The sequence below is a fragment of the Hyperolius riggenbachi genome, chromosome 8, assembly GCF_040937935.1.
Source record: "Hyperolius riggenbachi isolate aHypRig1 chromosome 8, aHypRig1.pri, whole genome shotgun sequence".
Lineage (NCBI taxonomy): Eukaryota > Metazoa > Chordata > Amphibia > Anura > Hyperoliidae > Hyperolius > Hyperolius riggenbachi.
In genome coordinates, this window is record NC_090653.1 from 160,940,183 (window position 1) to 161,001,130 (window position 60,948).

Here is a 60,948-nt window from a genome sequence, read left to right on the forward strand (position 1 = left end):
TTCCGCGAAAGGTTCGGTTCGCGAAAAAGTTCGCGAACCGCAATAGACTTCAATGGGGAGGCGAACTTTGAAAGTTTAAAAAAATTCTATCAACTGGAAAAATGATAGAAAACATGTTTCAAAAGCTCTAATACCTGGAGCCACACCTAATTGAGTGAAATACACATCACTGCTGGAGGACCCGCCCACCCTCCCTCCTCCAAGCAAGGTCCTTTATACCATTTGCCTGCCTACACTAATTAGTTATGGGACAGCTGCTACACACTCTGCTAGGGAGATTTTAATTGGCCTCCTCCCTCCACCCTCCTACCGGAGGGAGGAGGGTCTCTTCTGCCAGGGAATTATACTATTTTAAAAACCAGTATACATCATACCATTGCTGGGAATACATACATGAGTATACATCATACCATAGCTGGGGATACATACATGAGTATACATCATACCATAGCTGGGAATCGAACCCAGATCTCACTGTGTGGTGGGCACGTCACCCTAAGCACTGTACCACTACAGAAGTAAGTGAAGCTAGCCTAAAATTTAACATTTATGCTCAATGCAATAGAACCATTAGGTTGCTTAAAGGAGAACTGTAGTGAGAGGTATATGGAGGCTGCCATATTGATTTCCTTTTAAGCTATACCAGTTGCCTGGCAGCCCTGCTGATCTATTTGGCTGCAGTAGTGTGAATCACACCAGAAACAAGCATGCAGCTAATCTTGTCAGATCTTACAAAAATGTCAAACACCAGATCATACCATAGCTGGGAATCGAACCCAGATCTCACTGTGTGGTGGGCACGTCACCCTAAGCACTGTACCACTACAGAAGTAAGTGAAGCTAGCCTAAAATTTAACATTTATGCTCAATGCAATAGAACCATTAGGTTGCTTAAAGGATAACTGTAGTGAGAGGTATATGGAGGCTGCCATATTGATTTCCTTTTAAGCTATACCAGTTGCCTGGCAGCCCTGCTGATCTATTTGGCTGCAGTAGTGTGAATCACACCAGAAACAAGCATGCAGCTAATCTTGTCAGATCTTACAAAAATGTCAAACACCAGATCATACCATAGCTGGGAATCGAACCCAGATCTCACTGTGTGGTGGGCACATCACCCTAAGCACTGTACCACTACAGAAGTAAGTGAAGCTAGCCTAAAATTTAACATTTATGCTCAATGCAATAGAACCATTAGGTTGCTTAAAGGAGAACTGTAGTGAGAGGTATATGGAGGCTGCCATATTGATTTCCTTTTAAGCTATACCAGTTGCCTGGCAGCCCTGCTGATCTATTTGGCTGCAGTAGTGTGAATCACACCAGAAACAAGCATGCAGCTAATCTTGTCAGATCTTACAAAAATGTCAAACACCAGATCATACCATAGCTGGGAATCGAACCCAGATCTCACTGTGTGGTGGGCACGTCACCCTAAGCACTGTACCACTACAGAAGTAAGTGAAGCTAGCCTAAAATTTAACATTTATGCTCAATGCAATAGAACCATTAGGTTGCTTAAAGGAGAACTGTAGTGAAAGGTATATGGAGGCTACCATATTGATTTCCTTTTAAGCAATACCAGTTACCTGGCTATCCTGCAGATCCTCTGCCTCCAATACTTTTATCCCTAGACCCTGAACAAGCATGCAGATGATCTGGTGTTTGACATTTTTGTAAGATCTGACAAGATTAGCTGCATATAACCTTAACACCCCCTCCTCAACTCCTAACCTTAATACTAACCCTCCCCCTCCTTAACCACTAACCTTAACCTTTAAGCAACTCCCCCTCCTTAACCCCTCCTTAACTCCTAACCTTAACCCTCCCCACTCCCCCCCCCCCTCCGGTAGGAGGGAGGAGGGAGGAGGGAATAGGTAGAAGGGTAGAAGGGTAGAATAGGTAGCGGGTGCCTAGTGTTTTGCGTTTTGCGTTTTTATCCTGATTGGTCCTGTGAATTATTTTTCATTTTGTTACAGTGTGCTGAACCGCAAAACGCTAGCAAAACCGCTCAGTTTAGGTTTTGATGAGCGTTTCCGCTAGCGGTTCAATACTTTACTTTGAAGCGCTAACGCTCCCAAAATGCTGCATGTCCTGCGTTTGCGTTTCTGAGAAACGCAAACGCTCCTGTGGAAGTTGCCCCATCCATTAACATTAGCCCAGCGTTTTGGCAAACTGCTAGCGTATCGCAGTGCTGCCAAAACGCTGCCAAAAGCGCTCCTGTGGGTTCCAGCCCTCAAAGGGATCCACGGATGTGTGAGCATGAAAAAAACACAACACATTGTTGTATAAAAGTATTGCTGTCTACAGGCATGAGAAAATTGTATTATTGCAAAATTAAGCATCAGTGCAAAATTAGGGATTGCAATTAAGTTTTTAAATTGTATATCAAAGACATTCCGTTTCACTGCATACATTCTCCCCTACTTTTCACTCTTTACATGTAACTGCTTGGAAAACGAATCCAAAAACCTGGCCTGATATACCACTGCTATGCTGACGACACCCAGCTATATCTTTCCTTCAAGCCTGGTGTGACAGACCCAACTGGTGTGCAAATAAAACTGAAGTCCTTCTGATCAGAGGGCAGCGCATGACAACAAAACAACTTCATTTGCAGTCCTCACCTTTGGGAATATGAGGTACAGATCTACACAGCTCTGAGCATGTGCGTAGTCTGGGAGTTTATTTATTTATTTATTGTATTTATAAAGCGCCAACATATTACGCAGTGCTGGACATTAGTTTAGGTTACAGACAATATTTAGGGGTGACATACAGCAAAATGATAATACAGTAAAACAAGAAAGACCAGATCATGCAGCACAGTATGAGTACAACGAAATGCTTAGTCAGTCACTGGATGGGAGCATGGAGATTAGGCAAGTTAGGTTCACTCAGATGCATAGCATGGGTGCACAGTAATGGAGGTGTATGATTAGGTAGGACACAAAAGGAGGAGGACCCTGCCCAAAGGCTTACAAGAGGGAGAGGTAAGGACACGAAAGGTAGGGGACCAGAGTTCAGCTGTGGGTTTAGAGTACTTGTGAGGGGTAGTAAGCCAGAGTGAAAAGGTGAGTTTTGAGGGCCTTCTTGAAGATGTTGAAGGAGGGGGCTGCCCTAATGGGTGGAGGTAGGGAGTTCCATAATGTTGGAGTAGCTCTTGAGAAGTCCTGGAGGCGTGCATGGGACTGGGTGATGCAGGGGGCGGTCAGGCAAAGTTCATTGGAAGAGCAGAGTGAGTGGCTAGGTGTGTACCTCTGAGTAAGATCGGAAATGTAGGTTGGACAGGTTTTGTGGACAGATTTGTAGGTCAGACACAGTATCTTGAATCTGATTCTGGACTGGATAGGAAGCCAGTGGAGGAATTCAGGGAGGGGATCCGCCGTGGTGGAGCGATGGGAGCAGTGAATAATTCTGGCTGCCGCATTCATGATGGACTGCAGTGGGGCTATTCGTTTCATAGGGAGACTAGACAGCAGGGCATTGCAGTAGTCAAGGTGGGAAATTATGAGGGCATGGATGAGGAGTTTGGTGGTGGCAGAGGTCAGGAAAGGGCGAATCTTACAGATGTTACAAAGGTGGAAGTTGCAGGACTTTGTGAGGTTTTGGATGTGGGGAGTGAAGGAGAGTGCGGAGTCCAGGGTGACACCCAGACAGCGGGCTTGAGAGGTAGGGCGAATGGTAGTGTGGTTAACAGTGACATGCACATCTGGGAGGTTCATGGATGGCCGGGTTGGGAAGATCATAAATTCCGTTTTGTCTAGATTTAGTTTCAGGAACCTAGCGGACATCCAGGAGGAGATGGCTGATAGGCAGGAGGAGACCTTGTCCATGGTTGTGGTGGATATGTCAGGTGTGTGGATGTAGATCTGGGTGTCATCTGTATACAGATGATAGTTAAAACCCATGGAGGAGATAACCTTGCCAATGGAGGATGTGTATAGGGTGAACAGTAGGGGGCCAAGGATCGAGCCTTGGGGGATTCCCACCGAGAGGTGGTTGGGGGTGGACGAGGACTCATTGAAGGCAGTCGTGAAGGAGCGGTTGGAGAGGTAGGATGAAAGCCAGGTCAGAGCGAGATCGTGAATGCCCATGGACTGGAGGGACTGGAGGAGTAGGGGATGATCTACTGTGTCAAAAGCTGCTGAAAGGTTAAGGAGGAGGAGAATGGAGTATTTACCTTCAGCTTTAGCTAAGGCAAGGTCATTGACCACTTTGGTGAGAGCAGTTTCGGTTGAGTGGGCCAAGGCCGAAATCCAGATTGCAGTGGGTCGAGCAGTGAGTTGGCATTGAGGTACTGGGTCAGGCGTTTGTGAACCAGACACTCAAAGAGTTTTGAGGCAAAGGGGAGGAGGGAGATAGGGCGGTAGTTGGAGGGTAGCAAGGGGTCGAGGGAGGGTTTCTTGAGCAGGGGTAGTACAGTGGCCTGCTTGAAGTCTGAAGGGAAGGTAAATCCTTTCAATTGGGCCCTGTTCAGTGCAATATTCCTTTTTTTGCCACATGTAGAACTAAGTTTGTTGTATACGCCATGTGGTGTCCATGCCAACGTCTTTATATTGGTGAACAAGTGGTTACAGGCAGCACCCAACCATCTAGATGCGACGTGCTATTGGTCGTTGTCCCTCTGTCTCCAGGAACAGCAAGCAGGAACTCCAAGAGAAGAGACCCAGCACCGTCTTCAAGTGTATTATAAGCTCTTTTATTTATTTAAGGCATCAAAAAGACAAAAAGGGCAAGTCTGTGCGACGTTTCGAGAGGCGACTCCTCTCTTTCTCAAGCTGACAAGCCCTCTGAATACATAAGACACAATCAGCCTTAAATAGTCCTTGCTCCACTAGGGAGCCAATCAAAATGGTCTGGACGCCCTGTCATCAACCAATTAGGTTAAGTTCCTGCTTGCAGGCCCTCCCATCTGGTGGAGGACCTGATGGGGAACTACATCTATTTATACACTCCAATCATTTTAAAATGGCCGCTAGAGGGCCGACCAATGGGGGTAGAGCATGTTCTGAATAGGAAAAAACGTCATTCAACCGTCATGCGGAAATCCGCATTGAAAATCCGCATGTGGTTGCGTTCAATGCGTATGCGTAAAAACGTACGCGTAAAACCATATTCCAACACTATGACCACGCGGAAATCCGCATTGGATATCCGCATATGGTTAAAATTAATGCGTATGCGTAAAAACGTACGCGTAAACACCCGGAAGCAAAAAATCGTCTAAACCATAGACGTTTCAATCCAATCGCCTATACCGGTTACGCATAAAATTGATCTTTACCGATTGAAAAATGTACATGCTCCTAACCCTAATAGGAATGAGTGTCAACAATATATAATATATGATAAGAGAAATCTGAAAAAAATATAAAAAGGAAAAAATGACAAAACTCACGCTAGGTGTCTGGCGGCCACCCACAGCGGCGGCCAGACACCGAACGTCACAAAAAATGAATATAAACCACATCTCACCACATGTTTTTATCCAGAGCATTCTTTAACAAACGATCAATCAACCTCCTCAGATCCCAGATTGGGTCTCGATCTAAAATTCTATAAACACTTATATCCCCCAACTGGCGTAAAATCTCTGCACGATAATTGATCGTGTCCATTACGACAACTGAGCCCCCCTTATCTGCGGGCTTAATTGTTAGGGCCTTATTGGCCTTAAGACATTTAAGAGCTTCCTGTTCGTGTTTATTGAGGTTCTTCATTGCTTGAGAACCAGATCTTTGTAGCTCCTGAATGTCCCGTTGCACATTCCCTAAGAATGTATCAATCACTTGGTTGGACGGGGGGCAGAGGAGCTTATAGCAAAACTTATTATTTGTTTTGAAAAAAATATATTTATTGACTATGTTGATTTGTTGGCTCTCCTGGACTGGCCGCCGCTGATATGTGGCCGCCAGTCCGGGCTGGCCTTCAAAGCATATATTTTTTGATTTTTTGCCTGTTTCTTTCCCGAGTGGCCGCCAGGGATGGACGCCAGTCGGGACAGAATTGGTAATTTTGTTCTCGCTAGCCCAGACTGGCCGCCGCGATTAAGACAGACGCCAGTCTGGGAGGGTGAGATGTGGTTTATATTCATTTTTTGTGACGTTCGGTGTCTGGCCGCCGCTGTGGGTGGCCGCCAGACACCTAGCGTGAGTTTTGTCATTTTTTCCTTTTTATATTTTTTTTCAGATTTCTCTTATCATATATTATATATTGTTGACACTCATTCCTATTAGGGTTAGGAGCATGTACATTTTTCAATCGGTAAAGACCAATTTTTTGCGTAACCGGTATAGGCGATTGGATTGAAACGTCTATGGTTTAGACGATTTTTTGCTTCCGGGTGTTTACGCGTACGTTTTTACGCATACGCATTAATTTTAACCATATGCGGATATCCAATGCGGATTTCCGCGTGGTCATAGTGTTGGAATATGGTTTTACGCGTACGTTTTTACGCATACGCATTGAACGCAACCACATGCGGATTTTCAATGCGGATTTCCGCATGACGGTTGAATGACGTTTTTTCCTATTCAGAACATGCTCTACCCCCATTGGTCGGCCCTCTAGCGGCCATTTTAAAATGATTGGAGTGTATAAATAGATGTAGTTCCCCATCAGGTCCTCCACCAGATGGGAGGGCCTGCAAGCAGGAACTTAACCTAATTGGTTGATGACAGGGCGTCCAGACCATTTTGATTGGCTCCCTAGTGGAGCAAGGACTATTTAAGGCTGATTGTGTCTTATGTATTCAGAGGGCTTGTCAGCTTGAGAAAGAGAGGAGTCGCCTCTCGAAACGTCGCACAGACTTGCCCTTTTTGTCTTTTTGATGCCTTAAATAAATAAAAGAGCTTATAATACACTTGAAGACGGTGCTGGGTCTCTTCTCTTGGAGTAACGTCTTTATATTGGCAAGACGACCAGAATGGTCAAAGAACGTATTTTGGAACACGTTCGCCTCCTTCCCAAAAATAAAGGTTGTCCATGGATTGTTGAGCATATGTCTACAGCTCACCATAGCAATCCCAATCTTCTTTCTTTCGCTTGTATTGATGTTTGCAATGCCCCACGTAGGGGCGGAGATAGGAGGAAACTTTTACTTCGACAGAAAGCGCATTGGATTTTGCGCACAAATGCTATGGGCGCTTTGGGTCTTAACGACTATGTCGACCTTGCCTGTTTCTTAGATCCTTAATATTCTTGGTGTCTCTGTGTTCATCTCTGAACCACCTATTGTTGCCCTTTTGGTTCCTACCATGGCCATTTAGGACCCTTTTTGCTTGAGTGTATTAATTTTTAAGTATTCTTATAGATATTTTGAAATGTTTAGAGATATTTTTCTATAATAAAGGTATGTGTACTTTTATGCATTCTGTAAGCCATGTTGGAACCCAATTGGTACCCTAGCTTTGTGGTGTCTGTTCTTTAGTCATTTTCAAACTCCACATTCTTTTTCTTGATATCTTAGTGTTTCATTTTTCTTCTCTTCCCATTTCACCTCCCCCCCCTTTTTTCCACTTCCCTCCTTTCACCCCCTTTCCCCTCACTTTTCATTCTTCACCCCTTTCCTGGGACACTTTGTTATCCCGCCTGCTTTTTGCATTTTGGCCCTATGTTGTGCCCTTTTCCAGGCTTAAGTGGTAGTCATGGTGCTAATAAGCACGGACACGTGAGATTTGCTCCGTATCCAATTTTTGACTATAGGATTTACATGGGCTTGAGTATTTGATGCCTTTTTACATGGTATCTCTTACAATATGCCCATTTGCGCTTTATATTACATATTGTATGTTCATCCTGCAAGTATTTTAGCGCAGAATGGCTTGTTGTCATGCCACGCAGTTTTGTTTACTGCGGGCGGGACTTCCCAGTAGCCATAGCAACTATCCTCCATTTCCACTATTCGCTAGTGGGCACACTGTCGTGGGCTGCTGTGCAACGATGCCACTTTGTACACATGCACGCAGCCTTCATGCGTTCCACCAAGCGCTTCCTGGATATTGGACTCCTCTGGACCGGCGTGCATATGGGGGCGGGTCCTACTTAGCGGACCGAATGCGCATCACACGATAGATGCACATTTAACTCCGCCAATGTTCTAACACATTGTGCACTAACCTCTGAAGAAGCTTGGCGTAAGCCTATGCGAAATGGCCGTTAGGCCGTGCACCTTACTGGCGCCCACATCCGCTGCCTCCCACCAACACCCAGGTACAGCTTTGGACACTCATTGAAATTTCAAGCACTCAATGTTTTATCAAGAGGATTTGTTTGTGTCACTATGCTAATCATTCAACTATAGTACCAGATGTTTCTGATTTCCTGTATTTTTGCAATTGATCTAGTATCTGTCTTGAGCACATAGTTTACTGGGCGTTCTTTTTGTCTGCTACCTGCAGCGTTTACCCGTGTGCCTGCCAGCTCTCCCACATCTATTTGAAGTCTGAAGGGAAGGTGCCTGTGGATAGGGAGAGGTTAAACAGGGTAGTGAGGACTAGGGCCAACTCCGTGAAGTGAGGCTGGAGTAAATCAGAAGGGATGGGCTCAAGGGGGGGGGGGGGGGGAGTAGTGGTATGGGAAGTCTACAGTAGGTGGTTGACTTCCTCGGTGGTAGTAGGAGTGAAGGAGGTGAGGGGAGGATAGGGTGGAAGAGGAGCTGGTTGGGAGGGGGTGGGAGGTGAAGATTAAAGTGTCGATATTTCCTGACGGATGGAGACAATTTTGTTGGTGAAGTGGGTGGCTAAATCTGTGGCAGCGAGGGAGGAAACGCAGGGTGGGTTTAAGCAAGGAGTTGAAAGTGGCAAAAAGATGCCAAGGGTTGGAAGCTTGTGCTCCGATGAGCTTGGTAAAGTATTCCTGCTTCGCATGAGCAAGGGCAAGGTGGAACTGCAGCAGGATATTCTTGTACTGTAGGAAATCCTGGTTAAGTCTAGTTTTCCTCCATTTCTGTTCAGTGGCGCTTGTTTTCCTCTGTAGGTTGCGAGTATGGGTAGTGCGCCAGGGCTGGGGGTTAGGGGGTCGGTTGTGGCGGAATATTGGTGGAGCAGCTTTTTGTAGGGCTGATGAGAGAGTTTGGCGATACTGAGCTGCAGCAAGATTAGGACAGGTTAGGGTAGGGAGAGTGGAGGAGAGGGCATGGAGGGGGTCATCAAGGACGCTAGGGTTGAGCTTGCGTAGGTCTCACTGCCATCAACCAGGTGGGTGGGCGGGTAATTTGGAGGTGCCTTCCGTGAGGAGGTTGAAGGTAAAAAGGTGATGGTCTGAGGGTTAAAAAGGTGCGATGTCAAGGTCTGCAATGGTGGTGGATTTAGTGAATATAAGGTCAAGAGTGTGACCTGCAGTGTGAGTGGGGATGTTGGTGTGTTGTACTAGGCCAAGTGAGTTGGCAATGGTGAGTAGTTGGGTCACAAAGGAGTTCTGGGCTTCATCGATGGGAATATTGAAATTCCAGAGGATGATGGTGGGGAGGTCAGAGGGGAGGATGTGAGGGAGCCAGGAGGCAAGGTCATCGAGAAATTGTGGGGTGGAGCCCGGAGGGTGGTAGAAGACGGCAACAATGGCAGGGAGGGGGTGGTAGAGGCGGATGGTGTGGGCCTCGAATGATGTGAATTGTAGGGAGGTAGGTAGGGTGAGTACACAGAAGGTGCAGGATGGGGAGAGGAGCAGACTCACCCCTGGGGATTTAAACTTCAGAACTCACATCTCTGCTGTGGTGAAATCATTAGGGATGCTCATTCGGATTCCGCGGAAATACAATTTCCGAAATTCCCATTGGAAATTGTATTTCCGCATCGGAATGCGGAAATTGGTAATGCAAGTGCCGTAGGCGGATTTCCGCCGGAAATCGCGGAAATTTCCGCCGGAAATCACGGAAATTCCACCCGACTTTAACATCGATTTTCTCAAAAACTATAAGGTCTTTTTAAAAAAATTTTTGCATCTTGTTCATAAGATTCGGTTTAATAAACCCTGAAAATTTGGTGTTTCTAGGACTTAAGGGGGCTTTGCTATTAACCGCTAAAGTCGGCGGATTTTTACTGTAATGTAAAATGCAGAAAATCTGCATCTGCCTATTTTCTGCATTTTACATTACAGTAAAAATCAGCCGATTTTAGCAGTTAATAGCAAAGCCCCCGTAAGTCCTAGAAACACCAAATTTTTAGGGTTTAATAAACAGAATCTTCTGAACAAGATGCAAAAATAGTTTTCAAAAAGACCTTATAGTTTTTGAGAAAATCGATGTTAAAGTCGGGCGGAAATTCCGCCTTGGAATGCGGAAATTGGAAGCGGAAAGCGGAATCGGTAATCGGTACATGCCGGAATGCGGATTTACCGCGGAATCGGAAATTGGCATTCCGACCATCCCTAGAAATCATCCTATTTTCACCCGAAGAACATCACAAAAAGCACTTTATGCCCCCAGAAGATCTACCAACCTTAGTTCATGCCTTCATTACATCCCGACTGGACTATTGTAATGCTCTCTACACCGGCCTTCCAAAAAAGGACTTGTGACCACTACAGCTGATACAGAATACTGCTGCCAGATTGTTAATTAACCCCGTCAATACCACATAACACCAGTACTGCACTCCCTTCACTGGCTACCTATAAAATGGAGGATCCTATTCAAGATAGGTCTACTGACATTGAAATCACTACACAATCTGGGCCCTTGATACATAGAAATGTTGCAGCTGCGTAGCAATCCCTGCAATCTCAGGTCCACAGGCTCTAATAGTCATACCCAGAGTCCACCTGGAAACTTCCCAGAGCCTTCTGCCATGCCACTTCTACATTATGGAACTTTTTTCCTCAGCAGATCAGGACAGCTCCATCGCTGGATGTGTTTAAAGAGACTCTGAAGTCTCCCGAAAAAGAGGTTTTTATTTTAAAAACCTCATTAAAATTATTGTCCCTCTTAAAACGCTGCAGAACCGCGGCTGAAACCCCCTCAATCACCTCAAACTCACCCCCTTACTCGGCAGGCAACATCCACGACTTTCTTGGTCGTGGATTTTGCTGCCGCCAGGGGCGCCGCGAGGCACCAAGCAGACCACGCAGCCGCTTGGGGCCTCAAGGTCTTAGTTGCCTCGGCGGCTCCGTGACGTCGGCATGACGTCACTGTTTTCCCGCAGCCCAGCAGGGCTGGCAGAGCAGAGCAGGGCTACGGGAAGATGGCCGCCGCCGAAGCCCTGCTCTGGAGACTATTTATGCCTCCAGTACAGGGCTTCGGGTGGCCATCTTCCCGTAGCCCTGCATTCAATCAGCGCGGGAGATTGGAGAAGGGAGGGAGCTCCGTGGGAACTGCGCGCCTGCGGAGCTGGCCAGGAGAGGAGACAGGGAGAGAGAAGACTTCTGCCAGTGCCAGGTGAGTAAATTATTTTCTTTTTGCAGCTCTAATTGCGTTTATCTGCTGAAAATGTGCCCTAATTGCGTTTGATATCTGCTGAACTGTTCCCTAATTGCGTTTGATTTCTGCTGAAAATGTGCCCTAATTGCATTTGATTGCTGCTGAAAATGTGCCCTAATTGCGTTTGATATCTGCTGAACTGTTCCCTAATTGCGTTTGATTTCTGCTGAAAATGTGCCCTAATTGCATTTGATTGCTGCTGAATATGTGCCCTAATTGTGTTTGATTTCTGCTGAACTGCTCCCTAATTGTGTTTGATTTCTGCTGAACTGTGCCCTAATTGCGTTTGATTTCTGCTGAACTGTTCCCTAATTGCGTTTGATTTCTGCTGAAAATGTGCCCTAATTGCATTTGATTGCTGCTGAATATGTGCCCTAATTGCGTTTGATTTCTGCTGAAAATGTGCCCTAATTGTGTTTGATTTCTGCTGAAAATGTGCACTAATTGCGTTTGATTTCAGCTGAAAATGTGCCCAAATTGCGTTTGATTTCTGCTGAAATGTGGCCCAAATTGCGTTTGATTTCTGCTGAAAATGTGCCCAAATTGCGTTTGATTTCTGCTGAAATGTGGCCCAAATTGCGTTTGATTTCTGCTGAAATGTGGCTCAAATTCTGTTTGTTTTCTGTTGAAATGTTGCACAAATTGCGTTTGTTTTCTGCTGAAATGTTGCACAAATTGCGTTTTTATTTTCTGGTGTCTGGGGTAACTGTTGCTGCTTTATTATTTAGTGGTCATAGTTGGCTATATTTGCTGTGCTACGGTTAAGCTCCGCCCATACAATGTCATGGCCAAATCCATCTCGCGGCGCGGCGCGCTGCGCGCGCCTCAATCACCCCCACATCAAATTTTTCCCCGCAAACAGCCCCGCCCCAATCCGCCCTCCAGCTCCACCCACATGTCATGGCCACACCCACTTATGCGGGATAGCCACACCCATTTTTCGCTGCGGCGCAGGATAGGGCCACTTCCTACAGTCCGCTTGGGGCCACAAACACCTTAGCTGCACCCCTGGCTGCCGCCTCTATGCGCATCAATCAGCACGTATCTCCGCCTCTCCCCCGCCCCTCTCAGTGAAGGAAGACTGAGAGGGTTGGGGGAGAGGCGGCGATCCAGGCTGATTGACGCACATAGAGCCAGAGCTGCACTGCCTCTATGCGGAAGGAGCCCGCAATGTACCCCTGTGAGTTTGGGGTGATTGAGGGGGTTTTCAGCCGCGGTTCTGTGGCGTTTTAAGAGGGGCAATAATGTTCAACCTCATTTTCGGGAGACCTCAGAGTCTCTTTAAATCCAGACTAAAAAACCCACCTGTTCAGTTTGGCAAATGGGAAGTTTACTTTATTTGCATTTTGAGATAAGCTTGTTATTGTAGCTTAAAAAAAAAAATACTTCCCACAATTCTGTCAGCACTATACTGTACAATTCAGCACAGTTCAACAAAGGCATGGAGATCAGGTAATATATACAGTATATACAGTATATATATATATATAAAAAAAGAGGGGACATATTTTAGAAAAACAGGGGTTTACATATATATTTGGGGGGCTTTTTCTAGATATTTTTTTAATTTTTGGATGTTACAACCCCCTTTAATGCTAATAGCACAGAAATGCACAGATTTTGGGTACAAGGAGTAATAGCCATGCTTTCATTAACCAGCCGGGCGGTATGGACGAGCTCAGCTCGTCCATCACCGCCGGAGGCTGCCGCTCAGGCCCTGCTGGGCCGATTTTCATCAAATAAAGAGCAGCACACGCAGCCGGCACTTTGCCAGCCGCATGTGCTGCCTGATCGCCGCCGCTCTGCGGCGATCCGCCGCGAGCAGCGGCAAAAGAGGGTCCCCCCAGCCGCCTGAGCCCAGCGTAGCCGGAACAAAGAGTTCCGGCCAGCGCTAAGGGCTGGATCGAAGGCGGCTGACGTCAGGACGTCGGCTGACGTCCATGATGTCACTCCGCTCGTCGCTATGGCGACGATGTAAGCATAACAAGGAAGGCCGCTCATTGCGGCCTTCCTTGTTTATTCTGGGCGCCGGAGGCGATCGGAAGAACGCCTCCGGAGCGCCCTCTAGTGGGCTTTCATGCAGCCAACTTTCAGTTGGCTGCATGAAATAGTTTTTTTTTAATTTAAAAAAACCCCTCCCGCAGCCGCCCTGGCGATCTTAATAGAACGCCAGGGTGGTTAAGTATTAATAAACTAAGCTAATGCAGATATTAAGATATAGATGGAGATTATTCATTAGCGCTGAACACAATTGTCTATTGTTTTAGAACTAGCAAAATTAAAATGATCTATTTGCTGTAAAGACAAGAAAACTAAACATAAGAATTGTACAAGGCTGCTCAGAACAGTTTAGTGTAGAGAAGGTACACATGTACGTTAGCTCTGAACATTTTTTAAATATTAGTTGACTAATATTAGTTGACTACTTAATGGTAACTTGTAAAGTAAACTGGGTCTTAGGAAAAGCGTACTAGTAAATTGCATCCCAATTAATGAGCCAGATGTAAAGAATTAACATTGGACTTTAGCCAGCAGGCAACAACATGCCATTTACTTATTTTGATGTGCTCTCTGACCAGGGGTGAGCGACAGATGAAATCCAAATGAGTTTCATTTGGATATGATTGGATTTCATCCTCCTAATTAGTGCAGCTGAGCGGGTGGGTGGTTGGGGGGTTAAACTTACCCAGCATCCGTCTTCTTTGATCCGTCCCACAGCGCCTCCCACGTTGGTTCCAAGCTGCGGTCACGTGACTACAAACATTTCCTCCTTCTGGGTTGAAGGAGGAAGTGATTGTAGTCACATGAAGTTAACTACTTGAGGGCTGCGTCACGCCAATGGGCATGCACGCGGCGGCAGCCCCAGGACCGCCTAACGCCGATCGGCATAAAGTCCTGGGGCTGCCTTTTGCAGGAGTCCGCGCACATGATGCGTGTGCATCTCCGCTTGGTAGGTGGACCTCCACACCGCCTTCAGTCTTTCAGCGGCGATCGCTGCTCGGAGACTGTTACATAGTACAGAGCTGCGATCTACAGCAGCGCTGTACTGGGGACACCCATGTGACACGGCTGTCCCCTTGGGACACAGGAGAGCGATCAGCTGTCATAGGCTGAAGCCTATGACAGCCGATCGCCGTGATTGGCTGGCTGTGGGAGGGAGGCAGGGATGGGTAAATAAACAATCAGAAAAAAGCCAAAATGTATTACACAAATAAAGAAGAAAATATTTATAAAAAACAAACAAACACCGGGGATGGGGATCAGACTCCACCAACAGAGGGCTCTGTTGGTGGGGAATCACTTGTGTGCTGTGTTGTGCAGCCCTGCAGCTTGGCCTTAAAGCTGCAGTGGCCTATTTTACAAAAAATGGCCTGGTCTTGGAGGGGGGGGGGGGGGGGGTAAAGCCTGTGGTCCTGAAGAGGTTAAAGAAGCCGCCTGCTGGGTAAGTTTAAACCCCCCCCCCCCTTACACACACACACACACACGTTCAGGTGCAATAATTAGGAGGATGAAATTTAAATGAAACCCATTCGGATTTCATCCGTTTTTACTCCGTAGCTCATCCCTACCTCTGACCTTGAAAAACGTTATATTGTTAGTACAATTGATTTTCTGTTCACTCCTATGGAGAATCGATCAGAAATCAGATTAGACATGTTGTAAATAATCGATTTGATAGTAAATTTGTCAGAAAATTGCATTGTGTGTATGTAAAATTACTTTGATATCTGAGTATGGAACAAATCGGATGTCTACAAGAAAGAATGTGGCAGCATCTAAAAAAGATAGCCTTTCATATCACCAAGACCTTTGAGAGGCATGGATGTGCCTGATTTTAGTACATGGGATTAGTGATGGTCATATCTAGGAGAACCAGGGGTGTATCTGGGTAATATAGAGCCTATGGTAAACACTGAAATTGCGCCCCCCTCCTCCTATCAGAGCCCCTTCCCCTCTAAAAACAGCATCATTTCTCGCCTACACGTGTTCTTATTGCCTCAGGATATTACTAAAGGTACTTTTTTTGAAATTTTAGGAATATTATTCCCTCTCTGTCCTCTTTTCTAAAACTAAGGCATGTGACCCCTATATACATACATTAACTAGCCATGTTCCTCAGATAACAGAATTGATATGATCTGAGGTCTGAGTGATAAGGAGGCATGATGACAGGCATGGAGGCACAGCACAGGGGCAGGCATTGTGCCCATAGTGCTGTGGCGCCCATGGTACGAGCCATATCTGTACCCCTCTAGATACGCCTCTGAGGAGAACTCATAGAGAAGCATGTGTTTTGTTTGATCACCTGATAGATTTGCAAAGCTATGATCACATCCTGTTTTACAGGGCCGCACAGTGGCGTACCATTAATTGGGCGCAGGGGGGCGTGGCGCACCGGGTGTCACATGCCAAGGGGGGTGTCAGAAAGGCCAGCCCAGTACATTAATTCTATCAGGGTTGCCAAACCGTGCAATCCGCTGTGGCACTGGCTGATCCCCGTATAGCTGAGCAGGAGAAATCAATTGAGCCTCCACACCTCCTTTGCTCCTCCCTCCAACCAGTGATAGGCTTGGGTGCTTGCTCCTCTCTCCCTCCAATGAAAACAGAGAGGCAGCCGAGGGAGCCGCCCACACACATCTGACCAGGAAGCAGCAACAGCGTGCAGGGGAGGGAGAGAGCAGCGTGGCTTGTGAGTTGCTGCGCTGTGTATACAGCTCTGGAGATGGACTTTAGGGCAAGACTGAGGGGAGAAGAATAGAAAAATCCCGCGGACTGAGAGTTCTGCAGCTTAGTGAGGCTCCTTGTTCTCCCCAGCTGGTATCACTGTGTGAGTTACGTCCTGCCACATCCAGCTGGGGGGAGAGAGAGAGCAGGAGAGATGATTTTCCCCAGGGCACTGCACGTTGTATTTGCAAAGCCCCTCCAGGACAGCTTGTCTGTGAGACTAGCATTATTATCAGCTTGCTGTGGTGTGAAAGGGTGGGGGCTGCTGATAGACAACACAGGCAGGAAACATGCAGGGAAGGAGGTCTGCTGATCTGCAGATATCTCTCTGACCCCTTCTGTGTTACTAATCACTCAGGTCTCCTCCTGCTACATGGTTTTCTATGGCTTAACCCTTTAGAGGCAAATACTAAAGCAGGCCATACACTGGCTCGATTCGCGGCCGTTTCAACAGCAGATTCGATCCTGGGATCGAATCTGCTGCCAATCGTTCGCGGTAAACGCAGCCGCCGATCCGATTTCCTCCCGAAATCGGATCGGTCCGTCGATCGCGCCGTGCGGGAAATTACCCTCGATCGCCCGCGGGTAAAGTGCGCGTCGCTAGCGGCGGCCGATCCGATCAAGTATACATTACCTGAGGCTGGCTCCCGGGCGTCTTCTCCGCGCTGCACGGCTCTGTTCCGGCTCCATCCATCCCGGCGCTTCCTGTGTCACTGCAGTGACCAGGAAGTTCAAATAGAGGGCGCTGAAATCGATTCACAATTCAGGCTGAAATCGATTCACAATCTGTTTGCAGTAAAGGCAGCCATACGATACCTCTCTGATCAGATTCGATCAGATAGGGATCTGTCAGCTGGTCGATCTAATTGCACATCGACCAGTGTATGGCCACCTTTATACACCTCTGGAAACATGGGCCAGCAAGTCCTGTCAGCGCATGCTGAGACTTGTAGTAACCAGGAGTTCAGGTAATATTTATGAGCTGCACCTCCTCTGGATGATCTGACAGGATATGCTGAGCCACAGACTGTGAATCCAGCGTAAATTGTTTCTAAACTAAACAAATGATTAAGCATCCCCCACTGAACTATTTGCATGCTGGCAGTGATTGTGAGCTCCTCTGAGGATAGTGACATGACTGTAAGGCACTGTGGAAGATGACAGCACTATTTAAATACTAAAAAATAAATAATGGTGCCAGTTTAGACCCACCCACAGCTCTCCTTAAAAGTATGCTGCTGACTCTGCCCCCTGTCCATCTAAAATTTGGGGTGTCCTTTTTTGGGGGGGGGGCTTTCTGGCTGGAGTCTGGACTGCCGACAGAAGTCAATAAATTATGCAGCTGCTGCCTGAGGCTGAGCTACAGCCTACCACAGCCAGCACAGTATCTTCTCCACCTGCATTATTGGCATTGCTCAGACCCCCGCCTCTGTCACATCGGTTCATGACACAGTTAAAGCCCAGCCTTTTCCTGTGTTGTATGCTGGGGGCCGCCGCTGGAAGCAGTGAGTGGAGGAGTGGATGCCTGGCCTGGCCACCTAGGACAGTGTGGAATAGCGGCAGCAACAGTGGTACTCAGTGGTGGTAATGTCACACACACACTCGCCCTCCCTCTTGGCCTCATGTGTGAGCACTGTCACTCACAGCAAGCCACGGAATCTGCGTGCTGCTGCCTGTGTGACCGCACCACCAAGTACCACCATTCTGCTGTTATTTCACCATTTCCCTTACAACCTGACGCTTTTCCACCATTTCCCTCAACACAGACAGAGTGGGCAGGGCAAGAGGTAAAAGGGGAGTCTCAGTCAACAGGCACTGTCTCGACTGGAGACAGTCAGAGGAGCTCCCAATGTCTAATGTCCTGGAGACAGTCCAAGAAGCTCACACTCTAATCCCTACCATACCAATAGCTAATGTCCTGAGATAATGGCTCATTCATAAAGCATTTCCGCATGCGGAAATGCTTAAAACAAGTGACTTTACCGAACACTCAGCAAGTTCGGCATTCATAAATCCTCTTTCCACATAAAAAACTGACACTACCGAGCAGAGCGATAAATCACCGCCTTGTGCGGTGATTATCGGAACAAATGTAAAAAAATGGTAATTCATAAAGAATTACGCAAGCGGTATGTGGACGGGAAATACCGCTCCCTCTCATGTGGCGATACTAATGTAAAGTGAATGGACACACAGACCTCCCAGGTAGCTGCAGTAGAGCGGAACACGGAGAAATGTATCAACTCGGCAGCTTCCGTGTCTCCGCCTGCCTACCGCCAGCTTAGTTCGGGGAATTTCCGCACTGCTATCGCACCTGGATACATTTTTATGAATGCCCACCCAGAAGTCTAAAATACCGGCAGCGGTATTTTCCCGCATTGATTCTCCTGACCGACAACTCCTTCATGAATGATACCCATTGTGGATTTATATAGCACTGACATCTCCTGCAGCACATTACAGAGTACATAGTCATGTCACTGACTGTCCTCAGAGGAGTTCACAATCTAATCCTACCATAGTCATAGTCTAATGCCCTACCATATTATATTATGTATCTAGATAGCACTGACATCTTCCACAGAGCTATACGAGTACATAGTCCCCCTCATAGGAGTCAATCTAATGCCTACTATAGACGTATTAGACAGCCGTAACTTTTTTTTTTCAGGGGGGAAACTACACTTACCACGGGGCTGCTCTGCGCAAGATGCCGATCAAGTCTCTGTCTCCTCTAGGCTGGCATCCCCACAGCTAGTTTCCCCAGCGGCCGTATACAGCAGCAGTTTTGAATTTGGGTGGGGAAGGCATCGGCAGGGAGGCTGCATGCACTGGCTTTTATTTATTTTTTCTCCCTTCTCTGGCCACTGGAAACCATCAGTAGCTGAATAACTACCTGCAGTAAATGTTGGCTATGTGAAGTTGGCCCCCCTACAATCAGCACAAATAAAAGTTCTAGCATGTTTGGTTAGTGCTACGTTTGTGCCCGTTTGTGCCGGAAAAATAAACATTTGTGCTGCTTTTGTTTTAAAGATAATAGCAATCAGGGCCGGGCCGAGGCATAGGCTGGAGAGGCTCCAGCCTCAGGGCGCAGTGTAGGAGGGGGCGCACAATTCATTCAGCTGTCATTCCTAATTGTGTTTTAAGCAGAAAGAAATAAGAAAAGGGGATACATGGCAGTGACTGCAAGCCAGATAACTAGATATTAAGGTGTTGGGGAGGTTGTGGGCCCTGTGGCGCCTCTTAGTCTAGTAGCAATCAGTGAGTGACGGCTGGGGTGGGAGGGATGGGGGGCGCACTTTGGTGTCTCAGCCTTGGGTGCTGGAGGACCTTGTCCCGCCTCTGATAGCAATTATCTTTTTCCAAACGATGACATCACCCAGCCCCCCTACAAAGGTGCACGGACACAAAAGTGGTGTCGTTGGTTAGTGCTGGGTTTGTGCTCATTTGTGCTGCAAAAATCACCGTTCTATCTGTTATCGTTTTTGAGATATTAAAGGTTTATTATAAAGGTCAAAAGTTCACCCAGCCCCCCTACAACAGCGTACAGACACGAAAGTGATGTCGTTGGTTAGTGCTGGGTTTGTGCTCATTTGTGCTGCAAAAATCACCATTCTATCTGTTATCGTTTTTGAGATATTAAAGGTTTTTTTATAAAGGTCAAAAGTTCACCCAGCCCCCCTACAACAGCGTACAGACACGAAAGTGGTGTAGTTGGTTAGTGCTGGGTTTGTGCTCATTTGTGCTGCAAAAATCACTGTTCTATCTGTTATCGTTTTTGAGATATTAAAGGTTTTTTTTATAAAGGTAAAAAGTTCATCTAGCTTCATTCACTTCACTATTGAGATGTTTCTGGTTTATTTAATGTACAGATAATGCCCGGTTAACAAGATAGGGACTGTAGGTTCATTCTTCTATGTCCCCACCTCTGTTTGTACCCCCTCTGTGTGCCTCTGCTTGTGGACCCTCCCCCCCTCCTGTGCTCTGTAACTCCTCTCTGTCTCTGTTTGTACCCCTGTGCCTCTGTACCTACTCTGTGCCTTTGGTTTTTACACCCTGTGCCTCTGTCTGTACCCCCCTGTGCCTCTATTTGTACCCCTGTGCTTCTGTTTGTACCCACTTGCCTCTTTTTGTGCTCCCTGTGCTTCTATTTGTACCTCCTGTACCTCAGTGTGTACCCCTTGTGCCTCTGTACCTCAGTGTGTACCCGCTATGCCTTTTTTTGTACCCCGTGTCTCTGTTTGTACCTCTGGTGCCCCCCTGTGCCTCTGTACCTCTGTTTGTACCCACTATGCCTCTTTTTGTACTCCTTGTGCCTTCGTTTTTACACCCCGGTGCCTCTTTGTCCAATTTGTCCACTTGCCGCATGCACCCTTTTTTCCTGCACCCTAATCCCCCGGTTAACGAACAAGATAGGGACTGTAGGTTCATTCTTCTATGTCCCCACCTCTGTTTGTACCCCCTCTGTGTGCCTCTGCTTGTACCCCCCCCCCCTCATGTGCTTTGTAATCCGTCTCTGTTTGTACCTCTGGTGCCCCCCTGTGCCTCTGTACCTCTGTGTGTACCCGCTATGCCTCTTTTTGTACTCCCTGTGTCTCTATTTGTACCCCCAGGGGCTATGGCTTAAAGTATTAGAGGCAGAGGATCAGTAGGACAGCCAGGCAACTGGTATTGCTTAAAATGAAGTAAATATGGCAGCCTCCACATACCTCTAGCTTTAGCTCCCATTTACGTTAGAATAATACTAGGGAGTGGATAGCCACAACTAGAAGATACCTTGTATCCACATTTATATCTTGTCCATACTTGCTATTCTTCATGCACTACATTGACCAGAAGTAGCTAATGTTGTTTTACCTGTTCACAGTCAACAGTTGGCTTGTTTGTGCCTTAAATCTGGTTAAATGGAATTATTTTGTTACACTCTGTATAATTTAGCAAAATAAAATTTCCAACCTTTACTGCAACTTGTCTCTCGGCAACTGTCGCTAGTCCGGCACGTGTCTCAGCTTGTGTATGCGGACTAGCGACCGGCAACACTGTGAAGTGAAGGGAGCATCCGGCCGGGGGATGCTCCCTTCGGCGATAGCTTCCGCCACATCTATGCCATGTAGCAGAGACGTGTAGACAGCTGTCGCTGCTGCAGAGCTGTTGTCTAGCTGTCGTCAGCACGTCCCCTGTGCGCTGGCGACAGCTACAATTGTAGCCCATGTGTATGGGCCTTTAACTTTGCTGTGTCTCTGCTTCTCACCTAAATGTTCCACACCACGCTCAATACATCAGAGACTTCTGGGTTCATAGCCAAAAGTGAGAAATATGGAGCACAGCATGGAACACAATTCTGAGATGGAGTGATAAGAGAAGTTGACCCTCTGTGCCACAGCCCAAGCAGTCCTGATTTGAGATGAGTAATTATTGAGCAGTAGGGCTAATGTTGATTTTCTGCCTATGGACTTGTGTTTGATTTTGAGCTTTATAGATTGTGGCCGAGGCATCCGTGCAACAAACTTTCATTGATCTGAAGCAAGGGGAACTTTAAAGTTATTGCAGCGTTCTATTTAATTTGAGAGCTATAGAAAATGGACAGATAGTCCACGACTTATGAATGGCCCAATCCCATTGCGATGACGTCATTTCTGCATGGAGGAAGTTTGAGTCCACTTGAGAAACTGAGTCCACCACAGGGTGGGGGTACAAATAGAGGCAGAGGGCAGGACAGAGGCACCTGGAGGCACAGAGGGTACAAACTGAGGCACAGAGGGGGTACAGAGACACAGGAGGTACAAACAAAGGCACAGGGGGTACAAAAAAAAGGCATAGTGGCAGTGGCGTTCCTACCATGGGGCGGCAGGGGGCTCCCCGCTCTGGGTGTCGTGTGCCCCAGGGGGTGTCACTAAGGCCTCCCACAGAGGCCTGTGCAGGAGGGGGAAGCAACACAGAATGGAGAAGTGGTGGGGAAAGCGGCGGGGAGGGGGGACGGACCCCCCACCTCCCTCACCTGGGTCCCCTCTTTCTGGCGCTTCCCCCCTCCTAATTAGCAGCAGCTTTAGATATGAGGGCAGGAGTGGGCGGAGAGGACTTACTCACCTGCTTCCTGCATTCCAGGCGATGGCGCACAGCGTCATCGTCACGTGACGCTGCTCTCCGCCTTCTCCACCGCTCACTGTGCTTCCTGATTAGCGGAGTGACAGAGAAGTCGGAGACCAGCGTCACGTGACAGATGACGCTGTGCGCCATCGCCTGGAACGCAGGAAGCAGGTGAGTAAGTCCTCTCCGCCCGCTCCTGCCCGCATATCTAAAGCTGCTGCTAATTAGGAGGGGGGAAGTGCCAGAAGCTTCCCCCTTACTGGGGGCAACTATACTACTGGGGAAACTATACTGGGGAGTGGGGGCAACTATACTAGCTATTCTGGGGGCAACTATACCAGCTATACTGGGGGCAACTAAACTAGCTATACTGGGGGCAACTAAACTAGCTATACTGAGGGCAAGTAAAGTAGCTATACTGGGGGCAACTAAACTAGCTATACTGGGGGCAACTAAACTAGCTATTGTGGGGGCAACTATACTAGCTATTGTGGGGGCAACTATACTAGCTTTTCTGGGGGCAACTATACTAGCTATTCTGGGGGCAACTATACTAGCTATTCTGGGGGCAATTATACTAGCTATACTGGGGGCAACTATACTAGGTATACTGGGGGCAATTAAACTAGCTAGCTATACTGGGGGCAACTATACTAGCTATACTGGGAGCAACTATACTAGCTATACTGGGGGCAACTATACTAGCTATACTGGGGGCAACTATACTAACTTCATTGCGGGTAACTAGTTTCACTTAAGGCAACTGTACTAGCTATACTGGGGCAACTATACTAGCTAATACTTTAAATTAGTTAGCTCCGCCCTCATCTGGTCATGACCACACCCGTTTTTCGCCGCGGCGCGCTAAGCACGCCGCAGGTTGTGGCCACGCCCATTTTTTTCAGGGGGGGTGTGTCTTTTAATACCCAGTACCGGGTGCCAAATGCCCTAGGTACGCCACTGCATAGTGGGTACAAACAGAAGTACAGAGGCACAGGGGGGGTTCTGCAGGAGGTACAAACAGAGAAACGGGGTACAAAAAGAGGCATAGCGGGGACACACTGAGGTACAGAGGCACAAGGGGTACACACTGAGGTACAGAGGCACAAGGGGTACACACTGAGGTACAGGGGGTACAAACTTTGGTGAGGATTACAAAAAGAGGCACAGGGGTTTACAAACGGAGGCACAGGGGGTACAAATAGAGGCACAGGGAGGGGTACAAACAGAAGCACATGGGTACAAACTGAGGCACAGAGGGATACAAGCAGAGGCATTAGGAGTACAGACAGAGGCACAGGGTGTAAAACCAAAGGCACAGAGTAGGTACAGAGGCTCAGGGGTACAAACAGAGACAGAGGGGGGTTACAGAGCACAGGAGGGGGGGGGGGTTACAAGCAGAGGCACACAGAGGAGGTACAAACAGAGGGAGCAGTGAAAAATGGCGCCAAGCTCAGTTTATATAAAAATGGTGCCACTGGAATTCCATTATAAAACGATATTTAGCATTTTAACGATAAGAACTGTAAAAAAAATGGCGCCGAATTCCAAAACGTTAATTATCATTTTAAGATGCCCATAAAACAGTTAATTATCGTTTTGAATGGATTTATTTCCGTTATTTATCGTTTTAGCTCTTAAACGTTATTTTATAAAACGTTAATTAACGTTTTAGGTGTTATTTTTCCATTACTACATACATGCATACATATACATACAGGCATACATGAATACAAGCATACATACATGAATACAAGCATACATACATGAATACATGCATACATACATACATACATACATACATACATACATATATACATGCATACATACATACATATATACATGCATACATACATACATACATACATACATACATATATACATGCATACATACATACATGTATGTATTCATGTATGTATGCATTCATGTATGTATGTATGTATGTATGTATGTATGTATGTATGCATGCATGTATGTATGTACGTATGCTTGTATGTATGTATATGTATATATGCATGCATGTATGTATGTACGTATGCTTGTATGTATGTACAGTATGTATGCATGTATGTAGTATTGGAAAAATAAAGTATAACAACTAAAACGTTAAATAGTGTTTTATAAAATAACGTTTAAGAGCTAAAAGATGGTGGGGACGTAGAAGAATGAACCTACAGTCCCTATCTTGTTTCGTTAACCGGGGACTATCTGTACATTAAATAAACCAGAAACATCTCAATAGTGAAGTGAATAAAGCTAGATGAACTTTTGACCTTTATAAAAAACCTTTAAGGGCCCTTTTCCACCAGCGCGGTTGCGCTGGCTGAATCGTAAAGTCGCAAACCGCTAGCGATTTTACAGTCGCTACGGTTTGCTTTTTAACATAGGAATCGTGGTAGGTCATTTCCACTACTGCGATTCGTTTTTTACAGGAACGCGAACGCGCGGCGGAGCGATATTTGCCGCGATTTTGCTATGCAGTGCATAGCATAGCAAAATCGCGGCCGCAAACGTCGGGAAATCGCCGGCTTTGCGATTCAGCAATCGCTAGCGTTCAGCGTGAACGCTAGCGACTGCTAGTGGAAAAGCAGAGTTAGTACCTGCTAACGATGTTTTCAACAATCCTTCAGGGCAAAGGTGAGACGTTGCTCCTCCCAGGAACAGGAACAGACAGCACTTCCCCTATAAAAAAGTCACATGGTTAGTCCACCCTCAGTGCGTTTAGCCAAGTACCCGACAGGTGAACATTCCACTAACCCATAACCGTGCAACTATCAGACACAGACAATTAACACCCGGGTGGGATCGTTGCCCTGAAGGATTGTTGAAAACATCGTTAGCAGGTACTAACTCTGCTTTTTCCCCACAATCCTTCAGGGCAAAGGTGAGACGATTAACAAGTAATACAACCTCAGGGTGGGACCACTGCTTGGAGAACCTTTCTACCAAACGCTTGGTCGTGTGCAGACATTGCATCAATTCGGTAAGGACGGATGAACGTAGAAAAGCTTGACCACGTTGCTGCCTTACATATTTGCTCAGGCGAAGCCCCTGCATTATTAGCCCAAGAAGCTGCCCTAGCTCTAGTAGAATGCGCTTTAAATGAGGCAGGAGCCTCACTTCCCATAACTCTGTAAGCTTCTATAATAGCTAACCTAATCCAATTTGCTATAGTAGATTTAGAAGCTCTCTGACCTACAGTTTTCCCTGAAAATAAAACAAAGAATCTGTATTCCTGACCTCTGCAGTTCTGTTCAAATATTCCAGAACACATCTTCTAACATCTAATGAGTGAAAAATCCTCTCTTTTCCACACCTTGGATTCACACAGAAAGTAGGCAACATAATATCATGCGACCTGTGAAACCTAGACATAACCTTCGGACAAAACTCTGGATATGCCTGTAACCCTAATGTATCCTGAAAGTAAGGACTTTTCATAGACAAAGCTTGTAGCTCACTGACCCTTCTGGCTGTAGTGATGACTACTAAAAAATACTGTTTTTAATGTAAGATATCTAAAAGAACTGTCCTTAAGAGGCTCTAAGGAACCTTTGGACAGTCCCTTTAAAACCCCTGATAATCTCAAGGAGAAACATATGGTTTATAAACTGGCAGTTTCCTAGAAAAAGCCTTCAGAAACCTCACTATCAAAAGGAGAGGAAGACAAGGGGATAACTGAAAAAGCAGATAAAGCAGCAATCTGCACTTTAAGCGTACTTACAGAAACATTTTTATCCCAACCCTCCTGAAGAAAATCCAGGACTGCTGGAACTGACAGGCTATCAAACTTAAAGCCGGACAGCCGAAGATGGGAAGTTTTCCAGCATTTCAAGTAAATCTTCCTAGTAACTTCTTTACGGATACCAATCAATGTAGAGTCTGCCTTGTCAGATACTCCCAATTTTTGAGTAAGGATCCAGACTGACAGATTCAATCTGCCTGGATGTGGATGCCACAGGTTCCCTTGCAGCAGCAGATCTGGCCTGCAAGGAAGTCTCCAAGGGTCCCCTAAGGTGCAATCCAAATCATCAGATTTTGACAACCTCTTATTGATAACTGCAGGAATCAAATTGAGAGTAGGAAATGCATACCGAATTGGAAAGTTCCACTCCTGAATGAATGCAGTCACCCCCAGATATATGCTTTTTTGGATTGAGGGAGAAGAAACTCTGAATCTGGGCATGATCTTCTGTTGTGAACAGATCGATTGACTGTGTTCCCCATCGTTTTGTGATGTCTGGGAACACCTCTCTCTGTTTAGAGACCACTCTGATGACAGAATCCTGCTTCTGCTCAGTTTGTCTGCCTCTATATTGAGTTTTCCCTCGAGACAAACAGCTCTCAAGGATAACACATTCTTACCTGCCCAGGACAAGATCTCCTCCACTTCTTCTTGCAACAACAGGGATCTCGTGCCTTCCTGTTTGTTGACAAAACGCTACTGCCGTAACATTGTCAGAGTGGATCAGAACATTGGACTGTGACAGTATCGATCGCGCCTGAAATAAGGCCCGCTTTACTGCCCTTAATTCCCTCCAGTTGGATGACCTCAGACTCCAGTTCTGTCCACTTCCCTTGAAAGGCTCTGTGAGCTATACGAGCTCTCCAGCCCCAAGCGCTTGCATCCGTAGTAATTACCTTGTCTACAGGCTCCTTCCAAAGCCTTCCTTTCACAAGGTTGGATTCCTCCAACCACCACTGCAGAGACAACACCACAGTTTGAGGAATTGTGACTTTGAAATCTTATGTTTATGGACGACCGTCCCAATTTCCTAGAAGGAAACTCTGCAACTTCCTGGCGTGCGCCAGTGCCCAGGGTACTACCACCATTGTGGATGACATCAATCCCAGCACAGACAAAATCATCCTTAGGGAAACCTTGTCTTCCCTCTGTAATGATTTCACTGCCAAATTTATCTTTAGGATATTTTCCGGAGGAAAGAAAATACTCTGTTTTAATGAATGCACTAGCATGCCTAGAAAAGGCGTTTTCTGACTTGGAATCAAAGAGTACTTCTCTAGGTTGATAATCCAACCTAGGGATCGGAGATGTTCTGATACCAGATTTAAATGGTTTGTCAGTTGATCTGCTGAACTTCCGAGAATAAGCAAGTCGTCTAAACACGGAATGATTAAAATCGACTGCTCTCTTAACGGAATCAATGCTTCTCCCAGCATCTTTGTGAACACTCTTGGGGCAGAAGTGATCCCAAACGAAAGGCAAACAAACTGGTAGTGTTCTACCCTCCTATTTTCTCCAACTGCAAATTTTAGGAATTTTTGCGATTTTTGGTGAATGCCAATATGCATCTCTTAGATCGAGAGATGCCATAAAGGCCCCTGGAAACAGTAGCTCCCTTACTGAAAAAATGGATTCCATCCGAACTTTTTCTGTCTCATAACAGGTTAAGTCTTTTTAGGTTCAGAATCAGGCGAAACTTGCCCGACGACATTTTACTACAAAAATAGTGAAACAGAAGCTTTGCTCTTGTTCCTTTACTGGCACAGGATACAGACTAACCAGCAAGCTCATGGTGACCCAGAACTCAGAGTGTGTAAGAGGCTACAATGGTCCTAAAAGCCCTCTTACTAAAATGCTAAGAAAAGCAAAAAAAGTTTGCTTTCTTAAAACAAAAAGAATTTGCAATAATTCAGGTTGGAGTGAGCTTGAGATGCCTCCCAGTGCATCACTGCTGACTATATGCAAATTAACCATTGTTACCCTTAGCAGCTACACACCGCTGGAATGCAATGATGTGTCAGCTTGTTAATTTGTACAGAGCCCTAATAATCCAACATGCATACAGACTGTTTCGGATTGTTTGATCCGGCACAGGATAAAATACATTCTGTTTTAGCATGTTTTGCAATATACTCAAAATTTCTGGAAACAGAGTGGGATCTCCTGGGGCCTTTGAGACCACAAATCTTGACGATGGATGGAGCGCAAACTATTTGGTAACCAAACTTTATTGTTCGGCAAATAAACGGGCTTTTTGCCCCTTTTGCCCACCTGAGAGAGAAGCATCTTAGCCTCCCCCCCACCGCCTTACACGAGTCATTGGGATTTTGACTGGGTTTTCGGAGCTTTATATTTAAAGCCCCTTTTCCCGGACTCGTCAGAAGTCCACTTTCTGCCTTTTCTCTGATCTTTGGAGGCATCTCTTTGATCACACAAAAAAAACTTTAGTTGCAACAGCTTTTTTCTTTTTAGGAAAATTTTTTTCTTTTTGTTCGATGTACTTTCCAAAGCTGATCATTAATTTCAGCAGTGGGTGTAAACCTAATTGCCTCAGCCGAGGAATCATCTAAATATGCAGCAGATTTAATGAGAATCGCAATAGAATTCAACAAATACTCAACAGGTGCCAGTATATTAGCTCTGAGCTGATAAATCCACAGCTCCAAAGCTCTGACCACACATGTAGAGGCAACAGCCAGCCTAAACATAGCCACACTAGCCTTCAAAGACCTCTTCAAATAAGCATCCACTTTTTTATCCAGTGGATCCTTTAGCTTTGTATAATTGATCATGAATAGACAAATTAGCTACCACATCCTTACTCAACTCCAAAAGAGTAATTAATGGCAGCAATCAACGCCTCCGTATCCTCAATACGGAATTTAAACTTTGGAACAGACTCAGATTTTATTTCTCTAATGTCTGAATCCTCAGAACTAGCTGCAAACTCAGCCTGACTAACATCAACCTCAGTCACAGATACTCCAGATACAGCAACCTGAGAAGTAGATGGATTAGCATTCAATAATGAAGACTTAATTGATTCCAATGAAGCATTAATCTCCTCTCTAAAGGATCTCAATGTATTCTGAACAGAGTGACCCGGCTCCTCCCTCATAACCCTCTCTATGCACAACTGACAGAGTCTTTGCATAGGGCAACATTAGCTTAACATTGCACAAAGGGCATCTCTTATAATTAGGAGGGAGCCTATGCTTATCTGCAGCAGCAGCCTCAGCAGATTTAGCAGCGGCCTCAGTTTTGGCCTGCAAACAAACAAAACCAACAAGGCATTTAACTCTGTACAGCTTTAGCACCTTTAGCCCAGAAAGAGAAGCCATTATCTCACCTTCTGGGCGGCCTGGTTGCTCTCAATCCTCTCAGCGTCTGACATGTCTCCAAACTTTCATGTCCAGCGCAGGACCAAACTCCCTCTGAGCAACAGTGCAAACAGGCCTGCGCAGCCTCCCTTTTAAAACATATCCGGCCTGCCACAATTAGATGAGGGGCGGACCGGAGGTTCAGAAGGAGTAATGAACCAGCTCTACAATTTGCTACATTCGGCATACCCGCCGGAAATTACGCATCCGGACGCGGCCAAGCGTCCTAATGGCCGCAATGCGCTCCACGCTGCACATGGCCGCTGGCTTACCTCCGTCCTGCTCCTCTGCCGCAAGGCCGCCAAGGGGAACCCACGCCTTCCACACTTGCTCTCCCTGGCAGCGGGAGAGAAAGGTAGGCAAACCCCAGTAAAGATCCAGCCTGGGGCGCATGGCCAGACTGCCTCAGTACCACAGTCTCAGCCACCCAGAAGGATCCACCTGCAGCCCAGCACACAGGCTTCACCCAGAGGGGAGATGCCGACCTGCCTGGACGCAGGAACAAACAGCACTGAGGGTGGACTAACCATGTGACTTTTTTATAGGGGAAGTGCTGTCTGTTCCTGTTCCTGGGAGGAGCAACGTCTCACCTTTGCCCTGAAGGATTGTGGGGAAAAAGGGCCCTAATATCTCAATAACGATAACAGATAGAACAGTGATTTTTGCAGCACAAATAAGCACAAACCCAGCACTAACCAACGACACCACTTTCGTGTCTGTACGCTGTTGTAGGGGGGTTGCTTGAACTTTCGACCTATATAAAAAAACCTTTAATATCTCAAAAACGATAACAGATAGAACGGTGATTTTGCAGCACAAATGAGCACAAACCCAGCACTAACCAACGACACCACTTTCGTGTCTGTACGCTGTTGTAGGGGGGCTGGGTGAACTTTTGACCTTTATAAAAAACCTTTAATATCTCAAAAACGATAACAGATAGAACGGTGATTTTTGCAGCACAAATGAGCACAAACCCAGCACTAACCAACGACCCCACTTTTGTGTCCGTGCACCTTTGTAGGGGGGCTGGGTGATGTCATCGTTTGGAAAAAGATAATTGCTATTATCTTTAAAACAAAAGCAGCACAAATGTTTATTTTTGCGGCACAAACGGGCACAAACGTAGCACTAACCAAACATGCTAGAACTTTTATTTGTGCTGATTGTAGGGGGGCCAACTTCACATAGCCGTAAAGGTTCCTGATAAGAACACTGACAGGATGTCGGGTGGAAGGCACTCGCACTCACTTCACATTGCCAGTGATGCTCTGCAGGGCTGCTGCAGTGACATACACCCCCTGGCCAGTGGATGGAGTGGGAGCAGATGTGAGATCACGGTGGAGGGAGTCTGCCTGTGTTGTAAACAGAAAGGCAGAGAAATTGGCCTCCCCCTCCAAGCCCCATAAAGTAAAAAACAGCTAGTGGCACAAAACACCACTGTGGCTACAGTGTAGGGTGAGAGGTTATGTGCTGGCTGCTGCCTGCAGAAGACAAGTGACTAACACCTCCTTATCTGATCATCCCTCTATGACAGCATTCCAGGGGTGTGTGTGTGTGTGTGTGTGTGTGTGTGTGTGTGTGTGTGTGTGTGTGTGTGTGTGTGTGTGTGTGTGTGTGTGTGTGTGTGTGTGTGTGTGTGTGTGTGTGTGTGTGTGTGTGTGTGTGTGTGTGTGTGTGTGTGTGTGTGTGTGTGTGTGTGTGTGTGTGTGTGTGTAGCATGTGTATGTGTGCAGTGCATGTGTAGTGTGTGTAGTCTGTTTTGTGTGCTGTGCATGTGCAGTGCGTGTGTAGTGTGTTTGGTGTGTGTACTGTGCATCTACAGTGTGTGTGTGTGTGTGTGTACTGTATGTGTACTGTGCATCTGCAGTTTAACTATGTAACTATGAACATGTGTATACTTTTACTGTGGCTGCAAGGAAACAAATATGAACTTCCTAGCAGTTTGGAAGTGAAAGCTTGCTACAAATTGAAACGAATAGGTATTTTTCATAACCAGAAGTAAGGTCAAAAGTAATCAACTGAATGTGCAAACAAGTAAATAAATGTGTTCTCACAGGCTGCCCTATCATTATTTGCCTCCTACTCAGTATATTCCTGTAATCTTTGTTTTCAAAGTCCAACCAAATGTATGTTTGTGGGAGGAGTGAGGAACAACATCCAGCTTCATGTGACTACTTGGCTGGGCTTGGACAGACTTTGGCAACGGATATTACAATAATAAAATAGGTAGGGAGGAAATAAAGACAAGGGGCCTGATTTATCAAGCTGCGCACAGCTTAATGTGAAGGAGAGCCCGCTTTACCTCCCTTACATAGCAGCGCTCGCTTAGTTACAAGCAGTGCCTTCCTTAGTTATACGCTTTGCTTACATAGCAACGTGCGTAACCTTAAGGCTAAGTTCACAGTGGGACGTTAAAGTTGCGCGTTAAAACAGCATTTAACGCAGAATAACTCACTGCAATGAAAAATCAATGCCCTGTTCACAGTGCACACGTTGCGTTGGTGTCTAACGCTGCACGTTAAGTAAAAGTACTGCATGCAGTGCGTTATACACGTTATTAGCTGCGTCGGACTGTTTGCACATGCTCAGTAATGACTTGGAAGCATACTTTTCATTGCCTGTATTTTTTACTGTATCTGCTGTATGCGACGGTAACGCTGCGTTGCCACTTTTTGGGCGCATTGCGTTGTAAGCTTGCGGTGCGACTTTAACGTAGCATCAAAACGCAACGTCCCACTGTGAATCTAGCCTAACTGCGGGAGGTCTTGTGAAGCATCGTTACCGCGATACTTCACTAACGGCCGCTACTATGTTAATTTACATAGTTGTAACTATGTAAATTAACATAGTAGCGGCCGCAAGTGAAGTATCGTGGTAACAATGCTTCATAGGACTGCCTGCAGTTCATTTTACGTGCGTTGCTATGTAAGCAAAGTTGAGTTTAAAAAACATTTTTGCATTTTTTAAACCGATTTTCTCAAAAACTACAAGCTATTTTTGGAAAATTCTTTTTTTTTACTTGTACCCACTATTCTCCTTAACACATGTAGCAATTGGTGTCAATAGCATGTATGGGGACTTTGCTATTCACTGCTAAAGTCGGCATGAAATGACACGAACATTATGCAAAATTTTACGCAAAATGACGAATAAATATACAAAATTAATTGAATTTACAAACTGTAATTACGTATAGGCGTAACTGTGAAAATCTACGTGAAATTTTGCGTAATCGTACTTAGCAATCATCACTAGTGATAGATGGGGACTTGAAATAGCAGTAAAAATCCAGAACAGGTTCTAACCACTACTATACTTTCCTAAGTGCAGTAAAAATGTGAATTGTAGAGGCTTGGGTAGTCCATCAAATACAACAGAAAATCCTGCCAGGAGAGAGAAGAGTATATAATGAACTCTACCCACTTCCTCCCTGGCAGCTAACATGTTTACCAATGTACATATTGCAGTATGAAGGAACAACAGCTCAAAATTAAGGATTGCAGCTGCAATCTGTACTATGCCAAAGTACAGGGAGAAAATGGATTTCAACATCGGATGGTGAATCACACAAATGCAGGCAGAGTTGGGCTTGGGGGGCAGGCAGTGGATGAGCTTTTTTTTTTTCTATTGCATCCCATATGCTTCACCTTGTGTTGTCTGCATTGCTCTAGAATTCTCCACCCTTCCATGATGTGTTGTCTGGTGACAGAAAGGGGCTTTGCTGAATGTTTTCCTCATGCTCCTCCAAGCTGACCTGTGTGAGGCCTGGAACCCACTACAAATAGATATCGCTAATCGCAATCACTAGTGTTTTTAATGAGCGTTTTGTAATCAATTTCATGAGCATTTTCTGGCAATTTTGATAGCGATTTTAAAAAGTATAAGCATGTTGCCATAGATTGTTTAGCGATTAGCGATTAGTGGTTTTAATTCTGATTGGTCCTTTCAATTAATTTTAATTTTTTTACAGTGTGCAGTAATTTTAAAACGCTAGCAAAATCGCTCTGTGTAAGTTTTGACGCGCGATTATGCCAGCATTTATATACTTTACATTGCACAAACGCTAACGCAATCGCTTTAGTGGGTTCCAGCCCTGAGGATACTTTCACACTATATCTGAAAAACAGGATCTCAACACATCACAGCATGTTGCTGGTGCAGCACACAATCTAAAACGTATGCTTGCACCACAATAGTTAGTGTCGGGCAGTAAGACAGCATGCTGCATATTGTTCTGATGGAAGTTGTTGCACCATACTACAAACGTACTACTGTGGAAGTGCCGTTGTAATAATATACTGTAATTGTACTGCTATGCATTAGGCAGCTGCGGATCAGGCAGCAGTGAGGCAGGGAGCTGTGTGTATAAGTCGGGGTTTTCTGTCCAGTGCATTCCCGTCATCCCTTTAGATGTGTTGCAGACACCAGGGTGGGGGGGCTCTTCTGTATAACAGTATACAGATTTTCACATCTAAAAGGATGCAGGAAATACCTTATAAAATGTCACCTGCTCTGCTACAGTGAAGACCCGCCTTCCACCATGACAGATCAAATCGGCTTGAGAGGCAGGGCTGAGTGACTCTCACTATTGGCTGCCTGGTTCTCCCTATTGGCTGTCTGTCAATGTTATTGCATGGAGAGAGCCTGGAGAAAGTGAGTTATCAGCTGGTAAGAGCTGGATAAAAATACTGAACACTTTTGCGTGAATTGCAATTTCCTCACATTTCGTGAGGTATTTACCGCACAAGTCGAGGTCGGTAATTTACCTCACTTGTCGGTAATTCTAATTTTCTATGCAGTAATAGGTTTAGTGAATTGGAATTTGGGAAGGTGATCGGTAAAATCAGCTGTTTTCAGCATTTCCAAATGTGGTAATGCTTAGTGAATTGAGACCAATATGGTCTGTATATCTGTATTCCTTGCACAGCGTATCACTGGGGCAACAGGAAAAGATCACCAGAAAGAACATCCTGCTGTGCAAAAATTTTAAACAGGGATAAAACTCATGGGAAATTATACAGAAAAACATTTAGTTAATTGTACATGAAAATATACATATACACAAAAACTGGTATATTCCACACAAAACATAAAACCAGCAAAAGCACTAATGTACCTTCATAACGTAGGCTGGGTGCATACATAGCAGAAACGCTAGTGTTGCGTAAAACACTGCATTCTATGCAGCAATGTTAGTCAATGGGACATGTAAAAACATGTAGAGACCTGCGTTTTACAGTATGTGTTTTTAGAACGCTGGTTTTGTTGCATATTATGCAGGAATGATGCCAAAATGCACATAATGAAAGTCTATGGGGACACAGATGCATAGCGTTTTAGTATGTTTTCCATGCGTTTTTATATGTGTTTTTTCCCAAAAATATATTTTTTTTTTGCTGTGTTTCCCCTTCCTTTTGTCTTTCACACAATTTGCATAAATGGAATTATAAAAACGCATGGAAAACGCATACAATACGCATCTGCTTTTGTATATGCAAACTACAAATGCATTAAAACGCATGCAAAACGCATGAAAAACACATCGCAAACGCACCAAAAACGCAAATGCACACAACATTAACGTAAAACATTAACGTAAAACATAAAACACAGCCTTTCACGCTATGTTATATGTGAACCCAGCCTCAAACTTCCCAGAGCAGTATATACCTGGGTGGTGTGTGTGTGTGTGTGTGTGTGTGTGTGTGTGTGTGTGTGTGTGTGTGTGTGTGTGTGTGTGTGTGTGTGTGTGTGTGTGTGTGTGTGTGTGTGTGTGTGTGTGTGTGTGTGTGTGTGTGTGTGTGTGTGTGTGTGTGTGTGTGTGTGTGTGATTATCACATAGGACGTGTGTGCTGTGTTCAGTAGTCACAGAGGCAGGATAACTGAAACTAGGTTTATTTGACAGGATTCACCAACTCTCTTCATAAACCATGTTTTCTCTCTGTGTTCTTAGTCAGGGAAGAACAGTAACCAACGAACCACAACATTCTAGATAAACCTATGTGTGTGTGTGTGTGTGTGTGTGTGTGTGTGTGTGTGTGTGTGTGTGCGTGCGTGCGTGCGTGCGTGCGTGCGTGCGTGCATGCGTGTGTGTGTGTGTTAATTATCTCATTGGAGATACAAAGATGCTGTTCCTGAATAGCAGACATAGATCATTACTTAAAATCATGCATCACTTAAACCGAACACCTTTTACTTATAGCCCATATTCTTGGCAGGCCTCCATGGGATGTCCTAGGAAATATACTATTTTCTGAACTTTAAAGTAGAATAAACTTGGGCCTTAGAGCCCAACTCCAGCCAAATCGCCTTTGTTTTGGAAAGAAGCAAGAAGAGTGAGAATTCTCTTCCAGTCTGTCAATGATGTTGCTGTCTGTGCCCCTGTTCTCCTGATGTTGCTGTCTGTGCCCCTGCTCTGCTGATGTTGCTGTCTGTGCCCCTGTTCCGCTGATCTTGCTGTCTGTGCGTGCCTCTGTTCCCCTGATGTTGCTGTCTGTGCCATTGTTCCGCTGATCTTTCTGCTGTGCCTGTGTTCCGCTGATGTTGCTGTCTGTGCCCCTGTTTGCTGATGTAGTGGTCTGTGCCCCTGTTTGCTGATGTTGCTGTCTGTGCCCATGTTTGCTGATGTAGTGGTCTGTGCCCCTGTTTGCTGATGTTGCTATCTGTGCCCATTTGCTGATGTTGCTGTCTGTGCCCCTGTTCCGCTGATGTTGCAGTCTGTTCCCTTGTTCTGCTGATGTTGCTGTCGGTGTCTCTGTTCCGCTGATCTTGCTGTCTGTCCCCCTGTTGGGGAGAATCTGTCTCTTTCTGTCTCTGACACCCTGGGTTCAGTTGAAGAGATTCACCCAACCCTGTCTGGATAAGAAGTGAGGAAAACTCTCCCAAGCTGGGATACTGACAGTAGTTAAAAAAAACAGAAAAGCTTTAAATTATACTGGTCAGTGACTAATCATCATCTTCCATAGAGACACAAGTCAATTGCTTGTGGGGAGTCGCACCCTTTGGGGCTGAACACATGAAGCCTTGTAATTACTTTAAAATCTTTATTGTAATCATGAAATATTCAATGGCTTATTATACAGTATTGTGAGTAGTCTTACCTTAGGTAGAGTTGTCCGTACCAGATTCAGCATGGTGTGCACAGTCTCTTTCTGTTCCGTCATCTTCACTGTCACACAGACACACTGGGGCACCACTTTATGTGCTATTTGGTCACCAATAACGGAGTCCAAACATTTCTGTAAATCCAACAGAAGTAATGAAATATATGGTATATGTTCTTTAAAGGTATGACTACACTAAGTCAGTTCTTTAAGCATCGAGCCATGTAGTACAATTCTGAAATTGTATACGTTTGCTGGACTTTTTCCTGGACCATCAGACCTCAGTAACTCATTAAAGAGAATCTGTATTGTTAACATCGCACAAAAGTAAACATACCAGTGCGTTAGGGGACATCTCCTATTACCCTCTGTCACAATTTCGCCGCTCCCCGCCGCATTAAAAGTGGTTAAAAACAGTTTTAAAAAGTTTGTTTATAAACAAACAAAATGGCCACCAAAACAGGAAGTAGGTTGATGTACAGTATGTCCACACATAGAAAATACATCCATACACAAGCAGGCTGTATACACCCTTCCTTTTGTATCTCAAGAGATCATTATACACAGGCAGTGTGCATAGAGGGGCCAGGAGGGGGGAGATGCATCACAGAACCACAACGCTGAAGAACTTGGCAGCCTTCCAGACACAGGCTGACAAGTCTGACAGGGGAAAGATACATTGATTTATTACAGAGACTGTGATAGTAGAAAGTGCTGCAGTAAGCCAGAACACATTAGAATAGCTTTTGGAACTTGTAGGATGATAAAAAACAGGATGTAATTTTTGTTACGGAGTCTCTTTAAGTTATATAAGGATGTACAGAAGCGCCAAAAGAATAAAATATGCTAAAATCGTTTAAAACGTTCAGGAGGTGGTGGTGGACCAGCCACTCCAAAACAGAGACGATGCTGTCGATTGAGGTAGTAACAATTTATTCACATACTCCTAGAGACAACTGGCAACGCGTTTCACGGGCACAATGCAGAGGTGCCAAGCTGATATTGGACCCCTAGCTTTGTGATACTCCTGTTATTTATTGCCTAATGAAGCGGGATTGTTCCTGTGAAATGCGATGCCAGTTGTCTCTAGGAGTATGTGAATAAATTGTTACTACCTCAATCGACAGCATCGTGTCTGTTTTGGAGTGGCTGGCCCACTACCGCCTCCTGAACTTTTTAAACTATTTTAGCATATTTTATTCTTTTGGCGCCTCTGTACAGCCTTATATATCAAGATATCCACCCATGGTGGAAGGGTGGTACACCCTCCTTTTCTTCTATCCACAGAGAGCGACATCTTAGTCCTGAGTGGGGACAGGCCTAATCTCCCCACCTGCCTTTACAGTGGTTGCCTTAGGCAGGGCTGTGGAGTCGGAGTCGGAGTCGTGGAGTCGGGCAATTTTGGGTGCCTGGAGTCGGAGTCGGGAAAAAATGCACCGACTCCGACTCCTAATGAATTTGTAACTGTAATTAAAATAGAAAATCTGATAAAATGTTCTATTTCTCAGATAATAGTCATTAAAAATAATGTATATATACAGTAATAGCTGTGTTTAGTCTACAAAAATGAAATAAACCAATCAAAATTAGTTACTTGTGCTGCTTCAATAAAGCAGTCCCCAACCCCCACAATGGTGAAAACTCAATCCCCTCTGTCGGCCCACTCCCTTACTATATGGAGACTAACCAGATTCAAAAAGAATCTACAAACAAAGATACCAAAGCTTCTCCCACTCTACGGTAATCCCATGTTTACCCCAGGCCTTGATCCACGATCCTTCAGATGGTGGAGATCCAAAGGCATCACGCATCTCAAACACTTACTGGTAAATGACAAAATACCAACCTGGGACCAATTCAAAGCTAAAGTTGAATTCCCACCATCTGAATATTTTGCAGCATTGCAGATATACCATTTTTTAACCACTCTAGGCCCAAAAAACTCCCCCCTACCACAACGAACCTCTTACGAAGCCTGGTGTGACCTTAGACCCTTAGAGGGTGGCCTCATCTCATTGCTTTACTCCCTACTCTCTCAACCCTCTGACCTAAGCAAACTTAGAGTAATGCAGACCTGGGAATATGACCTGGGAATTACACTAACCCCAGAAAGATGGTCCAAATGCTGTACTACCCTCACCAAAGGCAGTACATACTACTCCCACATAGAGACTAACTACAAAATTCTCCACCGCGCCTACATTACACCCCAAAAACTACATAACATTGATTCAAGCAAAAGTAACCTATGTTTTAGAAACTGTGGAAGGGTGGGAGACATGTCCCATATGTGGTGGTTTTGCCCGGTGGTTCAAACTTACTGGACGAGGATCACCGCATTCATAAACGCAGCTCTGGGCACTGCTCTAGGCCCAGATCCAGGGCTTCTACTTCTGGGAGACAAACCTCCTAAATGGAAACACCCGCCTCATCGACTAGCACAACACATAGCAAAAGCTGCCAGATCCCACATCGCAAGGCAATGGATGCAGCAAACGCTCTCCATCCAAGCGACTGACAACATCATCTTAGACATAATGATATCCGAAAGGACCCTCGCAATCATTAACGACACTTTTGATACCTTTATTAAAACATGGCAGCCCTGGCTGAGTGCCTCAGACTTAATTGGCCTCCGCTCATGTACCTTTTCACTATGATCGCTATTCTGTTGCTACATTTATTGTACGAAAAGGATTCCATACCTCAACCCTGCTACATTACCACTCACATAGAATATGTGCATACCTGTTTCCTGTTATGTTCATGTTGACTGTTTACTTTTATATATACAATCTGTCTTGTCCTAAAACGGACACTTTTACCACTGCTGTTAAGATTATCTACTAAAATTAATCAATAAAACTTTTTTGAAACTAATAAAGCAGTCCCCGTATTTTTAAGGTCAGATATACATATCTGATTGTGACTGTATATATGATGTGTACACAGGAATCTCTTATATATACTAAATAACATCTATCCTGTAAGAATAAAGCCTGATGTGTAGCTGTGTCACTAATAGAGATGGTCAACGAGATGGAAATAATTCTGCACTTATGCTGATTTATGCAAATGTACGCACTCCCTTTGCTGATGAAATCAAATAATTTGATATGTTGTTAAAATTTGGTTTGGTGACTACAAATTAAAGGGTACCTGAGACGGATGAAAAGTAAAGTTTTATACATACCTGGGGCTTCCTCCAGCCCCCTTCAGGCTAATCAGTCCCTCGCTGTCCTCCACCACCCGGATCTTCTGCTATGAGTCCTAATAATTCAGCCAGTCAGCGCTGTCCGGCCGCATGCCGCTCCCACAGCCAGGAACATTCTGCACCTGCGCAATAGTGCTGCACAGGTGTAGTATGCTCCTGGCGGCGGAGTGTGTGCATGCGCACTACGCCCGACTGGCTCAAGTACCTGGACTCATAGCAGAACATCCAGGTGGTGGAGGAGGACAACGAGGGACTGATTATCCTGAAAGCGGCTGGAGGAAGCCCCAGGTATGTATAAAACTTTAATTTCATCTGTCTCAGGTTTACTTTGTTACACAGTAGTACTATACTCAACATATGCACTCCCCACAGAGCTGCAGGGAAACCACTGAGAATGTTGTGCACATTGAACACAGAGGTGTTGTCTGTCACCCATAAGCCTTGTTCAGATTGTGCATGAAGAATGTGTAATAGAGGAAGAATCTCCTCATTCCCCTGCAGAGTACCTGCACATCATTCTTACATGTACCCACACTTACATTGCCTAGGGCCTGATAGATGTTCTTTGTTCCGGTTTGTACCTTTTACAAGTACTCTTACCAAGGACTAGTTTTAGTCTAAAGGGAATAAATATAGTAGTCTACATATCCTTCTCACTTCAGTTGTCTTGCAAAAATTCCTAAGCGTTGGCAGTTAAGAGACGAATTTCATGTTACATACTTTTAATCAACAAAATTGTAATATGCAAATTAGAGGAGTCGGAGTCGAGGAGTCGGAGTCGGTGGAATCCTAAACTGAGGAGTCGGAGTCGGTGGATTTTTGGACCGACTCCACAGCCCTGGCCTTAGGGGTAACCCCGGTTTGTAAATATATTACTTACGATTCAATATTCCTCCCTGTTCCAATACATACTACACTATATTGGACTCTCGGTTTTCTGCCTTAAACTCATTAAGTTAAGCAACCTCGCCTAAAGACATGCTGCATCTTTGGCGACATGCAACGCCTGAGTGCCTTCCCAAGCGCATTGTTCTCTCACCCACACCGCCTGCCAGAAGTGGCTGTGTCATGCAATGCGCATTATCTTTTCTCCTCCTTCCACAGTAACAGACACATTGCTAGCCTCCAGTCAAGTAATTTGTCTGTACACTTTGGGAGCGCTCTGTGCATGCACGGTCCATTCTTTCGAGAACCGTGCATGCACAGAATGCTCCCAGCGTCAGGAGCGCAATCAAGACGGGCATTGTAACAGGTTGTGCACATGTCCCGGCCGGGCCATGCAGGTAACAGAGCCACCAGAGGGAGAACGGAGGGGACTCAGAGGACGCAGGGGGACCTCACAGACAATGTGGGGATTGAGGAAGCCCCAGATAAGTTCAGACATACATTTTTAAAATCAGTCCAGGTTTCCTTTGAAGTGGACCTGAACTCTTGCACGGGACAGAAGGAGAACGTACAGAAATGCACCCTGTATGTATTTAAAGAATTTAGCCTGTCTAATTCCCCCTCTTATGTGATTAATCACCACTGTAATTTGATCTCTTCAGCTGTGTCAGCTCAGGAATCTCCTCTGCCACAGCAGAGCTGCTAATTTGTAAACACAGGATGTTAACCCTATGTCTGCTAACCCTATGTCTGCTTCCTTGAAAGCAGGAAGCAGACACACTGCAAATTTATTGCATCAACTGCAACAAAAATTTGTATCAACTGTAACGAAGAAATGTTGTTTTTTTTAAAGGTTATTATGTTGTTGCATATGTGTTAGAGCAGAGAGGAAGTTATGAGTTCAGATTCGCTTTGAAGCAACCCTGAATTGAAAATAAATTGATGATATAAACATTTGTACTGATGAATCTAACACAAATTAGGACTTTCCTAGTATCCAGCAGTTTTACTTTGTGTTTAAAAACTAAAGAGGTTTTATTGTCTGAACGGCAAGACAGTATTTTAATGTTTTACAGCTTCCATCTTAAACTAATGACCTAGCTTCATTCTCTAAGCTAAGGCCTAGTAATTAAGATTTTGGGGTGCGATTTTTTGGGGGCAATTTTGTTTCGCAATTCTCATTTGGGGAAGGAGAATCGTGTTGTGATCACTCTTGAAATCCTGCATGCAGCACGTTTGTGATTTTACGAATTGTAAATTCTGCAGTAAGAATGGTCCCATAAAGATACATTGTTGCAGTGCTTTTCTGATTACCAGCAATCAGAAAAGAGCTGAAACGCTGCCGAAAAGTGCCCTAGTGTGAACCAGAACTTATACTAGACTCTGACTCACGTCCAACTGAAGAGAAAGTGTCAATTACAACAACCCTGGATTCTTAACTCTTACAGTGATTTAAAAAAAAGATGAAAAGAAAAGAGGAATGCAGGCCAGTTCTATGTAGACTTGGGACTGAACATACACGTTTAACTCATCATATCACCTGTCGGTTAAGGTACCCTTTGAAGACCCTGTCCAGGCAGATGTTTTATTAAGGAAAAAGGTCCTGTTTAAAGATTAGGAGGCCTCCTGGTCCCTAACTTTTAAAAATACTATTACTTAGCACAGTTATCCCAAATACCCTAAATATACTGTACACCCAGGCTCACACTCCTAAATGGGTAGAAACAGAGAATCAGCTACTGACCACACACAAGAGCAAATGTGGCTTACTGCAGAGTTCTCCAACCGTATATATTTTTTAGGAAACCACAAACATTCACAGGGGGAGTAATCAGTGTCTCAGCAGAGCTGATTAACTAGCTCTGAGGATTTCCACAAAACATGTTGGTAGGTCAGACAGGGTTGGGGATCATTGCCCTCTGGTCTTGTAAAGCCAGTCTTCAATTATTGAGAAACCTCACTAATAACTTCCCACACAACAAGCCTTTGGAAATGGACCAAAAGCAAAATCATGTTGTAGACTTCCCCTTCCCAAATGAAGGCACTATTCCACAACTTGAGTTCCCGGAAGGCCTTAACCCGTCATTTTCTAGATAAAGATCAATAGATGCTTGAAGAGGAATTGCCAATTTTAGTAATTCTTTATAGATTACATTTTTTTAATAAAATCCATTGTCTAACTGATCAAAATACTGAATAGTGTTCATAGCTAGTCAATACTAATAGGAATTGATTTATAAAAAGTATGTGTTAACTTCACACATCCCATCATGTGTTAGGGGAATTCACATTAACTTCTAGTGCATGTGACTGAATTCTGCCTGTGTGCACATGCACTGCACCATAGTATGTTTAGTGTCTGTTCCAGCAGCTAGAATAGACAAGATGAGTAAATATTTGTTCTGGCACCTCTTGGTTTCACTTTTTATGTGCAGGCCTTAGGCCTCTTTCACATTACAACGCGTGCAGGAGAACGGCTCCTGCACGCATTGAATAGGCTGCGTCGTGTTGTCGGGAATCTGCGGTGCGACGCTGAGTAGCGGCTGTAGTAATTAATTAACCTGACGGGGGAAACGCCGATTCCCAACGTTAAAATGCTACTGGGTGCGTCGTATCGAAACGCAGCGTCGGGTGTGAAAGGTAAAATGAAAGTCTATGGACTTTAATTTTACCTTGGTCAAAGCAAACTATCATAGCTGCGTTGAAGCGCTGAAAACGAGCTGTAGAATGAAAGGGGCCTTAGGTTCCTTGTTGAAATTCAGGTGCACTTTGAAACAGAGCTGAGGTTTGGTGCTTTGAGATAAAATACCAGTACAAGTATTGCCATTCATTATGAAAAAGAGGTCTTACCCTGGACTTTACTCATATGTAAAACCATGTGGGCAGTCTTTGAACCTAATGCTGGGAATACACTATGAGATTTTTCAGTCGATTTACTGTCCAATCTTATTTCCGATCAATTTCTTATCTTTTCTTATCATTTTCTATTCACTTCTATGAGAAATGGATCAGAAAAGCGATATATAAGCGAAAAATAAGATCAAACATTTCAGAAATTATCTATGGAACCATCTATCTCATTCAAAATCGAATGGTGTATTCCCAGCATTAGACGCACTGTAAGCACTGGCAGGCTGACACCCTGCATATTGTTATGTAGCAGGCCCTTACACTTAATGCGATAGCCTTTTACCTTCAACATCTTCAGTTATTCATTATAATAGCATGTAGGGTATATAGATATACTTTTATATGTTTCAAGTGTACAAAAAAGAAATCCACTTCTTTAATAAAAATACAACCCATTCAATTTAACATACTGTTTAAACAAATGAATACAATACACAAACATATTTCAATTTAGCTGTAGGAAAACGAGGCTCTTCAGGATGTTCAGCAGAATCCTGTAAGAATTCAGGAAAACTGGAACTGAAGGGCAGGCTGGACTGGCAGGTGTGGAGCGCAATTGCCTAAATAGTATCGTCGCTCAAAGTATTGTCAAGTTTATTCACTTGCACTGTGTGATTTACAGCTTTATGCCCTGCCTGCCCAGAGGCTTTATCCGGTAACTTGCATAATCCACAAATAACCAGTTTACACAGTCTGAAACCCCATATTTGAAATTAATTTAAGTCAACATGGTGTACTATTGTGCTAGTAAAATGTAAGCACAGTTTGTAACTGCAGACCATCATAAACTCAAGAGAGGGCCTAACCTAATAAAGGATAATAAAACAAAGACAATATTCCCAGAAGTGAAACACCAGCAAACCACCCCCGCCCCTGAAGCATCAATTATGAGGTCACCTCCTTCCCTATTTGCTCATGACCAGTCCCTTCTCCAGCAGATCACAGTGGATAGCAGAATACTGACTATAGAAATGTGCTAATGAGATGTATGAATATCACTGAGTTCTTTTCTTTCACAGTTTTCTCTGCAATGTTTATAACAACTGTGAAGCCTTCTTACCTTTTGGTCCACATCTAGTGGGTCGGAATCTAGGCACTTAGTGACTCCAGTGTTTCCATTATGTAGCATGACTTCATAACACTCCCGGATGTCTGAAAGAGATAATGATAGCAGGCTATAAATTATGGACAGCCAATGCAATGGCACATCATAGGTTTCTTGAAGATTTCTATGTAAGCTACTTAAGGTAGTAGTCAGGCCATGAGAAGCCAGATATTTTATCTACAGCAGAGGTGTGCGGCCCAGACCTAGCATCACATCTATTTAGTAAAACTCTAAATAAATAAAAACTCGTCATGCTAGCATAATATTGCCCGTTTAACTCTCTGGTAAGGCCACATCTGGAATATGGAATTCAGTTCTGGGCACCACATTACAGGAAAGATATTGCAGCTTTAGAGCAGGTGCAGAGACGAGCAACAAAATTGACACATGGGATGGAAGGTCTCACTTACCAAGAAAGGATAGATAAACTGGGCTTATTTAGTCTGGAGAAAAGACGCCTTATAGGAGAACTAATTAACATGTATAAATACATCAGTGGGCAATATGATAGATTGGCAGATAAGCTTGTTGCCCCTAGGCTTTTACAAAGGACTAGGGGACATGACTTGCGCATGAGGGAAAAACTTTTTAGCCATTTATTTAGGAAAGGATTCTTTACAGTAAGAGTGATTAAATGTCACAGGAAGTAGTTATGGCAAATTTTATATCTGCGTTTAAGGGGGCTTAGATGCTTTCCTTGTGTTGAAAGACATCCATGGCTGTAATTACTAGGTAATTCCCGGTGGTGTTAATCCAGGGATTTTATCTGATTGCCATCTGGAGTCGGGAAGGAATTTTTTCCCTTTTGAGGCTAATTGGACCATGCCTTGTAAGGGTTTTTCACCTTCCTCTGGATCAACAGGGATATGTGAGAGAGCAGGCTGGTGTTGTACTTTATTCTCTGGTTGAACTCTATGGACGTATGTCTTTTTTCTAACTATGTAACTATGTAAATACCAGATAGGAGTGAATGCAGCGAAGTCTGGTCCACCATGTAAAATGGTTCTGTCCATCCCAAATATCTAGAATAGGAGATCCCAACTAAATTGCCTGGCATGAAAAATCCAAGGCTCAATTATTCACTAGCTGTTCAGCAAGGCATCCAAGCTCACCTTTCTTATTTGTCCCCTAAACTCAAAAGTGTTTCCATGCCATGAAAGTGTTTTATGACTTATCAGTGAGTTACGCTGATGCCCTGCCGGCAGACTTAAGCCCAACTGGAGTGGAAGTGTAATATACTGTACGTGCGTAAATCTTAACTCTCACAGTGGGGACAAAAAAGGAACTCAACCTAGTTTTACAGGTTTGAGACTGTACATACACATGTTTATCTCATCATGGCCCATATGCTATTCACTGTCACCTGAATTTTCTCCTAGGTGATATTTTCCCAACTTGTTGTGAATAAACTGCTTTTTAAACCACCAGCAAGCAAACAAATACTCATAATCATTTGGAAAGTACATTTTCACCTGCATTTTGTTTTTTTTTTCATTAAAAAATGCTAAAAAGTTATTTTAAATCGAAGATGAAAAATTATCTCCAAGGAGGAAACTAAGGAGAAAAAGTGAATTGCGCATGGGCCCATGTCACATGTCAGTTCAGGTACCCTTTAAGATCATATAAGAACCAAACCACCATTGGATTGCTGGATCACTTATGTTCTCTAGTGTTCTCCAAACCTTTGAAAATCAACACCTAATTACCTGAACTGAGGCAGTTAAGTGAAACCTGCATAACTCGAATATCTGCGAAATTTGTATTTGTGCTTTAAAACAAAGTTGCGGTTATATAAATTATTGTAATTGGTTGACATTGAATTATCTATAAATGTAATATCTAAGAAGAGCCGTGTGCCTGCAAAATGACACGGACATGATATTTCATGGTGGCACACATAGGCAGGTTCAACACTGTAAATACTCTCATCATGGATATAACCAAAATGATTTTATATTGTGTATTAACCACTTTCCACGTAGTAGCTCTACGTCCAGGAGGCCATGTACGCTCCCGGCCGCGGATCGTTAGCCCAGGAATCAATGAATCGTGCCATGGTGCCCGATCACTGATTCCTCTCCCCCACAGAAAAAGCGACAGCTTCTCTCGGAAGCCTTGCTTTTTCTGCCTCCTACGTCCCTCTAAGCGTACATGTTATGCTTAGAGTGACGTCATGTTAACAAACCTAAGGTTGCCATCTTGTGGCCAAAAAGTAAAACTACATCTACATTAAAAAAAATAAAAATAAACATATCTACATTAAAAAAAAATTACTATTAACATCCCAGGCTCCCAAAAATACCCAAATAAAATGTTTAATAATAAAAAAAAATTACAATAAAAAAAAAAACACATAAATATTAACTTAAGGGTCTAAACTTTTTAAATATCTATGTAAAGATGAAATATTTCTATTTTTTTATTATAGGCTTGTAAATAGTGATGGATGCAAAATGGAAAAAATGCACTTTTATTTCCAAATAAAATATTGTCACCATACATTGTGAAAGGGACATAATTTAAACAGTGTAATAACCGGGACAAATGGGCAAATACAATACGTGGGTTTTAATTATGGAGTCATGTATTATTTTAAAACTATAATGACCAAAAACTGATAAATAATGAATTTTTTTCCGTTTTTTTCTTATTCTTACTGTTAAAATGCATTTACAGTAATGTAGCTCTTAGCGAAATGTACCACCCAAAGCCTAATTGGTGGCGGAAAAAACAAGATGTAGATCAGTTCATTGTGATAAGTAGTGATAAAGTTATAGGCTAATGAATGGGAGGTGAACATTGCTCGGATGCATAAAGTGAAAACGACTGAGGGCTGAAGTGGTTAAAGGAAAGGAAAATGTGCAAGTTCACAGAAAAAACTAACAAACTATACAGCCCACAGAAAAATAAAAGGAATGAATTGAAAAAATATTTAGGGGGAACCCGAGGATCTTCTAGTCCACCCTGGTGGAGGGGTGCATTCCCATCTACAGAGAGCGACTTCTTAAAGGGAACCTAAACTGAGATGGATATGGATTTTTCCTTTAAAAAAAATACCAGTTGCTTGACTCCCCTGCTGATCCTGTGTCTCTAAAGGTTCATATACACGTCCGATAAAGATCGTTCGTTACGAAAGATTCGTGACGTTTACACGATATTCAAATTAGACCGAAAAGATCGTTCGTAATGAACGATTGTGTACACACGTGAACGATATAAGTATAAAGTACTGAACGACGAAAGATAAAAAAATGCGTGCGCAAACAGAAGTGACGTTATGACAGCCAATAAGAACATGCGTACTACTCCACAGATAATCATTATCGGACGATCTTTGTACACACTGCAACGATTGAACGATTATCTTTCGAAAAAATCCGCCGGGTTGGATCGGTCGGATTGAACGATAACGGTCGTTATCGTCCAAAAAAAACGATCGTTGGAAAATTTGGAACGCACGATTATCGGTCCAATTGTCGTTAACGTTCGTTTTCGAACGATTGTTATCCTACGTGTGTACTCAGCTTAATAATATTAGCCACAGCCACTCAACAAGCATGCAGATCAGGTGCTCTGACTGAAGTCAGACTGGATTAGCTGCATGCTTGTTTCAGGTGTGGAATTCAGCCACACTGCAGCCAAAGAGATCAGCAGGACTGCCAAGCAACTGGTATTGTTTAAAAGGAAACATCCATATCACTCTCAGTTAAGGTTCCCTTTAACCTGAGTGGGGTCAGGTCCTAATGCTCTCCACCTGCATTTAAAGTGGCTGCCTACGGGTAACCCGTGTTTGTGAGTATATACACATAAAATTGTATTGAACTCTTCATTTTACCTGACAATACTACACTATATTGGGCTCTCGATTCTCTTCTTGTTTTTAAGCAGTGAACGAGTTGGGTATGTTCGCCCACTTTGTGAGTAGGTATTCTGAGCTGGTATGGCTTGTGTTGTCTAACCTATCCATTTATGATGGTTTCAGATTAATGAGTTGAAGTTGGTTATACTGATTTTAGTATTAAATGATTTAAAACTCAATAAATGGCCTTGGACAATTATATTCCACCATAATGGTGTCCATCTTTCTTAAAGGACAACTGTAGTGAGAGGAACTGTAGTGAGAGGAGGCTGCCATATTTACTTTGTTTTAAGTAACACCAGTTGCCTGGCTGTCCTACTGGTTCCCTGCCTCAAATACTTTTAGCGATAGACCTTGAACAAGCATGCAGCAGATCAGGTGCTTCTGACATTATTATCAGATCAGACAAGCTTATCTGCATGCTTGTTTCTGGTGTTATTCTGACAATACTGCAGCCAAATAGATCAGCAGGACTGCCAGGCAACTGATATTGTTTAAAAGGAAATAAATATGGCAGCCTCCATGTTCTTCTCTTTACAGTTGTCCTTTAATAGTTATTTATCGTAACAGTTATTTAAGTTAGTGACAATATGGTTTTGTTCACATTAGAGGCGTGTTTTGAAAAATTTAAGCGCGGGTGTTTTTCCAAAACACACAGAAAGCAGTTACACCATGTTGTGCTAAAGTGTAGTTCAGACTAAAGCGTTCCGTGCGATTTTCAAAAGCAGTGCTTGAGCCATTTTAGGGTGTTTTTGCTATAATGGGAGGTATAGGAAAAACACAAAACGCTCACAAAACCACTTTGTGGAGCGATTGCATTCGCGTTTTTAAGAATAAATACATTGTATTTATTATTTTCCGTATCAAAGAGTTCACTTCCTGACTTGCGTCAGGGAGTTAATTACCAAAACGCTTGGGAAAAACGCATTCTGAAACCGCTAGCCCCCCACCCCCCAAAAAAAAATCGCCCACCCAAGCGCCGGGAATCGGAAAGAAAAAACGCCTCAAAATAAGGCCACCACGGACGGACATACGAGCAGAACGCAATGTGAACAAGGCCTGAAGGATTAAAGTATAATTTATGTTTGTTTTGAAGGGTGTTGGTGGCCTCATGCATTCCCATGTTAAGGAACTATGAGGTCGGTTCGCATAGACAGTGTACACAATAATGTTACTGTTACTATCACCAGAAGAGTTCTGAGCTTTGCGCAGTTATTGGGACTGGCAGTACATAAGAAACATGAGTGTTGGTATCGTAAAGCACATTACACAAGTAACGTGATACACATCATCATAGCAACACTCATGTGACTTATGTACCGTGAGCTGTATTAATTGTGCAACGTGTGGTACTCTTCTGGCATTAGTACCAGTAATGTCAAAGCAATATTAACGGTGTTGGTGAATCAACCCCTCTGTAGCAGCTCTTTTGAAAACAATGACGACATGCACAGAAACAAAAGAGCTTACACTACCTTTATAGGATGAAAAAGAGTGACCCTGACCAAAAACAATCGAAGCAGGTTACATCGGTGACTGGCGCTCACCAGCACCAAAGCTGGGCGCCATCATAGTTATATACAGTTACATAGTTATTTGATTTGAAAAAAGACATACGTCCATCGAGTTCAACCAGAGAACAAAGTACAACACCAGCCTGCTCCCTAACATATTCCTGTTGATCCAGAGGAAGGCAAAAAAACCCTTACAAGGCATGGTCCAATTAGCCCCAAAAGGGAAAAAATTCCTTCCCGATTCCAGATGGCAATCAGATAAAATCCCTGGATCAACATCACTGGGCATTACCTAGTAATTGTAGCCATGGATGTCTTTCAACGCAAGGAAGGCATCTAAGCCCCCTTTAAATGCAGGTATAGAATTTGCCATAACTACTTCCTGTGGCAATGCATTCCACATCTTAATCACTCTTACTGTAAAGAACCCTTTCCTAAATAAATGGCTAAAACGTTTTTCCTTCCTGCACAGATCATGTCCTCTAGTCCTTTGAGAAGGCCTAGGGACAAAAAGTTAATCCGCCAAGCTTTTATTTTGCCCTCTGATGTATTTATACATGTTAATTAGATCCCCTCTAAGGCGTCTTTTCTCTAGACTAAATTAACCCAGTTTATCTAACCTTTCTTGGCAAGTGAGACCTTCTATCCCTTGTATCAATTTTGTTGCTCGTCTCTGCACCTGCTCTAAAGCTGCAATATCTTTCCTGTACTTTGGTACCCAGAACTGAATTCCATATTCCAGATGTGGCCTTACCAGAGAGTTAAACAGGGGCAATATTATGCTAGCATCTAGAGTTTTCATTTCCCTTTTAATGCATTCCAAAATCTTGTTAGCTTTAGCTGCAGCGGCTTGGCATTGAGTACGATTATTTAACTTGTTGTCGATGAGTACTCCTAAGTCCTTCTCCAAGTTTGATGTCCCCAACTGTATTCCATGTATTTTGTATAGTACTAGACCATTGGTACGACCAAAATGCATGACTTTACATTTTCAACGCTGAATTTCATCTGACATTTATGTGCCTATATAGCCATCCTGTCCAGATCCTGTTGCAATATGTCCTTCCTGAGAGTTGATGATGCTGCACAATTTTGTATCATCTGCAAAAATAGCAACATTACTTACTACTGCATCTAATAGGTCATTAATAAATACATTGAAGAGCACTGGACCTAGTACAGACCCCTGTGGGACCCCACTGCTAACAGTCACCCATTTTGAGTATTATCCATTGACCACAACTCTTTGTTTTCTGTCCATCAGCCGGTTCCCTATCCATGCACACAGACTCTTCCCCAGTCCTCAACTTTTGCACCAGACATGTGTGGAACAGTGTCGAAGGCTAGAGATGGCCCGAACCTCTGATTTTCGGTTCATGAACTGCGAATGCGAACTTCCGCAAAAGTTCGGTTCGCGCAAACTTTCACGAACCACAATAGACTTCAATGGGGAGGCGAACTTTGAAAACTAGAAACACTTATGCTGGACAGAAAAGTGATGGAAAGGATGTTTCAAGGGGTCTAACATCTGAGTTTTTGCATGGAGGAGTGGGATAGACGCCAAAAGTCCCGGGGAAAATCTGGATTTGACGCAAAGCAGCGTTTTAAGGGCAGAAATCACATCGAATGCTAAATTGCAGGCCTAAAGTGCTTTAAAACATCTTGCATGTGTATACATCAGTCAGGGAGTGTAATTAGAGTACTGCTTCACACTGACACACCAAACTCACTGTGTAACGCACCGCAAACAGCGGTTTGTGTAGTGACGGCCTTGCTGGACTGGTGCGCACCATGGCGAGAGTGCAGGCGATAGCGGTTTTCAAGCCCATATGGTCGCTAGGCTGTGGTAGCTCAATGATAGAATAACAGTGACTGTCCAGCTGATCAAATTTGGTCTGTCCACAATGAAGCAACGACCTTCATAGGCAAACGCAGGGGGGATTAAAGCTGTCCAGAATACCCCCTCAGACCAGGGCTGGTGCAGTTTTTGGGGACAGGCACAAGTTGAGACACCAGAATATCTGCAGGCATCCTGCCAGGGTCGGACTGGGACACTGGGGGCCCATCAAATACATTTCAACCTGGGGCCCACACATCCCATGATTGCGGTGAAAAAAAGGGCGTGACCATGCACCGGAAGGTGGGCGTGGTCATGATGTATTATGGACGGGGCCAAATGTATATGATCTTAGCAGTATTGTAATTCAGAGACACTGCTGCCCAGCAAAACTGCATAGAGTCCCCTCCTTCAATATAAAGTAATGTCCTACTTTGCAGAGGTTGCGACCGCAGAGGTTGCAGAGGTTGCGACTGCAGAGGTTGCAACTGCATCGGGGCCCTTGGGACAAAGGGGCCCCGAAGGGCCCTCCATCAACTACAGTATTACCTCTCTATTGGTCCTGTGCTCATAATAATCACTTCAATAGATACTTTGAACAGTGGTAATCATAAGCAAGCTATTTCCCATCCCCTTCTTGCACCTCTGACACTGTAGTTGCCATTGGCAGGTTTTGGTGCGTCGTATCAATTGTTATGTATAGAGTGCTTGGGGGGCCCCATTTTCAAAATTTGCATCAAGGCCTAGAGCTCCTTAGCTATGCTACTGCTCTCAGCATGAGTGATTACAGCACTGAGAAGAGAATTTTTGTGCTGCAGGCAGCAATTGGAGCTCTGTCAAACAAGGAGGGGGGGGGGGCACCAAAGACCTGGAGGCAGGGCTCACCGAGGGAAAAAAACTGTACTACTGTGGCCCAGTCCGACCCTGCATTCTGCAGCTCACAGAACTGGTCCCTTTCTTTCCCTGCTACAGTTGACTTTGGATGTAGCAGCAGCATGTGTACAAAGCATGGAGCAGCAGTGTGTGTACAGAGCATGGAGCAGCTCTGGGGAACTTAACAGATTTAGGTATGAGCACAGTCCTGTGCCCCTGCTGGGGGAATGCTCCATTTTCCCACATTATTAGCAATGTTGGCTGTCCTCATTAGCTGTATCCAAACTGTTTCTGATCAATCCCGTTGTCAATCGGGAGCAGAATGAACATTTAGGAAATAATTGTCAGATCCTGTCAGTCAGATGAGAAATTGCATTATGTGTAACCAGTATGAAGTCCTACCATATTATTATACTGTATTGTGTGTGGCTGAGGGAGACCTTTCAGGAATCCCCCCCCCCCTTGAAAATCCTGAGTTTGCCCCTGACCCCCCGAGACACTCATATAGCCATCGGTCATTGCTTTATTGTGATACGCAAGCCCCTTCACCGCGGCAAGGTAATGATCACAAAGGGGAATTGGCACATGTACTGTACATGCATTTTGTTTTGTTGTTGCAGCCACAGTGCAGCCAGAAAAATTAGGCAGGCATGTACACGCACCAGAAAAATTATTATAACGGCCGCAAAATTCAGGAATCCGCCTGGTGCCCTGGACCCTGTAGATGGTGGCGGAGAAGGCAGTCAAGTGGCCTGCAGGCAGAGATGCTGTGTGTGGGGACTGACTTAGTCTTCGGGCGGGCAGTAGCCCTCCGGGATCCATGCCTCATTCATTTTGATAAAGGTGAGGTACTGAACACTTTTGTGACTTAGGCGACTTCTCTTCTCAGTGACAATGCCCCCAGCTGCGCTTAGGTTCTTTCTGACAGGACGCTTGTGGCAGGGCAAGACAGAAGTTGGATGGCAAATTGTGACAGCTCTGGCCACAGGTCAAGCCTGCGCACCCAATAGTCCAAGGGTTAACCGCTGCTCACAGTGTCTACATCCACACTTAAGGCCAGGTAGTTGGCTACCTGCCGGTCCAGGCGTTGGTGGAGGGTGGATCCGGAAGGGCTAAGGCGAGGCATTGGACTAAAGAATGTCCGCATGTCCGACATCACCATGAGATCGCTGGAGCGTCCTGTACTTTCCTGCGTGGACATGTGAGAAGAATTACTGACAGTGGTACCTTTATTGCGTTGTGCTGTTACATCACCCTTATACGCATTGTAAAGCATAGTTGCTAGCTTGTTCTGCAAGTGCTGCATCCTTTCTGCCTTCATGTGATTTAGAAACATCTCTGCCACTTTGTGCCTATACCGAGGGAATAGTAGCGTGGCAACCCAGTACAGCTCATTCCCCTTAAGTTTTTTTATACCGGGGTCCCGCAACAGGCTGGACAGCATGAAAGACGCCATTTGCACAAAGTTGGATGCAGACGTACAATCCATCTCCTCTTGCTCTTTCTCAGTGACGTCAGGTAAGCCCTCCTCCTCCCCCCAGCCATGAACAATACCACGGGAACGGTGAGCAGCACAAGCCCCCTGCGACGCCTGCTGCGGTTGTTCTTCTGCCGCCTCCTCCTCCTCCTCCAAAGAAATCCCTTCCTCATCATCCGAGTGCGGGGTCAGCCACTGATCCACCTGTTTGTTAAGAGCAGCCAGAAGAGCTGCTCCAGTGTGACTCTTCGCTTTGAGGCAAGACATGTCTAAGATGGCGTGACACCGCCATACCTGGCATGCAGCATAGGCCCTGGGGAGCTGGGGCTGTGTAGCTGGAGAGGGGATCGCAGCACCTGAACTGCCACTCAGCCAAAGAGGAGGATAATGACAGTGAAGAGGATGTAGCAGGAGGAGAGGAGGTGGCAGGAGGCCTGCCTGCAAGCCGTGGAGGTGTCGCAAGTTAGTCCGCTGCACAGCCACGTACTCCCTGCTTGCAATCGGTCACCAGGTTGACCCAATGGGCTGTGTAAGTAATATACCTGCCTTGACCGTGCTTGGCAGACCAGGCATCCGTGGTCAGGTTGACCCTTGACCCAACGCTGTGTGCCAGAGATGACACCACTTGCCTCTCAACTTCACGGTACAGTTTGGGTATCGCCTTTTTAGAGAAATAATTGCAATATCTTCCATTGCGGTGTCCCAATGGCCACAAATTTACGGAAGGCCTCAGAGTCCACCAGCTGGTATGTTAACAGCTGGCGAGCTAACAGTTCCGCCAAGCCAGCTGTCAGACGCCAGGCAAAGGGGTGACTGGCAGAGATTGGCTTCTTCCGCTCAAAGATTTTCTTCACGGACACCTGGCTGCTGTGGGCAGAGGAGCAGGAACCGCTCAAGGGCAGAGGCGTTGTGGAGGAGGGTGGCTGTGTAGGTGCAAGGGAGAAAGCGGCTGAAGATGCTGCACCTGAAGGAGGAAGAGTGGAAGGAGGGTGGCTTTTCTTCTGTGTGCTGCTTTTCCTCTGGTGCTCTTCCCATTGCAGTTTGTACCTTTTCTGCATGTGCCTTCGTAAGGCAGTTGTACCTACGTGGGTGTTGGCCTTTCCACGGCTCAATTTTTGGAGGCAGAGAGAACAGTTGGCATTGCTCTGATCTGAGGCAGACACATTAAAAAATGTCCAAACCTCTGAGCCCCCCTGGGGTGATGGCACTATGGTGGGATCAGCAGCTGACGTTGAAGGGCATGTTGGCTGGCTGTCCATAGGTGGCGATACATGGTGCCGGACACTGCCACCAGCTGTTTCTGACAACAAGCTCCCCCTGCTTCTTTCAGCAACTCGTCTCCTCCTACTTCTCTCTGACTCCCCCCTCTGAACTGTCCCCTTGGTCACCTCGTCTGTTAGGAACCCACGTGGCATCCGTATCATTGTCATCGTCATAATCATCTTGCCCAGCTGCGCTTGCCTCAGACACCTCTAAAACTGCACCAACAGCAGGTACTTAATCATCCTTCTCCTCACACGTTACGTCCATAGTGTCGCCTAACTCAGACATATGAGGTGGTGTAACTTGCTTAGTGCCTTCATCTTGTTGTAACAATAATGGCTGTGCATCAGTGATTCCCCCACCAAATAGCTCATGCAAAGTGTCAAATACAGTGGATGTGGTGCTTGTAGTAGCGCTGGTGGCTGCGGAAGATGAGGTGTTCTGTGTTAAATAGTCAACCACGTCCTGAAAATCTTGGGACATGCTTTCTTTTGAGCACTGTACTTTGGTTGAGGGCTGCACGAAATCACATCAGCATGACCTCGCACAAACCTGCCGGGTGGCCTTCCTCTGGGTCTGCCTCTACCTCTGCCTCTACCTGTTTTGTCCGTTTTGTCCATATCAGGGGGGATGAAGTGAAAGGTATGCACTGACTTGACTAATACAATGTGCAGTCACACAGGTGCAGTTAACAGGTATGCATGGAGTGGTATATCTCACTGCGTGCACTCACGTAGGTAGGTGGGTGCACTGAACAACAGACCTATATTGAAATACAACCGCCACTCACAGAACTATATAACAAAAATAATTTTATTAAGTAGAAAATTGCAGCAACCATCCATAAAACCCCAATATCCCTAAAAACACAGACGTGGGCTTTGACAGACGAAGTACTTCTGGCGCTCGCACTCACCCCACATTCACACACAATCTAGATCGGCCGATCTCTATAGGTATGTGTGTATGTGTTGCTCATGAGCAGCTACTCTATTTGTGCGACTCCAATCGCTTCCTGGAACCAAGCCTGATAGTATGCAGGAAATTATTTCTAATCAGCTTCAACAGTTCCAATAACACATAGGCAGCGGCAGCCTTGCAGTGTCCATCAACAGTGTCTCCAATATCATAGGTACTGAATCCAATTCCCTCAACAGGGTTGTGCAAGAGAAGAGTTACCTCCTTCCAGCAGTACCGATCGTTCCTCCTCGGACCAAGAGCCCTGCGGCTTCCCGCGGGTTACAGGTACCTGACTCTAGTCGGGGAAAACTGTGGATTGATGCAATCCAAGACGGAGCGTCAATAGTGCGCACTACGCCAGGCTAACTTCCGGCCTCACGTCTTCCAGATCCGCCCACATACGCATTACGCCTACTGTGACATAGGCTTCATCAGTGTGTCAACGCGGTGCACTGAACAACAGGTAGGTATATGCAGTGATGGGTATTATAATGTGCACCTGTCACACACAGACAGGTACCGGACAGGCACAGTGACACTGCATGCGCTCACGTAGGTAGGTGGGTGCACTGAAGTGAACAACAGGTAGGTATATGAAGTGATGGGTATTACAATGTGCACCTGTCACACACAGACAGGCACAGTGACACAGCGTGTGCTCACATAGGTTGGTGGGTGCACTGTGAACAACAGGTAGGTATATGCAGTGATGGGTATTATAATGTGCACCTGTCACACACAGACAGGTACCGGGCAGGCACAGTGACACTGTGTGCGCTCACGTAAGTAGGTGGGTGCACTGAAGTGAACAACAGGTAGGTATATGCAGTGATGGGTATTACAATGTGCACCTGTCACACACACAGGTAGTCACTGAATGTGCTGGTCCTGGCAGCGGCACACACAGTAGGAATTACCAAGGCTGTCTATGCAATACAAGTGTCTGTGGGACACACACACACACACAAAAAAGAAAAAAAAAAAGATCACAAGAACAAGATTAGCTCTTGAAAGAGCTGTTGAGGGGTGCTTTTTTTAGCAATAAGAATCAGCAAGGAGCAAGCTAAGAAGCCTACAAGAGCCTATAGGTATCTGCACAGCAGCTCTCCCTTCTCCAATTACTGCAGGCACACGAGTGAAAAGCCTGACGCTGCCTGCCTTTTATAAGGAGGGGGGGCTTAAGGAGGGAGTGTAGCCTGATTGGCTACAATGTGCCTGCTGACTGTGATGTAGAGGGTCAAAGTTGACCCTCATGATGCACTATGGGGGGCGAATCGAACTTTCGGAAAAGTTTGCGGTTCTCCGCGATCGCGAACCATGGAAGTTCGCCGGGAACCGTTCACCAGCGAACCGTTCGGGCCATCTCTATCGAAGGCCTTTGCAAAGTCCAAGTATATCAAATCTACAGCATTCCCAATATCTATATTAGCGTTCACTACCTCATAAAAGCTGAGCATGTTAATTATAACAGGACCTGTCTTTAGTAAACCCATTTGATGCTGAGAAATAAGATTATTTTCTACTATGAAGTCATGTACAGTATCTCTTAGTAACCCCTCAAATAGTTTGCATAAAACTGATGTTACAGCGAACCCAAACCAAACATTTTTTTTCAATCAAAATATTTAGTTGCACCACTCTGACACATACAAAGATAAATAAACACTCCTTCAAGCCTATGAGCATTTCAGTGCATGCTTTTCACCCTTCTCTTTCCATAACTAGGGTTATACAGGTGGCAGCCATTAGCAATTCTTCCTATGCCAGACACCTGCTATTCCACCAGTTTGCCGGTTTCTGTCAGGCAATATGAAAGGAAGGGAGTGGTTCCTCCATTAAATGTAAAATATTTTATATTTGTCAACATGCAGCTGAAAAAAGGCTGCTATTTATTATTGTAATTTAGAAAATAGATTTTATTTCTGAAAACTTGTATTTTTAATTTGGGTCCACTTTAAGCTTACAGGTCTATAATTTCCTGGATCTGATTTTTTTGCCCTTCTTAAATAATGGGAAAATGTGGACTGTACGCCAATCCACTGGGACTCTGCCAGTTGAAAGAGAGTCACAAAAGATAAGATAAAGGGGTTTATCTATAACTGAACTTAATTCCCTTAGGACCCAAGGATGCATGCCATCCAGGCCAGGTGCCTTGTCTATTTTTAATTTATTTAGTCTTGCCTTCACTTCTTCCTGTGTTGAGTATTTAATATTACAGTTGGAAGATTGAGACTTCTGCATCTGTAATTTGCAAAAGTGATAGCACTAGTGAGATCACCAGACCCCAAATTACACCACGAGTTGTATCAACTCATAGGAGAATAGTATTTAGCGCTGCTGTGGATTTGAGCAGCAGCAGGGTGAGCCAACATTCGGCTCACCCTGCGCCTACCTCACCGGCAGCGCAACCAAACGTACGCCAAACAATATATAAGTAGAAGCAGAGGGTGGTTACGTTCTTTTATCACACTCAGTGGCCCAATCTACAGTAGATATTTCTTAATTCATAATTACTTTTTGTCTCAAATAGAGCCCACAAGTTCTGCTGTTCGTTCAGACACAGAATGACAGTCTACTAAGCCACGTTCCTGAGAAACCATTATTTTGAAGTTCTTAGATGCACGCCATTTGAACAGTTTGAAATCAGGACTTCTAATGCAATACACCTGGTCTATCTCTGTACTCAGAAAGCTCACCATTCTGAAGTTATGACAGATATGAATTTTCTGATACAGCTCATCTCCTTTGATCCTCACTCTTTGAATCTCATCGGTATTTACAGGTTTTGGCATTTGGATGTTCTTTTTTTCTTAGTGAAGAGCAGTGGCGTAGCTAAGGAGCTGTGGGCCCCGATGCAACTTTTACATGGGGCCCCCCAAGCACTCTTTACATGACAATTGATACGGCGCACCAAAACCTGCCAATGGCAACTACAGTGTCAGAGGTGCAAGAAGGGGATGGGGAACAGTGTGTTAATGATTACCATTATTCAAAGTATCTATAGAAGTGATTATTATGAGCACAGGACCAATAGAGAGCGAATACTGCAGTTGAGGGAGGGACCTTCGGGGCCCCTCTGGCCCAAGGGCCCCGATGCGGTCGCTACCTCTGCACCCCCTATTGCTACGCCCCTGGTGAAGAGTGTTCTCTGCTTTCTAAGTTTCCATGTAAAGGGGAACTCTAGACTATCAGCTGGCATATCCAGGTTAGGAGGAACTCTGCTGGTGATCATCGCAGTTGTGATGATGTGCAGCAAACAAGGATCAGTTTATACAGTGGCATTTATCATGTGGGTGTGTAGGTCCTGTCTAATTTTTAAAATTATTTTGAATACAGCTGACTATGAGAGGCACAGTGCCTAATATGAGCTCTTTAAATAAACTTGCAGTGTGATGTGTCCAGCTAAGAGGCCGCAGTCCCTCACTATCTCCCTGCATATAGTGTATATGCCTGGGGTAAAGATTTTTGTTGTTACATTCCTTTTCAAAGTGCTTTGAATTTAATTAATAAAGTGTTCTGACTAACTTGCCAGGCAAGCTGAATTAGGCCAGCTCCCCCTCCTTATGGGAAAATAACTCTGAACTCCTCAACCATAAGATCTCAAGCTTCTGCTTAACTAGGCATTAACCCTTGCCAAGCCATACCAACCTGTCACGGCTCTAATGTATATTCTACTTAGCTAAAGAGAACCCTTCATCTCCTGGCCTGTGTTACCAACACAGTCATCTTTATTTATACCATATGATAAACAAGATCATTGCACAGCTTATATCTACACCATATGGGGATGTTAGTTTCTCATACCCAGAAGAGCCTGGAAGAGGTCGCTCCTGAACATGCACATCACCTCCTGCAGAGAGTCTTTGAGCTTCTGCTGTTCTGGGGCACACAGTTTAGCTTGGCAGGAGCAGAGCAGGTGCAGCGCCCTCTCAGTGTCTGTAAATTCAGGAACATATGTAAACATCACAGCGAATGTGACAGAGGCAACAGCGGGAAGGAATTAAGCAGGGATGAAGAGAATTAGGAAAAGGAGAACATGAAATGTAAAATTTGGTGACACTGAATTACAGACAACATAACAATCCAGTGTGCAGAACTGAATAAAAGGTCTTACCTTTTCTTGTAGACATAGTTCTGCCATTCTGCATGTTACAAGCAACCTGAGGAGAAAATGCCAGATCCAGTGCTTGGGGTATAAGGTTTCAGATATTCCTTTGTGTGTGTCTGTAAAACCTCCCAATTATTTGCTGTGTTTTGCAGAGTGGCTTACTTCCCAGCCTGCTCCTGATCACTTTCCCTGCTTGTGTCCCTGACTGGCTTGTGGGAAGTTTGTTTAGAGAAAGTAGGACAAAGTGCAACTGCAAACATGCTGCTCCACAGTTAGACAGGGACTGCCTTGCGCACACATACAATTGCACACTGCTAATCCAGCCGGATATATTAACAGATTACAGTATGCATACTGGGTGCTTAAACTATTACGGCAAGCGAAATCCTGTCCAAATTCTAACCATAATACTGTAGTTGCTCCCATTACAGCAATAGACATATTGAAAATGTCAGTGGTGTTAAACTGTGTTCTCCAACATGA

General features: G+C 44.8%; 1 protein-coding gene across 1 annotated transcript; it reads right to left on the bottom strand.

The window, feature by feature from the left end:
- Nucleotides 1-28,792: 28,792 nt before the first annotated feature.
- Nucleotides 28,793-60,735, bottom strand: LOC137527416 (disks large homolog 1-like). Its single transcript, XM_068247927.1, has 5 exons — nucleotides 60,472-60,735; nucleotides 60,162-60,293; nucleotides 44,530-44,621; nucleotides 36,458-36,595; nucleotides 28,793-28,972 (listed from the first exon to the last, which is right to left on the bottom strand). Exons 1-5 carry the CDS (start codon nucleotides 60,503-60,505, stop codon nucleotides 28,793-28,795), a joined length of 576 nt encoding a protein of 191 aa, XP_068104028.1. The 5' UTR covers nucleotides 60,506-60,735.
- Nucleotides 60,736-60,948: the final 213 nt, after the last annotated feature.

What these genes read in the sequence shown, in the direction of transcription:
- LOC137527416 (XM_068247927.1), bottom strand. Translation starts at nt 60,505, where the DNA reads ATGCAGAATGGCAGAACTATGTCTACAAGAAAAG. An exon ending in AACTATGTCTACAAGAAAAG is followed by an intron (nt 60,294 to 60,471) that starts GTAAGACCTTTT and finishes CTGAATTTACAG; the next exon opens with ACACTGAGAGGGCGCTGCAC. An exon ending in TACGGACAACTCTACCTAAG is followed by an intron (nt 28,973 to 36,457) that starts GTAAGACTACTC and finishes TCTACTTCTCAG; the next exon opens with GTTGCTGTATCTGGAGTATC.